Source organism: Thamnophis sirtalis, unplaced genomic scaffold, assembly GCF_051295495.1.
Source record: "Thamnophis sirtalis isolate CommonGarterSnake01/CBP01778 unplaced genomic scaffold, rThaSir2_p1.2 scaffold_2, whole genome shotgun sequence".
In the NCBI taxonomy this organism is placed as follows: Eukaryota; Metazoa; Chordata; class Lepidosauria; order Squamata; family Natricidae; genus Thamnophis; species Thamnophis sirtalis.
In genome coordinates this window covers 7,040,431-7,112,087 of record NW_028261382.1, presented here as the reverse complement: position 1 = coordinate 7,112,087, position 71,657 = coordinate 7,040,431, and the positions used below count along the sequence as shown (strand labels likewise).

Here is a 71,657-nt window from a genome sequence, read left to right as displayed (position 1 = left end):
ACCCCCTGCTTAGGCAGGAAACCATACACCACTTCAGACAAATGATTCTCCAATCTCTTCTTCAAAACTTCCAGTGTTGGAACATTCATAACTTCTGGAGACAAGCTGTTCCACTGATTAATTGTTCTAACTGACAGGAAATTTCTCATCAGTTCTAAGTTGCTTCTCTCCTTGATTAGTTGCCACCCATTGCTTCTTGTCCTGCCCTCAGGTGCTTTGGAGAATAGTTTGACTCCCTCTTCTTTGTGGCAACCCCTGAGATATTGGAACACTGCTATCATGTCTCCCCTGGTCCTTCTTTTCATTAAACTAGACATACCCAGTTCCTGCAACCGTTCATCATATGTTTTAGCTCTCTTCTGTAATATCATTGTCATTGAGGATCGTGTTTATCAGCCAACAGCAAGGCTGACTGGGGAATTCTGGGAGCTGAAGTCCGTCCATCTTGAAGTTGCCAAAGTTGGGGAAAAAAACACTGCTCTAAGGGGTGGGAACAGCTTAGCAACTCTTGGCCACTTCACATTGGAGCAAACAGCAACCAACCCCCAAATCTATTCCGTTTTGGGCAGTAGATGAGTTTGGTCTTTCTCATTTGGCTCTTCCATAGCACAATACTTCCTTTGCCCATCAGCGATTGGGCTGTTTGGAAGGTTGGGCTTGGCTCTCTTCTGCAATATCATTAATGTCACTGAGGATCGTGATTATCAGCTGACAGTCAGGCTTCCTTCAAACACAACATTGCAAAATATTTGCACAAGTTTTGAGAATTGGTTAAACCTGCTGGTCTGTGGTAAGCGTCCCCAAACTTGGCAACTTGAAGACTTGTGGACTGCAACACCCAGAATTCCTCTGTTGTGGCCCACCAGCAGCTGGCAGAGCAGATTCAGACAGCGAGGAGGTTGGGGAGGATCATGGGCCAGTATGGGGAAGGCTCTGGTGAGGGCTCTGTGTCGGAGGCAGAGAGGGGGTCAGGACCACCTGACAGTTATCAGCTGCCTTCAGAGTCAGACATCAGTGAGGCAGATGAACAGCTGGAGCCTGTTCCCAGTGTGCGCATGCGCAGAGTTGCCAGATGAAGGGAACAGCTAAAGAACAGGGAGCGACTTGGGAGTGAGGCCACAGGTGGATGATGAATGGCCCCTCCCAGAGGGAATAAAAGAGGAGCGAAAGGGGAGTGGAGTTTGCAGGAGACCATTAGTTCCCTTAATTGGTTCGTGACTCTCTGAGACTCTTTGCCAAGTTCTGCAGATCTCGGCCTGGCAGCTCTCCAAGCCAGATAAGGTCTGTGACTGTAAATCCTCCCTTGAAAGACTTTGCTGCATGAGAATGAGCAGAATTCACAGTCAATTAATAAAAGGGGTTTTTGTCGGGACAAGGAGTTGGCTTCATGTTGTCGGGAAGCCTCGGTCAGAACATTCTCAGCCAGCCATTCGTGCTGAGGAATTCTGGGAGTTGAAGTCCATGAGTCTTTGAGTTGCCAAGTTTTCAGAGTCCTGGTCCAATCCATTTGCCAAAACCGGTCTCCTCCTACACCCTGTTGCTTTATGGGCAACAATTAGTAGAGGCTTTCTTGCTTCGGATGTTTACTGTGATGGGAAGGAAACAAGGAATCAGCCAAACCACTTAAAAGTGTGCATAATTAGTCCTCAACATACGACAGTTTGTTTAGTGACCAAAGTTACCTCCGCATTGGGAAAAAGTGTCTTATGACTGCTTTTCACACTTACAACTGAGGCAGCATCCCCACGGTCATGTGATCAAATTCGGATGCTTGGCAACCGACTCACATTTATGACAGATACACTTTTGCGACCTTCTGACAAGCAAAATCAAGGGGGCAGCCAGGCTCCCTTAACAACGATGTTACTAACTTAACAACCGCAGTGATTCACTTCATAACTGTGGCAAGAAAAGTCGTAAAATGGGGAGGAACTCTATTAACGAATGTCCCACTTAGCGACAGAAATGTTGGGTTTGATTGTGGCCATAAATCGAGGACTCTCTGTATTCCTGCAAATAAGGACAGCCACTTTTGCAGGGATAATCTGAGATCAATCATTGTGATGGGAAAGGGCAGAATGGATGTTATCCTAGTAATATTTTCTGCTCATTCTCTAATTCAGTCACAAAAGTCCTTGGGATCGATAGAAATATAAAAATGGACGCTCTTGGATCCAGTTATGGAAACCAAAACACCTCCCCATCATCAGCTGGTTCCCTTCAGACTCTCTGGGGTAACAAACTCCAAAAACAAGCTTGTTGAATCTTATTGTTGGTGAAGCAGCATGGAGGAAGCAGAGTAGACAGTTGTTCAAACTGAAAATATCCCAAGAAATTTAGAGGAATTAAAATGTTGCTTGCGCTAGAGAAAAAGTGGAAACAGAAAGCAGAAGGAAGATGAGATGAGGAATACCAAAAAGAAGAACATTCATACATCATCAACTGACTAGCAATATACATCGCAGTGTGAAATTTTCTGCTTAGTATTCATTACATTTTCTTGGCTTGGCAGTATGTCACCAAAAAATGCCTCATTTTTATAATTGCACCATTCCATTTATTCATTCTCGAAGTTATTGTTAATCAGTCCACATGCCCACTACTCCAACATCCATCCATATCTCTCTCTCCCTCCCTCCCTCCCCTGCGCTCTCTCTCTCTCCCCCTCCCCCCTTGCTTCCCCTTAATCTTTCTGATGATTCTCCTTTTTCTCAAAATAAAATTGAAACCATAATTTCCAGCAGCCTTAGCCAACATAATCAATGGTCTTGACCCTTCCAACATTTTTGAAACTTCAGAAAATCTGAGAATCGCTGAATTGGGGGGGGGGGAGTCCTAGTTTGATCACCATACTACTTAAAAGATGTTGAGACTTTGGAAAAATGTTCAGAGACGAGCAAGTAAGATGATCAAAGGCCTGGAGAATAAACCCTATGAAGATCGGCTGCAGGTTTGGGATCTGGCTAGTCTAAAGAAAAGAAGTGTTAGGGGTGACATGATAGCAGCATTTCAATATTTGACAGGCTGCCACAAAGAAGAGGGGGTCAAATTATTCTCCAAAGGATCAGAGGGAAGGAGAAGAAACAATAGTTAGAAACTGATCAAAGAGAGAAGCAATCAGGACAATTAACTATGGAACTGCTTGCCTCCAGAATTTGTGTGTGCTCCATCACTGGAGGTTTTTAAGAAGAGAGAAGGCAGTCACTTCTCTGAATTTGTATAGGTTTTCCTGCTGGAGCAAGGGGTTGGACTAGAAGACTTCCAAGGTCTCTTCCAGCTCTATTCAACCATAAGATTTTTTGGAATATGATGCTCACCTACCTACTCAGTAAGGTAAAGGTTCCCCCGCACATGTGTTCTAGTTGTTCCTAATTCTAGGGGGCAGTGCTAGCAATAGCAGTTAGACTTATATACCGCTTCATAGGGCTTTCAGCCCTCTCTAAGCGGTTTACAGAGTCAGCATATCGCCCCCGCAGTCTGGGTCCTCATTTCACCCACCTCGGAAAGGATGGAAGGCTGAGTCAACCTTGAGCCGGTGAGATTTGAACCGCTGAACTGCAGATAACAGTCAGCTGAAGTGGCCTGCAGTAGTGCACCCTAACCACTGTGCCACCTCGGCTCAGAGTGCTCATCTCCGTTTCTAAACTGAGGAGCCAGCACTGTCTGAAGATGTCTCCATGGTCATGTGGCCAGCATGACTAAACACCAAAGGCACATGGAACGCTGTTCCCTTCCCACCAAAGGTGGTTCCTATTTTTCTACTTGCGTTTTTTACCTGCTTTCGAACTGCTAGGTTGGCAGAAGCTGGGACAAGTCACGGGAGCTCATTCCGTCACGCAGTGTTAGGGATTTGAACCGCTGAACTGCCAACCTTTCTGATTGACAAGCTCAGCGTCTTAGTCAATGAGACACCTTATGAGAGAAAGTTAACTTCTGGTTAACTTGGAAACAGGAGTTTCTGCTTTTATTTCAGTTATTCTCTATTTTTTTGGGGGGGGGGGGGGAAGGAAAAACCCAGCTAAGAAGAATCTTATGATTTTAGTGTCTGCCAGAACTCTGCAGCACATTTGACTAGGAGAATCTGTATTGCTCCATCTTGTTTCAGCAAGAGTAGCATTTAAGAAAGGAATTTTAAAAAGAAAAAGAAACTCGAAGCGCACGCAGCGAAAAATATCAATGCTAGCAAAGTCACGTCATGCATTTAGTCAGAGTCACAAGACCCTCAAATAAAAGTACACAGAGAAGGCAGTTGCCAAAAATTCCTTGAAGAGGAGGAATTTTGGCAGCACTTGCCCCTAATTCAGTCTGCTGAGAATGTTGTTTTCTTCGTCAAAAACCGCCCCCATCACGGCCTTCGCTTTCATAGATGAGGGTCCTGAGCAAGCCAACTCAAGAAGGACATTTTTCTGGGAGGGATAAAATTGTCGGTCAGTTTAAACAGATGAAGAAATCTTGGCTGATTGGGGGGAAAAAAATAAGTAAATCAGAAGTCTGCGTGAAGAGTATTTTTGAATGCAAGCTAAAAGCAACATGCAGGTATCAAGGAAGACGAATTAAAATGCTTGGTGAGATTTATTTATTTATTTATTATTTATTTGTCTTGTATGCTGCCCACTCCCGAAGGACTCCGGGTGGCTCACAAAAGACAAGGGAAAGAGGGGAACGAGACAAAGACAACATATTAAAAAACAAAACCAACATTCACAATTTCCGTGGAGGTAGATGCTTCTCAGCTCCCCCCAGCCTACTGGAACAGCCAGGACTTGGTGGCTTTGCGGAAGGCCGGGAGGGTAGTAAGGATCCGTATCTCAACAAGGAGCTCGTTCCAGAGGGCCGGAGCTGCAACAGAGAAGGCTCTCCCCCGGGGAGTCGCCAGCCGACATTGGCTGGCAGATGGAATCCGGAGGAGACCCAACCTGTGCGATCTAATTGGTCTGAGAGAGGTAATCGGCAGGAGGCGGTCTCTCAGGTACCCAGGTCCGATGCCATGTAGGGCTTTATAGGTAGCGACCAGCACCTTGAAGCGGATTCGGAGACTAATACACTTGGAGATACACTTGGAGCTCTATATTCTTCTGGAATGAGACAATATCAACCATGAAACTATTCAGAAGTTTGTTTCAGGAGATCCTTGGTAAAGGATCTGGAGTCCGTTTAAGCTCACGCTGACTGCTTCAGTGACTCCATCCAGCCACCTCGTTCTCCTTCGTCCCCTTCTTCTTTTGCCCTCCATCGTTCCCAGCATGAAGCTCTTCTCCAGAGAGTCCTTCCTTCTCATTAGGTGGCCAAAGGATTTGAGTTTCATCTTCAGGATCTGGCTTTCTTAGAGCAGTCAGGGTTGATCTCCTCTAGGACTGACCGGTTGGATGGCCTTGCAGTCCAAGGGACTCACAGGAGTCTTCTCCAGCACCAGAGTTCAAAGGCCTCCATTCTTTGGTGCTCAGCCTTCCTTATGATCCAACTTTCCCAGCCATACTTTGCAACTGGAAAAACCATAACCTTGACTATACGCACTTTTGTTGGTGGGGTGATGTCTCTGCTTTTTAGTATGATGTCGAGATTTGCCACAGCTTTAGATTCCACCTAGCATCCTGAGATTCCAATGCCTTAACGGACCGCCTGCTGCCAATTACCTCCACTAGACCGATTAGATCCCACAGATTAGGCCTCCGAATTCCATCCGCCGGCCAGTGTCGACTGGCGACTACCCGGAGGAGAGCCTTCTCTGTGGCTGCTTCGACCCTCTGGAACGAACTCCCCGTGGAGATTCGAACCCTCACCACCCTCCACGCAAAGCCCTTAAAACCTGGCTGTTCCGACAGGCCTGGGGCTAAAGAACTGTTGCCCCCGTCCCGAATTGGTATGACTGTTGTGTGTTTTTAATTACGCATTGTTTTGTGTTGTTTAAATTTTTTGTTTGTATCCCGCTTCCCTGGTTGAGTTGTGAGCCGCCCTGAGTCCCCTTCGGGGGAAAAGGGCAGCATATAAATAAAATCAACATTCAACATTCAACCCAATTGCAGAACCCATTTGTATTTTGAAGTCCATGGTGGAGATTCGCCACCATGGAGAACAGGAAAACAGGAGGAGATGCAAGCAATGTACTACATTTCATTTCTTGTGAAATGGGAGTAAGCGATATCTGCTTAGGGACACTCTTCAGGAAGTAAGGGAAGCCGTTACCGGGTGTAACTTTGGAGCAACAGGGAGCCAGGATGAAGCCACGTGTGTTCCATCAGAAGCCACTGTGGTCCAGGGAAAAATCTTGTTGCACTGTTTCAGAGGAACAAATATTATTAAAAGGCTTTAAATTTTATAAGAGGTGTTAGTCGGAATAGGTGCAACCTGACACTTTCCATGTTGTTTGCTATCATAAACTAACACAGTTCTCCTCCGAGAATGCCGATGTGGAGATCTTCTTCATCATAAAGATCTCCAGACTGAGACGAGACTAAGGCTTCTGTCCCCAATTACATCAACGTTTCCAAGTAGCAAAAGTTGCTGGAATTAAAAACAGCAACACAGTTTTGAGGCAGGAAATGTGAAAATAGCAAAGTAAGCCATAAAATTGGGCCTCGTGCATTTCAGAAGGCTCATACGAAGAAAACACTCTTTGCAGAATTTTAACAATGGGCGTGTATTGGGGGGATGTTTTCTTTTTTAAAAAAAACTAGAATTGAGAGGAAAAGGAACTTGGTGAGACATCCACGAGAAAATATCCAAATTTGGTTGCTGAAACGGTTTGATTTCATGTCTTTCTTTCTTTCCCATGAAACTGGAAGCCATGGTCCTTCCAGAGCAATGACTCAATTTACATTTATGTAAACAATTTACATTTATGATGTAAAGTCACCTGTATTTCAGGGTAGGATGTCCTCAACTGCCACCGCTCCTCCATAAATCACCACTACGATCTTTGTTATAAATCACCTAACTCGCTTGGCTGTGAAACCTGCCTGTTGGGTACATGAATCAAACTTTGCAACACAGAGGACAACAAGAGATGGGAAATGGAAACATCCCCTCTATTTAAACCGAACCAATTTCTATCAAGAGGAGTCAAAAAATCTTTTGCTTGAGGCTCCAAAAGTAGATAGGTAAGTAGGTAGATGGATAGATAAATAGATGGATTGATGGTTGGATGGATGGATGGATGGATGGATGAATGGATGGATGGATGGATGGATGGATGGATGGATGGATGGATGGATAGATAGATAGATAGATAGATAGATAGATAGATAGATAGATAGATAGATAGATAGTATAAATAGATATATAGATGGATGGATGGATGATAGATGGATGGATGGATGGATGGATGATAGATGGATGGATGGATGGATGGATGGATGGATGGATGGATGGATGGATGGATGGATAGTATAAATAGATATAAAGCTGGCTGGCTGGCTGGATGGATGGATGATGGATAGATAGATTGATAGATTGATAGATTGATAGATTGATAGATTGATAGATTGATAGATTGATAGTATAAATAGATATAAAGATGGATGGATGGATGGATGGATGATAATTGATTGATTGATTGATAGATAGATTGATAGTATAAATAGATATAAAGATGGATGGATGGATGGATGGATGATATAAATAGATATAAATAGATATAAATATAGATGAATGGATAGATGGATGGATGGATGGATAGTATAAATAGATATAAAGATGGATGGATGGATGGATAAATTGATTGATTGATTGATTGATTGATAGTATAAATAGATATAAAGATGGATGGATGGATGGATGATATAAATAGATATAAATATAGATGAATGGATAGATGGATGGATGGATGGCTGGATGGATGGCTGGATGGATGGATAAGCATAAGAGATTCATTCTTGCAAATGGCAGGTGTAAAGTAGGAGGAAGGAGGCTACAAATTTGTAGGAGCCCTTTGCTCAAGACTTGGTCAAAATGCAGGACCTCCTCTTGGCTTAAAGCCTAGAGAACAGAAGCTCAGCTTTTTGCCCCAATCACTATTTCATCCCATCCCTCTTCTCTTAACAAAAAGAATTATCCACGACCAAGGGGCATTTGGGTCTCATCCAAGGTTCAACCGTCAACTGCCAATCACCTTAGAACATTTGCCCAGCCAAGGAAGCAAGAACCAGCGATGCTTCCATGCTGAGTTTGAATGCAAGTCTTAGGGGTAAGGTACAAAATATTGGAAACTGTGATGAGAACCTCTGGTCATTCTATATTAGTACGTTCATTTAAGTGAAGTTCATCAAGGTACATTCTTCTTCAAAGTTGTGAATTTCTTATTCCCAGGTTTTCTACAAAGCCTCTAATAAGCTCTTCTCTTGGTTGATTGTTCCTATCTAAAGGTTCCAGGTCATCTGATCAACAAGCTCAGCGTCTTAGCCACTGAGCCACCACATCCCTTAGGACTCATAGCAGAGATAAAAAGAGGATACAGGACAGTGTTCAGATTGAGGCAGGGTAGATGAGTAATTCCATCATCGTATAATTAAACTGCCTCACCAGTACGCAGGGCTGCCTGATTTCCACAGAAATGACAATAATAAAAGCATGGGAAGCCTCTTGCGAGGGATACCCAGCTCGTTGTCGATTTGTCCTTGAGATAAAATTAGTCTGACTGATATTGATTTTGGAGTGCTGAAGGACCAGGCCAATTTGGTCATCCCATTTCTGAAAATCAATGCTTTTGTCCCAGGGAGGCTAAATGTCCCCCCCTCCAAAACTGGACTTCAATGACAATCCAATAAAACCTCTTTCAGCCAGAATTTCCAGTAGTCGTTAGCCCGTCTTTGTCTAAAGGAGCACACGGGCCTTCCGTTTCAAATCAGACAGAATTAAAAATCCCCATATATAACTTTCATGTTCTTTCTAAACAGCTACCTGGAGTTGTGGGTTTTTTTCTCCTCCCTCTCCTTGTTTCTGTTTTGTTTTCTCTTTGTGTGTGTGTGTGTGTGCAAAACATCTCTTTGGTCAGGTTTTTCCTCACATACACCCCCCCCCCCAAGAATAGAATAGAATAGAATAGAATAGAATAGAATGTAGGGTAGGGTAGGGTAGAATAGGGATAGGGATAGGGATAGGGATAGGGATAGGGATAGGGATAGGGATAGGGATAGGGATAGGGATAGGGATAGGGATAGGGATAGGGATAGGGATAGGGATAGGGATAGGGATAGGGATAGGGATGGGATGGGATGGAATGGAATAGAATAGAATATAGGGTAGAGTAGAGTAGAATAGGAATAGAAATAATAGGGATAGGGTTAGGGGTAGGGGTAGGGATGGAATGGAATGGAATGGAATAGAATAGAATAGAATAGAATAGAATAGAACAGAATAGAATAGAATATAGGGTAGAGTAGAGTAGAATAGGAATAGGAATAATAGGGATAGGGGTAGGGGTTAGGGGTTAGGGGTAGGGGTAGGGATGGAATGGAATGGAATGGAATAGAATAGAATATAGGGTAGAGTAGAGTAGAATAGGAATAGGAATAATAGGGATAGAGATAGGGGTTAGGGGTAGGGGTAGCGATGGAATAGAATAGAATAGAATAGAATAGAATAGAATAGAACAGAACAGAATAGAATATAGGGTAGAGTAGAGTAGAATAGGAATAGGAATAATAGGGATAGGGATAGGGGTAGGGGGTAGGGGTACGGATGGAATGGAATGGAATGGAATGGAATGGAATGGAATAGAATAGAATAGAATAGAACAGAACAGAATAGAATATAGGGTAGAGTAGAGTCGAATAGGAATAGGAATAATAGGGGTAGGGGTTAGGGGTAGGGGTAGGGGTAGGGGTAGGGATGGAATGGAATGGAATAGAATAGAATAGAATAGAATAGAATAGAATAGAATATAGGGTAGAGTAGAGTAGAATAGGAATCGGAATAGGAATAATAGGAGTAGGGATGGAATGGAATGGAATAGGATAAGATAGGATAGGATAGGATAGGATAGGATAGGATAGGATAGGATAGAATAGAATAGAATTCTTTATTGGCCAGTTGTGATTGGAGACACAAGGAATTTGTCTTTGGTGCATAGGCTCTCAGTGTACACAAAGAAAAATAAAATAGAATACATTCATCAAGAATCATAAGAGACAACCCTTAGTGATCGTCATAGGTTTTCTAACAAGCAATCAAATCATGCTAGGAAACAAAACAATATAAATTGTAAAGATAACAAGCAACATGGTTACAGTCATAAGTGGGAAGAGATAGGTACGAGGAAGGAAGAGAAGAATAATAGTGACACAGTCTTAGTAGGTAACATGACAGTGTGGTGGGAATTAGTTGTTAAGCAGAGTGATGGCATTCGGGGGGGAAAAACAGGGGTGAAATCCAGCAGGTTCTGACAGGTTCTGGAGAACCGGTAGCGGAAATTTTGAGTCGTTCGGAGAACTGGCAAATGCCATCTCTGGCTGGCCCCAGAATGGGGAGGGAATGGAGATTTCGCAGTATCCTTCCCCTGCCACGCCCACCAAGCCACGCCCACAGAACCGGTAGCAAAAAAATTTGAATTTCACCACTGAGAAAAACTGTCTGTCAGGCCTGCAATTATATTCCTTTTAAAATTTTGGCCTGTCACACTTTCTCTTATTTCATTATGCTGTTTCTTTAGTATAGTCGATGGGAGGGGGGAATGGACAGGAGTAGGATTGTGGAATGTATTATTGTCATTCTTTTCTAGAAGACCAAGGTCATCTTTTGTCTCCGCACTTTTACACTTGACCGGAAGCAGCTGGGTGGAGACGCCAGGGTGGAAGAAGAAGATTGGACCATGTGATGGATTGTGGGTGTGGGGACAAGATCATGAACTTTTAACTGGGTGGGATTCTGATGTCATTTCCAGAATTGGGATTAACACAGATGTGCTAAAATGTCTGCTTTATTAAATTGGAACTTTAAGGATCGTTTTGCCTTGGACTCTGATTTAATTCTACATGATACTTGGATTGCTGACACTGTCTTTGTGTCTAGTTGTTCCGGTGTGCAGTGCCTGTCAGATGCCAAAAACTTCACAATTCAAAACCATGAATTGGTTCTTTGAAGAAAGAACAGAGAAACAGGTTTGGGGAGAAATGTTTTAAATGCTTGAGTGCAGAAGATTTTTTTTTAAATTAAACAAGGTAGGTGTGTTGGCTTGGGCTGTGATGCCCACGCCACCAATTGTGTGTCTTTCCTATGAAATCACCCGGCTTGTTTCTTTTCCTTTCTATTATTCTTTGTATTATTTTAAGGCATGAACTGAGGTGAACCATCCCGCCATCCGGTTCTGGGGAAGACAGATGACTTGTCATAGATGAATACATTTAATTTATCCCATCGCCCTTTGGGTGATTGTTTTGTCCCACAGAACAACCCCCAGAGGGAACTTCAGCCGAGGTTTTTCCAATCTGCATCAAGAATTGCAAGACTATTTTGTGATAAAATGGAAAGAGAGCAGGAGTTTATCATTCTGGTTATATGTCTGTGTCCATCTGTCTCTCCGTCTATCTATAATTACATCACACGGGGGCAGGGAGTTTTATATGAAAACTAAATGAGGTTCTTTTCTTGAAGAAGAGAATAATGTTGAGTTATATTGTACTATTTCTTTTTTTCTTTTTTTTCTTTTTTGAAAAGTGAGTGGGGGATGTTCTGACCGAGAGCACGAAGCAGACTCCTGATCCTGACAAAAATCCCTTTTATTAATTTACTGTGAATTCTGCTCGTTCGTATCCAATAAAGTTTTTCAAGGGAGGATTTACAGTCACAGACCTTCTCTGGCTTGGAGAGCTGCCAGGACAATATCTGCAAAACTCAGCAAGGATTCTCGGAGAGTCCCGAACCAATTAAGCGAACTAATTGTCTCCTGCAAACTCCACTCCCCTTTTGCTCCTCTTTTATTTCCTCTGGGAGGGGCCATTCATCGTCCACCTGTGGCCTTCCTCCCAAGTCGACCCTTGTTCTTTAGCTGTTCCTTTCATCTGGCAACTCTGTGCATGCGCACACTGGGACCAGGCTCCAGCTGTTTGTCTGCCCCCCTGATGTCTGACTCTGAAGGCAGCTGATAACTGGCATACGATTCCCAGTGTGTGTATGAGCAGAGTTGCCAGTTGAAGGGAACAACTAAAGAACAGGGGTCCCACTTGGGAGTAAGGCCAGATGATGAATGGCCCCTCCCAGAGGAAATAAGAGGAGCGAAAGGGGAGTGGAGTTTGCAGGAGGCAATTAATTCGCTTAATTGGTTCATGATTCTCTGAGACACCTTGCCACTTCTGCAGATCTCAGCCTGGCAGCTCTCCAAGCCAGATAAGGTCTGTGACTGTAAATCCTCCCTTGAAAGTCTTTGCTGGATGGGAATGAGCAGAATCCACAGTCAATTAATAAAAAGGGGTTTTGTCGGGACCAGGAGTTTGCTTCATGCTCTTGGGAAGCCTCGGTCAGAACACCCACATAGCCTCAGACTGTAGCTCAAGACCCCTATTATTTTACCCAAAACACAAGATATTAGAGAAAGAGCCAGGGTGGCACAGTGGTGGGTTTCAAAAATTGTTTGAACCTACTGTGTGGGTGTGGCCTCCTTTGCGGGAGTGGCTTGCCGCCCATGTGACTGGATGGGAGTGGCTTTCCGCCCATGTGACGGGATATGAAGATGCCGACGACACTTGTCAGAACCACCTTAAATTACCTCACACACAGCACTGGCATGCATAAGAATAGGATGTAAACTTGTTTTTTAAAAGGCATCTTTGGTTTGCGTTAAAACAACTTCAACACACGCAATGTTCTGATTGCACCACAATCGCAGTAGTCATCCTTGCCTTTCACAGAGGCACTGAGTTTTATAAATAGGAGCATGATAGTGTAGAATAATCATATCCAAGGACCAGGGGTGGGTTTCAAAAACTTTTGGAACCTCTTCTGTAGGTGTGGCCTGCTTTCCGGGTCCACTGGTGGAACCTCTTCTAACCAGTTCGGTAGATTTGACGAACCGGTTCTACCGAATAGGTGCGAACTGGTAGGAACCCACCTCTGCACAGTGGTGAGAATATCGCATTGCAAGTGTGATTGCTAATGCTATTGCTGAATAGATGAAGCCCATCCTGCAGGTGTTTCTTGGCTGGCTGTGATTCTCCGCCCCATCTGCCTAGGTGGAAAAATAAATATTTTCCTGATTTTCAATAAAACAACATCCCTCACTTTATTGACCTTAGTATACTGTCATAGTCTCAGTGCCCAGAACGGTGCTTCGTCAAAACCTGGAGGATGTTTGTGAAGACTGATAATTATAGGGTGTGCTGTGTGGCATTTTCTTACTCATATCCTTCGCCTTAGTAAGAGCAAAACATTTATTTTAACCCCGCACTTGGTGGTTAATTCAGGCTGTAACCTGAATTGGTGGCGCTGGGCTCCAATTTATTTTTATTTCTTAATTACACACCTTTTATAGCACCTGACGGAGATGCCGGCTGAGGATCAAGTGGCCAGTCACACTGATGATAGCTTTCCAGTTTTACGCGTGGTTTATACGCATTCAAAACACACCCACACACCCCCCCCACGTGGGTTGGGAAAATGGACGTTCAGGTGGCTGCGTCCCCAGATCAATTCGATGTCAATCAAAGCCACTGGATTATTGTTTCCATCTCAACTGGTTTACACAAGGAAACTAGCCAGAAATTTGCCTCCTTGCCTTGAGTTCATACAAGGCATTTAACCAGAGTGAAAAGGTAACGGTTCCTCTCACACATATGTGCTAGTCGTTCCAGATTCTAGAGGCTGATGTTCATCTCTGTTTCAAGAGCCAGCACTGTCCGAAGATGTCTCGCTGGGCATGGGGCCACCAAACAGCCGACCTTTCTGACCGACAAGCTCAGTATCTTAGCCACTGAGCCGCTTCTTATTAACCAGGGTGCAGGAGGCCTAATTTTGCACATTTGCACAAGACGCTGAACTCACAAGTGTGAGAGAGCCCCCCTCCAAAAAAAAAAAGAATCAGATTCTTGCCCTCAACAATCTGGGTCCTCATTTTACCTACCTCGGAAGGATGGAAGGCCGAGTCAACCTTGAGCCGGTGAGATTTGAACTGCCGAACTGCAGCTAGCAGTCAGCTGAAGTAGCTTGCAGTACTACATGCTCACCACTGCGCCACCTGGGCTCAACAGTTCCCTTTAGAACTTGAAGACATTTTTATGAATGAGAGTTCTGGATTTTACGCAACTTCCAATGTTGCGATGTAGGTATTGGCCAAAACGTCAACAGAAAATGTGTATATCATATCTGGAAAGATCCAGAGATTTGGAAAACTTCCAGAAATACATACAAGCAGCCAATACAATCCCTGTGAGTTCTCGTGGATATCACACACAAAGCTCTCCACTTACGTACAACCACAAAATTTATGTTGCTAAGCAAGACAGTGGGTGGGTTTTGCCCCATGTCTGATCTTCCGTTGTTCAGTACATCACTGCAGCTGCTATTTTAATCATACCGTTGTTAAGTGAATCTCGCTTCCCCATTGATTTCGCTTGTCAGAAGGTCGCAAAAGCGGGTCGCGTGAGCCCGGGACACTACAAACCGTCATAACTATGAACCAGTTGCCAAGTGTCTGAATCTTGATCACGTGACCACGTGTCGTGGTCGTAAGGGTCGAAAAATGGTCAAAAGTCGCTTTTTTTCCCAGTTGACTTTAAACTGTTACTAAACAAATGTTGTAAGTTGAAAATTACATTTTATTTATTTATTTATTTATTTATTTATTTATTTATTTATTTATTTATTTATTTATTTATTTATTTATTTATTTATTTATTTATTTATTTATTTATTTATTTATTTATTTATTTATTTATTTATTAGACTACCGCTTCATAGGGCTTTCAGCCCTCTCTAAGCGGTTTACAGATTTTTAGCAAATTGAGTCAGCATATCGCCCCCACAGTCTGGGTCCTCATTTCACCCACCTCGGAAGGATGGAAGGCTGAGTCAACCTTGAGCCGGTGAGATTTGAACCGCTGAACTGCAGATAACAATCAGCTGAAGTGGCCTGCAGTACTGCACCCTAACCACTGCGCCACCCTCAGCTCCTTTTAAAGCCAAGTTTGTCAGGAAATTGAATAGAATGCCGTAAAAGCAGATGGAAAGCGTTTGTAGCCCCTTGCCCACCTGCAAGGAATATAGCAATAGCAGTAGACTTATATACCGCTTCATAGGGCTTTCAGCCCTCTCTAAGCGGTTTACAGAGAGTCAGCATATTGCCCCCAACAATCTGGGTCCTCATTTTACCCACCTCGGAAGGATGGAAGGCTGAGTCAACCCTGAGCCGGTGGGATTTGAACCGCTGAACTGCTGATCTAGCAGTAGCTTGCAGTGCTGCATTTAACCACTGCGCCACCTTGGCTCTAAGGATTGGGTCTTCTTCCCAAGGTTGTCAGCCCTGATTGAATATATATCCCTCGTGCATTAAAATCAAGGACAGGTGAAAATGACATCTATAGCCAGTGTCAAAATGTCCTAGTTCAACTCTTGTGATTTGCAACAAGGATATACAACTCTTTCCCAGGCGAAAGGCTTGAATCTGGCCAGGAAGGACAAGCCAGTCATTTGAAGGAGTCCGGGAGAAAAACAAAATGTAATTTCCATCGCTAATCATCACCTGCAATTTCTACTAAACGGTTTGGGGGATAATTCTCCCATAGCCCATTAAATATTACCCCTTGCGTTTAGCTTTTGGAGGTCTCTTGGGGCTGTTTCTGAGGATTGGGATTGGGTGCGGTCTGAATCTGACCTTGGGATGTCCAGTGATGTTCCTCGGATCTCAAGACAGCTAAACTTCAGTCTGTTTCTTCTCATCATATTGATACACCTAGGGAAAACTAGACTTGTGCAGGAGAAGGGTTCTTTCAAGAAAAGTGTTTCTAAGGGAGCTGCGGAGCCACTCTTTTCCATACCCCAAAAGTGGAATTTATCTGCGGGATAACGTAATAGAAAGAACTGCATGCAAAAAAACCCAATTTTTCGGCATCCTTTCTAACCATTGACTCCATGCACAGAAGATGATACCGGCATTGGGCACTTCATCACTACACCACGGTTATATTAGCACTTTAAGAGCCGCGGTGGCGCAGTGGTTAGAGTGCCGTACTGCAGGCTACTTCAGCTGACCGCTAGCTGCAGTTCGGCAATTCAAATCTCACCGGCTTAAGGTTGACTCGGCCTTCCATCCTTCCGGGGTGGATAAAACGAGGACCCAGATTGTTGGGAGCAAGAGGCCGACTCTGTAAACCGCTTAGAGAAGGCTGCAAAAGCACTGTAAAGCGGTATATAAGTACTTGCTATTGCAAGGAAGAAAGGGCCGTGGTGGCACAGTGGTTAGAATGCAGTATTGCAGGCTAACTCCGCCCACTGCCATGAGTTCGATCCTCACAGGCTCAAGGTTCACTCAGCCTTCCATCCTTCCGAGGTGGGTAAAACGACGACCCAGATTGTCGGGGGCAAGAGGCTGACTCTGTAAGCCGCTTAGAGAGGGCTGTAAAGCACCGTGAAGCGGTATATAAGTCTAGGGGCTATTGTTATTGCTATTAAGGCCCTAACTAGGTTTGTCTGCTGATGCATGTTGGGTTGCCATAGCTCTCCCCGTGCGAAGAAGGTAGGGAAGATTATTTTTAGAAGCACTGGTGTGAGACGCATGAAGCAACACCAGTGATGTCACCTCGCAAGATGTGGCACTTCGAAAGGGGTGTCACCTTCCTCTCACCATTTGTCACCGAGCCGTCTAAGATCAGAGACCAGTTGTTTCAGGGGGGGAAAAAATGAGAGAGAGAGAGAGAGGCTTAACCTGGTGTTAAGAAGCCAACCTTCCTGGCATTCCCTTCTCCCCATCTCCCCTGCCCACTGCAGGATAAGGGATTTTGTTCCGCAGCTGTTGGCACCTCTGAGCGAGGGAGGGATAGATTTCAGTCCGGGATGAACGCAGCCCCCAGGATATCTTCTCCATCCTTGCTGAGAGGTTGAGTTATTTTAGGGGTTCCGCTCCGGGAAATCCGGTGAAAGGATCCAAAGAAGTGGAGAGAGGAACTTGGTGGGTTCTTTCAGCCTTTCTAAAGAGGGTTTGACGGTTCCGTGTTGACGGAAAACAAAATTTTTTTTTAAAGTATTTAAGTTTATTTATATGCCGCCCTTTTCCCTGGGGGGGACTCAGGGCGGCTTACAACTTAAAAAGGGGGGGGGGAACAAACTTTTAACATATAGAACAATACATCATTAAAACGCAACATTCATACCATTCGGGCGGGTTGCAATCTTTAGCCCCAGGCCTGACGGGATAGCCAGTTTTTAAGGGCTGTGCGGAAGGTCTGGAGGGTGGTGAGGGTACGAATCTCCACGGGGAGATCGTTCCATAGGGTCGGAGCTGCCACCGAGAAGGCTCTCCTCCGCGTGGTTGCCAGTCGACATTGACCAGCGGATGGAACTCGGAGGAGGCCTAATCGGTGAGATCTAATTGGTCGAATGGAGGTGATTGGCAGTAGGCAGTCTCTCAATGGCTGCTGCCTGATCTCAAGTTTGTTTGTTCAACTTGGTATGTCCCTAAAAAGGTAACGGTTCCCCTTGCACATATGTGCTAGCCATTCCCTACTCTAGGGGGCGGTGCTCATCTCCATTTCAAAGCTGAAGAGCCAGCACTGTCCAAAGACGTCTCTGTGGTCATGTGACTAAATGCTGAAGAGGCACAGAATGCTGTTACCTTTCTGATCAAAAGCTCAGCGTCTTAGCCACTGAGCCACTGGCTTCTTACAATTCTAGGCGAACTACAACATGTAGAAAGACACTTTTTTCTTTTCTTTCTACGACCCTTGTTTCAGGGTGGAGTCAGAGCAACAGGGCGGAGCTGAGCATTTACTGGTCGGATTCCCTTCCTGACGCCAATGCAGAATTCACAGCAGATGTTTTCTCGTGGTGCCCTGATAGAGAAAGAGCTACTGTTGCCTAGAATCGAGAGTTCCTACCGGTTTGGACCAGTTCAGCTAACCCGGTAGTGGTTTGGTGGCCTGGGTCTCTGGAACCAGCAGCGAACCAGGCCTGCCACGCCCCCGAACAGGTCCTCTAGGCGGTGCCATAGGCGCCGCCATCTTGCTTTTTGCTTCTGCACTGTGCGCAGAAACATTTTTATTGCACTGAGCATGAGCGCACATCACAGCGCACCCACGAGCGAACCGGCAGTAGTGACTGACTGAACCCATCCCTGATTCCGATGATCATTTCACCTGCATGAGGAAATATTTTATTTCTTGTGAAATGGGGGTAAGGGATATCTGCTGAAGGACCCTCTTCAGGAAGTGAGGGGAGGCAGCTTGGTGGGCGTGGCTTGGTGGGTGTGGCAGAGGAAGGATACTGCAAAATCCCCATTTCCTCCTGATCAGCTGGGACTCGGGAGGCAGAGAATAGATGAGGGCGTGGCCAGCCAGAGGTGGCATTTACCACTTCTCCGAACTACTCAAAATTTCCGCTACCGGTTCTCCAGAACTGCTCAGAACCTGCTGAATAGCACCTCTGTCCCTACCCCTGCTTCCCAAGTCTGCCGTGTTACATTGAGTGCTTCCCCCACTGTTGTAATATAGCTCCTTGTGCAGGTGTGTGTCCTCCATGGCCTAGTTCATACTAGGGCCTGCAGAGTCACGCTGAATCACACAGGAGAAAACAAACTCCTAGAACGCCATAACATCCTGATAGTGAATAACATAACATTCTGAGATGTGCCCTACCATTGACGTCCAGGATTTAACCATATATAGACTGAGCAGTAGATTAGAAATTGTACTTTTACAGGCTGTTTTTACTCACATGCTATTGCTCCTCCTGCCTTTGTCCTATCTCAATAAAAGGGGCTCTCAGACCCCCAATCTGGGTCGCTCCATCTCGAGAAAGGTCGTCTCCTGTCTTTTCTCACCATTGGCCTCATGGGTGAACCACGGGAACTTCACACCCCACCCTCAGATCAATGAACCACAGGTCCCTCGCATGCCTCTAAGGCCTAGATTTGCAAACGTGTTTGTTTATCCTAGAAACGACGACCTGGAAGCTTCTGTAAAGCCCAGAAATGTGGCAGCCAAAACTCTGAGTCATCAGCTGCACCAGACAGGTTTTCACAAACAGCAGGCTCCCGTTGGCCGTAGACGTTCTGTGCCGTGACCCGTCAAAACCGCGGAGGACAAAATCGCGGTCGACGAAAGCGCGCATGTGACGTCATCACAGCGCGACGAAAAAAATTAAAAATTGAAATAAAATTAAAATTAAACCAAGTCGATTCACATAAAGGTAAGGGTTAGGTTTAGGGTTAGGGTTAGGGTTAGGTTAAGGGTTAGGGTTAGGTTTAGCTTTAGGTTAAGGGTTAGCGTTAGGTTTAGCGTTACGTTAACGGTTAGGTTTAGGGTTAGATTTAGGGTTAGGTTTAGGGTTAGGTTTGGGGGGGTTAGGGTAAGGTTTTAGCTTTATTTTTACATTTTTCGATCACAGCGCGATGTTTTCGTCGCGCTGTGATGACGTCAAATGCGCGCTTTCGTCGAGCGTGATTTTGTCCTCCGCGATTTTGTGGTGGAACCTTCCCGTGCGCACCACACACGAATGGCAAGCATGTAACTTGCAAGCAAAGACCCAACCTCTGGACAGCAGAGCCATTCGTTGATACAACCAATTTCGTTACATCTATTTTGTACAATGACAATAAAGGCTATACAATCATTCCACTTTTAATTCAGAATGCAGCACTTCTTATGCGGGGGTCAGCATCCTTTACAATGCAATACAATAGCAGAGTTGGAAGGGACCTTGGAGGTCTCGTAGACCAACCCCCTGCCTAGGCAGGAAACCCTATACCGTTTCAAACAAATGGCTATCCAACATCTTCTTAAGGACAACCTCTGGAGACAAGTTGTTCTACTGATTAATTGTTCTAACTGTCAGGGAATTTCTCCTTAGTTCTAGGTTGCTTCTCTCCTTGATTAGTTTCCACGCATTGCTTCATGTCCTGCCCTCAGGTGCTTTGGAGAATAGCATGGCTCCCTCTTCTTTGTAGCAACCCCTGAGATATTGGAACACTGCCATCATGTCTCCCCTAGTCCTTCTTTTCATTAACTAGTGGCCTCCAGTCCTCTCATCATCTTTGTTGCTCTTCTCTGCACTCTTTCTAGGGTCTCCACATCTTTTCTACATCATGGCAACCAAAACTGGATGCAGCATTCCAAGGGTGGCCTTACCAAAGCCTTATAAAGTGGTATTAACCCTTCACGTGATCTTGATTCTCTCCCTCTGTTTATGCAGCCTAGAACTGTGTTGGCTTTTTTGGCAGCTGCTGCCCACGGCTGGCTCCTATTTAAATGGTTGTCCACTAGGACTCCAAGATCCCTCTCACATTTACCACTATTGAGCGAGGTATCGTCTATACTGTACCTGTGCATTTCGTTTTTCTTGCCTAAATGTAGAACCTGACTCTTGGATACTGGATGTTTTCTTTCCCCTGTTTCACCACATTTGACAGCATATAAATCTAATAAGAAGTCTTAATAATTCAGCAACACCAAGTGATTGCTGTCCTTAAAACACTTGTTTCTACTAACAAAAACAAAAAGAAGCTAACATGGTAGCAGTCTTCTATATTCTATATAAGAAGAAGAAGGGGGTCAATATTATTCTCCAAAGGACCCGAAAGCAGAACAGGAAGCAATGGATGGAAACGGATCAAGGATGGAAGCACCCTAGAACTAAGGAGACATTTCCTGACTGTGGGAACCAGTGACCTGAACAGCCAAGTTGTCAAGCACACTAGACTCTACAATTGCAGGCCTGCTGAGACATTGACACGCGTGAAAAAAAACGACAGGACAAGAAATATGGAGGCAGAGAAGGTAGAAGAAACAGTGGCATGGAAGAATGATTGGATTAATTTACTCTTTCAGGGAGAGAAGAAAGGAGGGAAGGAAGAAGAGAAGGAGAGAAGAAAGGAGGGAAGGAAGGAGGGAATGTAGGAGAGAAGGAGGGGGAAGGAAGGAGGAAAGGAAGGGGGAAAGGAAGGAGAGAAGGAGAAAAGAAAGGAGGGAAGGAAGGAAGGAGGGAAGGAAGGAAGGAGGGAAGGAGAGAAGGAGGGAAGGGGAAGGAGGGAGGGAAGAAGAAGTAGGACCGTTGTAAGATAAGATGGATCTATGGGATGTTAAAAAAGCAATCTTCAAGTATATTGTTAACAGTAGGGAAAATTGTTATAAATACATATTATTAATAACAGTTATGAGATCATATAATTGTGAATGTATATATGAAATTGATAAAATAAAATAAAATTCTAAAAAATAATAATAATAATAATTTACTCTTTCACCAGCCATTCCTGACTCATCTAAACCATCTTGATAGAACCCAACAAGGTGTTTTCTGTGGTCTGACAACAAGGAAACAAAAGAGACTTATTTAAATACATTCAATTATTCCTTCGAAACCATGACTTTACGCAGGCTTTTGTAAAAGTAAGCCTTTTTTTACTCATCGTTGTGCATAATCAAGACATAGAAATGAGGAGTTAGACCTCACCACAATTCAATGGGATAATATATTAAGAGGCTAAAGAGGCTCTTGATGAAGGGGAAGGAGAGAGCAAAAGTTGGCTTGAAACTCAAGATTAAGAAAACTAAGATCATGGCATCCGGCCCTCTTCATTCCTGGCAAATAAACGGGGAAAGAAATGAAGGTAGCAATACATTTTATTTTCCTGAGCGCCAAGATCACCGCAGATGGGGAATGCAGCCAAGAAATTAAAAGACGCTTGCTCCTGGGGAGGAAAGCTATGGCAAATCTAGACAGCATCCTAAAAAGCAGAGACATCACCCTGCCAACAAAAGTGTGTCGAGTCAAGGCTATGGTATTCCCAGTTGCAATGGACGGCTGTGAAGGTTGAACCATAAGGAAGGCGGGGCGCCAAAGAATGGAGGCCTTTGAACTCTGGTGCTGGAGAAGATTCCTGCGAGTCTCTTGGACTGCAAGTTGATCCAACTGGTCAGTCCTAGAGGAGATCAACCCTGACTGCTCTTTAGAAGGCCAGATCCTGAAGAGGAAACTCAAAGACTTTGGCCCCCTAATGAGAAGGAAGAAGGACTCCCTGGAGGAGAGCCTCATGCTGGGAAAGATGGAGGGCAAAAGAAGAAGAAGGGGACGACAGAGAAGGAGGTGGCTGGATGGAGTCACTGAAGCAGTCGGCGTGAGCTTAAATGGACTCCATAAGATGGTAGAGGACAGGAAAGCCTGGAGGAACATTGTCCATGGGGTCGTGATGGCTCGGACATGACTTCGCAACTAACAACAACAATATATTAATCTTTCTGACAGTTAGTCACTGGTTGTTTAAAAAAGAGAGAAAGAAAGAAGGGTGGCATTTGTCAATCAAGAAGACACTGTTTTAGCGCTGTCTCCTTGGCCAATCGTAAAGCCACCCTTGTTTACACTGCCGGTAAAAGCTGTATTTTTCCAGGTGAATGTAAGAGAGGTATTTTTAGGCTGCTCCCTATTTCATAAAGCCACTTCTTTGTCCAAGGGGAACCACAACATTTTTTAGTTTCCTGCATTCTGCACCTTTCAGCCACTGTCTGTCCAGAGTCAGCTCACCCTTCATCTCCTCCTCCATTCTGAAGCTCCAAGGAACTTAAAGATTAATTATGCAGCCCATTCCCTTGCTCAAACAGCTCACAACTTCAATTTAACAAATTTAAGTAGGACTGGGGGGTAGGGAGGAAAGGTAGCCCTGTTCTCTTTGCTGCCTCAAAACCAATGGACTATATCTTGACCTTGTGGGATTTAATTTCGAACATTTCCCATGTTGAGGCCCTTCCAAGCAGTGGTGTCAGGGGTGAAATCCAGCAGGTTCTGACAGGTTCCGGAGAACCGGTAGCGGAAATGTTGAGTAGTTTGGAGAATTGGCAAATGCTACCTCTGGCTGTCCCCCAGAGTGGGGTGGGAAGGGAGATTTTGCAGTATCTTTCCCTTGCCACGCCCACCAAGCCATACCACGCCCACCAAGCATGCCCAGGGTTAGGGTTAGGGTTAGGGTTAGGGTTAGGGTTAGGGTTAGGGTTAGGGTTAGGGCTAGGGTTAAGGTTAGGGCTAGGGCTAGGGCTAGGGTTAGGGCTAGGGCTAGGGCTAGGGCTAAGGTTAGGGCTAGGGCTAGGGTTAGGGTTAGGGTTAGGGCTAGGGCTAGGGCTAGGGCTAGGGCTAGGGCTAGGGCTAGGGCTAGGGTTAGGGTTAGGGCTAGGGCTAGGGCTAGGGCTAGGGCTAGGGTTAGGGTTAGGGTTAGGGTTAGGGTTAGGGTTAGGGTTAGGGTTAGGGTTAGGGTTAGGGTTAGGGTTAGGGTTAGGGTTAGGGTAAGGGTTAGGGTACATGAAGAAAAATAAAATAGAATACATTCATCAAGAATCATAAGAGACAACCCTTAGTGATCGTCATAGGTGTTTTAACAAGCAATCAAATCATGCTAGGAAACAAAACAAAATAAATTGTAAAGATACAAGCAACATGGTTATAGTCATAAGTGGGAAGAGATAGGTACGAGGAAGGAAGAGAAGAATAATAGTGATACAGTTTTAGTAGATAATATGACAGTGTTGTGGGAATTAGTTGTTAAGCAGAGTGATGGCATTCGGGGAAAAAACAGGGGTGAAATCCAGCAGGTTCTGACAGGTTCTGGAGAACCAGTAGCAGAAATGTTGAGTCGTTCGGAGAATTGGCAAATGCTACCTCTGGCTGTCCCCAGAGTTGGGTGGGAAGGGAGATTTTGCAGTATCCTTCCCCTGCCACGCCCACCAAGCGACACCACGCCCACCAAGCCACGCCCACAGAACCGGTAGTAAAAAAAAATGAATTTCATCACTGAGTGGTAGGTTTCAACATTTTTCACTACTGGTTTGGTGGGCGTGGCTAGGTGAGTGGGGTGGGTGTCATGTGACCGAGTGGGCGTGGTCAACCTGACATCACTCACACCCATGCCCACTCAGTCACATGATCCCTCCACCACCAAGCTATGCCCACAGAAAAAGTTAGGAACTTTTAAAAAAAATTTCTACCTATCTACCTGCACGCTGCCCTCCCCTCCCTTTGCCAGTCACACCCGTTTCCCCGTTGTCCCTCCTTTCGTGGCCCCGTCCCTTGCCCCACTTCCTCCCCCCTCCCACCATGCTCCCTGTTTCTCTGCTTGCATTTTTACATGCTTTCGAACTGCTAGGTGGGCAGAAGCTGGGACAAGTCACGGGAGCTCACTCCGTTACGCGGCGCTAGGGACTCGAACCGCCAACCTTTCTGGTCGACAAGCTCAGCGTCTTAGCCACTGAGCCACAGCGTCCCTGGCAAGGGGGAAAAAAAACAAACAAGCAGAAACAAAACTTCTGTTTCGGTTGCAACCTTTGTTTCTCCAACGAAAATTTCCTCGGTGAAAGTATGTGCTCTCTATTGTGTCCATGACACAATCGTCCTGCATGCAACAGTGAGATCTTAATTGTCCCAGGAACCAAGTTCCTTTAACAATCGCCTCTTGATATTTTTAAAGCCCTCTTCACTTTTTCCACGCCGGCTTCAGGGTTGAATAGCGTTCCAGAAAGAAACACGGAGCCTCAACGCTCATTGTGTTGCGAAAGGTTAACGCGTTCAAAAATAAAAGTGAAATCCTAAACAGATTCCTGAGATTAAAATAGCTGACGTCTTTCTCTTTTTTTTTTTTGCAAAGGGGATACTAATCGGAAGGGGGGACAGGAAGTCTCCATTGCTCCACAATGGATTAGTCGCTAATGAACAAGTTCCATGGCATTTCAACTTGGCAGAGAGAGAGAAAAGATGAAAAAGCAAAGCCAAAAAAAACCTCCTAACTAGCTTATGTTTCTATATTTAGAGGGAGAAAAACGTGCTATGCAGGTAGTCCTCGACGTACGACCATAGCGGAACATTTCTGTTGCTAAGTGAAGCATTTGTTAAGGGTCCCCAAAGGTGCTTTTTCATTAGTTAAGGGAGTTTTGCCCCGTTTCGTGACCTTCCTCGCCACCGTTGTTAAGCGAATCACTGCAGCTGTTCGGTCAGTATGGCGGTTGTTAAGCGAATCCGACTTCCCCATTGACTTCGCTCGTCAGGAGGTCGCACAAAAGGAAATCACATGACTCCTGGACACTGCAACCGTCGTAAATACGAGTCAGTTACCAATGGTCTGGATTTGGATCGGGTGACTGCGGGGAAGCTCGTAGGCGTGAAAAACGGTCGTAAGCCGGTTTTTCCAGTGCCGTTGTAACTTTGAACTGTTGGAAATCAAGGATAACCTGTAATAGGTTTTGTTTTGAAGTTTCCAGAACTCTGCATCAGTTAATGGAAATGTTCTGTACAGCCAAAGATACGGGGTTATTCAAAGTTTTTATTTGTGGGTTAAATAGCAGTCTGGTGTGGACCAATGTGGAAGCAAGTATCATTAAATATAATGAGACTGATGTATAAGCATCTAGAGATTCTATCATTGACAGGTGTTGCTTCTGAATAGCCTCTAGGGGCCTTCAGACAATATGACTGAATGCTTGACTTTGAGCCAATGACCAGGGGACGGTGAGTTCTAGCCCTGCCTTAGGCATGAAAAGCAGCTGGGTGAGCCAATCACCAGGGGACAGTGAGTTCTAGTCCTGCCTTAGGCATGAAAGGCAGCTGGGTGAGCCAATCGCCAGGGGATGGTGAGTTCTAGTTCTTCCTTAGACGTGAAAGGCAGCTGGGTGACTTTGGGCCAATCATCAAAAGACGGTGAGTTCTAGTCCTGCCTTAGGCATGAAAGGCAGCTGGGTGAGCCAATCACCAGGGGACAGTGAGTTCTAGTCCTGCCTTAGGCATGAAAGGCAGCTGGGTGAGCCAATCACCAGGGGATGGTGAGTTCTAGTTCTTCCTTAGACGTGAAAGGCAGCTGGGTGACTTTGGGCCAATCATCAAAAGATGGTGAGTTCTAGTTCTGCCTTACGCATGAAAGGCAGCTGGGTGAGCCAATCACCAGGGGATGGTGAGTTCTAGTTCTTCCTTAGACATGAAAAGCAGCTGGGTGAGCCAATCATCAGGGGACAGTGAGTTCTAGTTCTTCCTTAGACGTGAAAGGCAACTGGGTGACTTTGGGCCAATCATCAGGAGACGGTGAGTTCTAGTTCTTCCTTAGGCATGAAAGGCCGCTGGGTGACGTTGAGCCAATCACCAGGATTCAGTGAGTTCTAGTCCTGCTTTAGGCATGAAAGCAGGCTGGGAACCGGCCCAATCTCCCCCCGTCCCTCTTTCTCAGCTCAATGCACCTCACAGAGTTGTTATTGTGGGGAGAATAGGAGGAGGAAGGAGGAAGGAGTGTGCTTACTGCCTTGAGTTATTTATAAAAATAATAAAGGCGGGATATAAACAAACAATGACATATGGAGTGAAACGAGAAGACCTCATCGAGCAATCTCCTACGCATTCCAACAAACATCTGCAGAGAGCAGAGAAAGTGGGGGGGGGAATCAGACGCATCTGCCTTTTTTTTTTTGCGTGCGTGATAGTAATTTGGGATATAATGCATTCGCTGCCATTTCTCCGAGACTTTTTTTAATAAAAGATCCTTCTTGGGCAAAGCAGACAGGAAGCCCTGATTTTAAAAAATAAGCTCAGCCACAATCATCCTTGCAAGAAAAGCCGTGCCAACTCCACAATAATGGAATGGAAAATGTTACGGCTACGCAACGCAAGAGGAAAAAATCAACTGCGGACACGGCTATCGGATGTGGTGCCAAGAAGAATGCATACCCCCCCACTCCCCGGGGTCACCCATTCCACGGCACGACAAAGGTATCAGATGCTCAGCTGTTCAGGTCTGGAGACCTGGAGTTGTGGGGTTGTTTTTCCAGGCTTAAAGATTGCAACCTTTTTTCCTGATCTAGATTAGCAGGAGAGGAAAAGGGGGAATTTGGAGCTACACTTCGATCACACTATACCTCCGATAAAGCAACATAGGATAGGATAGGATAGAATAGAATAGAATAGAATAGAATGTAGGGTAGGATAGGGTAGAATAGGAATAGGAATAGGAATAGGAATAGGAATAATAGGGATAGGGATAGGGATAGGGATAGGGATAGGGATAGGATAGGATAGGATAGGATAGGATAGGATAGAATGTAAGGTAGGGTAGAGTAGAATAGGGATAGGAGTAAGGATAGGGATGGGGATAGGGATAGGGATAGGATAGGATAGGATAGGATAGGATAGAATGTAGGATAAAGTAGAGTAGGATAGGGATAGGGATAGGGATAGGGATAGGGATAGGGATAGGGATAGGGATAGGGATAGGGATAGGGATAGGGATAGGGATAGGGATAGGGATAGGGATAGAATAGAATAGAATAGAATAGAATAGAATAGAATAGAATAGAATAGAATAGAATAGAATAGAATAGAATGTAGGGTAGGGTAGAGTAGAATAGAATAGGGATATGGATATGGATATGGATATGGATAGGGATAGGGATAGGGATAGGGATAGGGATAGGGATAGGGATAGGGATAGGGATAGGGATAGGGATAGGGATAGGGATAGGGATAGGGATGGGATGGGATGGGATGGGATGGGATGGAATAGAATAGAATAGAATAGAATTCTTTATTGGACAAGTGTGATTGGACACACAAGGAATTTGTCTTTGGTGCATAGGCTCTCATAAAAGAAAAGATACATTTATCATGAATCATAAGGTCCAACACTTAATGATAGTCGTAGGGTACAAATAAGCAATCAAATCACATTAGGAAACAATCAATATAAATCATAAGGATACAAGCAACAAAGTTACAGTCCTGCAGTCATAAGTGGGAGGAGACCGGTAACGGGACAATGAGAAGACTAATAGTAATAGTAATGCAGCCTCAGTGAATAGTTTGACAGTGATGAGGACTTCTGGTTAGGACCGGCACAAAGTTCCTAACCGGAAGGCCCCCATTCAATTCTGGAGCCAACCGGGGAAGTCCGGTTTCCCCCACCATAGAGTCTCCTCCTAGTCCGGCGTCCTTTTTCCTCTACCTGTCCTAACCGAAAGCCCTATCAATTGTGGAGCTGAGCAGAAAACCCACTCTTTGCCATAGAGTCTCCTCCTGGCGTGCTGTGCTTTCCCCCCTCCCAACCGGAAGCTTCTCTCAAAATTGTGGTTCCGAACGGCGACAGGGAGCCACAGCAGAGGGATGAAAGAGCCACATGTGGTTCCAGACCCCTGACCTGGGTGATTGAGAATCTCTATAGACGACTAGAACACATGTTCTCCCAGTTTCTCGCTTCATGCTTTAACCACTACCCCACAATGGCTCTCCTCTTTTGGTTAAACTATAATTCCTCAGGAAGCACAGTGATTAGTCAGAAATGCCAGGCCCTTGTCGTTCTGACGCATCAAAGAAGCCACCTGTTGCAGAGCCATGCTTGCCCTCGAACGTGGCGACATAGCTGCTCCCCTTCCATACTATGACTCTATCGTACATTCATTCATGTATTCACTCACTCACTTACTCATTCATATTTATATAGTCACCCATTCCACAAAATGCGACTCGGGACAATCTACAATTAAAACATTTAAAACAACAACTGAGCGGTCCTTGGCCCTCTCTGAGATTGCTTGTTTTCTTGCAGATGTTTCATGTTCTGACCGAGGCTTCCCAAGAGCATGCGGCAAACTCCTTGTCCCGACAAAAACCCCTTTTATTAATTGACTCTGAATTCTGCTCATTCCCATCCAGCAAAGTCATTCAAGGGAGGATTTACAGTCACAGACCTTATCTGGCTTGGAGAGCTGCCAGGACGATCTCTGCAGAACTTGGCAAGGAGTCTCGGAGAGTCACGAACCAATGAAGCGAAGTAATTGTCTCCTGCAAACTCCACTCCCCTTTTGCTCCTCTTTTATTTCTTCTGGGAGGGGCCATTCATCGTCCACCTGTGGCTTTACTCCCACGTCGACCCCTGTTCTTTAGCTGTTCTCTTCGTCTGGCAACTCTGCGCATGCGCACACTGGGAACAGGCTCCAGCTGTTCTTCTGCCTCACTGATGCCTGACTCTGAAGGCAGCTGATAACTGGCATACGTCTCTGGCCCCCTCTCTGCCTCCGACACAGAGCCCTCATCGGAGCCTTCCCCAGACTCCAGGACTGGCCCATCTTCCTCCCCAACCTCCTCACTGCCTGAATATGCTGTCAGCTCTGCTGGCCTCTGTCAGTGTCAGCACCTCTCCATTAGATAATTAGGAAAGAAAGACCACGAGTCTCCATGTGTGGAAATCAAGTGTACTTTTACTAATTATAAATGATTAAAGGCATAGCGAAGCGAAATCTGAATATTTAGGCGCGAAAGCGATTGATATATAGAATAGCCCATTCCCCTCCCCTTGGCATCACAGTTACAGTCCAATCATAATTCTCCCAAATGTCAGGTGCGAGATAACTTCAAAAGGCATCACGAAGATGGAATGTCGGTGCCGTTAGTCCTGGCGGGAAACTCCCACGCATGCGTAGTCCGATCTGCATTTGAACTCCAGAACCTTCCTCCAGCACAATGAGTGCTCTCCCAAAGACCATGCCCTCCCTCCCCGTTTCATGGCAGCCGAAGCAACAGCAAAGCAGAGGCTGACAGTCAGGCCACAACATTTCATTACCCAAACTAGGTAACAAATTAAACAACACCCCTGATGACGTTACCTAGTTTGGGTAATGAAACATCTGCAAGAAAACAACGAAGCTCAGAGAGCACCAAGGACACCACAGCTGTCCTCCTCCTCAGCCCCTATTCCCTTCTAACACTAATGATGTTACCTAGTTGGGTAATGAAACATCTGCAAGAAAACAACCAAGCTCAGACGATACCACGGAGCCTTCATTTCGACCCTGAGCTACAAATATTCTCCTTTATTGGTAGAACTCTCTAGCAGCCGGGACTCCCAATATACTTCTTCGGATGGGACAGGCAGATATAATGGGGAAGGGGAGGTCTTTCAAATAACTCGGCCCTGTGGCATGAAGGTCAAAATCAGCCCACTGAATCGGGCTTGGAAGCAACTTGACAATTTTGCCGTTGCTTCCACTGTTGTGGGGCGCAGCTTGAGTTTCCATGCTTCCTCAGCAGATGCCCTGGGAATGCGGCGCCAACAGCTACGGAAAGAAGTTAGGGTAGCTAGTTTGGAACTCAAGCGGCAAGATCTCTCTGTTGACAGCAGCCAGGTCTGGTGGCAAAAGTCTATTGTGCTTGCATTTCGTTGGCGGTAGCCAACAGATATTTCATAGCATTCAGGAAAGGCAGATGGGCACATGGCACATGGCCAAGGAACGCGGTGGGAGTCCACGTTGCAAAATAGCTTCTCATCACCCTGGAGTATTTAAATCAGCATATACATTCAGTGCTGAGGCCAGCTGAGGTTCAGGCATTCTGGGGCACCTTAGCAACAAATCAAATATATCCTATTCTCAAAGTGGTCATATCAAGGTGGGCCTCGGTGACATCCAGAACCCTGCTTGGCAGGGGAAAAAAAGAAGAGTTTGACTCAACCTACCTTCTAAAGTCATAGTCCTTACCACCTAAAAAGAAGATTCTTGGACGATGACCAGGTAAATCCTAGGTAGCTATGATTACGCAGGGAGTCACACAAATACACAGAGGAGTGCGTGGGGGGGAGGTGTCGTGCGAATGCATGGGGGTGGGGGAGCAGGGGAGGGTCACGTACGCAGGGGCAGGGCGCATTGCATTGTGGGGTGCCACTAGGTGTGCGCCAGTGGTAGGATTCAAATTATTTAACAACCAGTTCTCTGCCCTAATGATCAACTGAGTGGGCGTGGCTCGGTGGTCAAGTGACTGGGTGGGCGTGGCCAACTCAAGGTCACTCAGGTCAATGGGCACTTCACAGCTGTTACAATGTGACAAGGGTTAACCGGAGAGGCAGTTTCTGTAAGCAGGGCAATCAAGTTGAGGCTAGAAACAACACTAGAATGTTTCCTCCCTGCCTTCCTTACAGGATTAGCCCTGCAAAGTGGAAAAAAATAAAATGAGATTTCTTCCAACAATCGGTTCTCTGAACTGCTTAGAAAGTTACCAACCGGTTCTCCCCAAATAGGTGCGAACTGGCTGAATCCCACCACTGGTGTGCGCATGCTGTCACACACGCACAATTTCGGCACGCAAGTACAAAACGGTTAGACATCCCTGAAGTAGACCACGCCCCCTTGACATGGATTCAGTAGAAAACAAAGTTTTCCCTCAAAAGCAAATCAAAATAGTTATGAGGGAGGAAATTTGCACACACTACCCCCAACCTAACTCATTAGGAGCTGGGAAGATCTCCGTTCCTACCGCATCGTTATCATGGGACCTTCCTTAAGGGATATAAATAATCATCCATACATTAAGGCTCATGTCAGGAGAAGATGGGAAATTTTTATTTCCACACCAATTCAGACAAGCGCAAAGTTATCTGACCCCACTTACTAGCCGGGGATGAGAGGAAAGCTTCGTCACGATTAAGGAGACAGCCTCGTACCAAAGTTGTGGGAGCATGTTGACGTGCCTTCAAGTGAAAGAGCCAGATGTACAAAGAATAAGGGGGTCACACTACGTTTCGTGGGAAAGCACATGGTAACTGTCCTCCAAAGAGTGTTTATGGAGGTTCTCAATCATCCAGATCATGGTTGTCCCAAAGATGCTTTTCCAAAAAGCAACGGGAGTTTCTTGGATTTTTTTTCCTTGAGGAGGTTTTGCTCCTCATCCCAAGAAGCTTCTGAATCAGAACTGAAGATGCTTCTTGGATGAGAAGCGAAACCTCTTCAAGGGAAAACAAAGAAAGTCCAGTTGCCTTTTGAGAAACTCCATCTTGGAGTCATTGAAGGAGACTAAATTCAGAACTTCGCAAATTGTAGCATATACAAAGTGGTAACCTTATCTTCCGAATTCCAACCACTATCCTTGCGAATATGAAGGGTCTGATGACCTTGGTCATTTAATGCCACCCATCTTTTGCCTGGGACTAAAAGGGACACGGTGGCTCGGGGACTAAGACGCTGAGCTTGTCGATCAGAAAGGTCGACAGTTCAGCAGTTCGAATCCCTAGCGCCGTGTGAGCTCCCGTTCCTTGTCCCAGTTTCTGCCAACCTAGCAGTTTGAAAGCAGGTAAAAATGCAAGTAGAAAAATAGGCACCACCTTTGGTGGGAAAGGAAAAGTGTTCTGTGTGCCTTTGGTGTTGAGTCATGCCGGCCACAGGACCACGGAGACGTCTTCGGACAGCGCTGGCTCTTCGGCTTTGAAACGGAGGTGAGCATTCTATCCTATCCTAAAGTCAGGAACGACTAGCAGATATGAGCGAGATGAACCTTTACCTTGTTATCCTTATCCTGGGAAAACAAGCCCAGATTTGAAGGTGCAAATATGGGAAGAAATATCCTGGAAAATCCCCATGGAAAATACGACCTACCGCAGCCACCAAAGGCCTTATGAAAACGGGCATAAGGTTTCACCCCCAACCCGCTCATTGAGGAAACCTTCCGCCCTAGCAAAGTTTAGATTTCACTCGTGACCCAGCCGAGCAAATGTCTCCAGCTGCAAACAGCTGTGAAGTCTTCACTTAATTACATCCACAGGTTTTTTCATGGGGAGGAAAGCTGATTTAAGCTGCTGTGGGAGGCGGGTATATCATGTAAAGCAACGAAGCCAGGAAATTAAAAAGCTATCACTTTCGCCTGGGTTAAATGCTTTTCTCTCTCCCTCCCACCCTCCCTCTCTCTCTCTCTCCCTCCCTCCCTCCCTTGAAAGGATCTCACAGGGATGGCAAACTGTCCTGAATTTCCTGGGTTGGTCAAGATGGGGGGGTGTAGCCTTGAGAAAACAAGCTTTTTAATCTTGAGTGCTTTCTTTCCACCAAAAGTCAGTTTAAATCAAAAGGTTTGCATAATTATAAAACGGGCCTGCAAAGCTAAAATATGTTTTGCTTATTTCTGGCTATCTGAACTACCTGAATTCCGGGCAATTATGACACGCAAATGATGTTTAATCATGTAACATATAAATACAGCCAACTTGGGTTTATTTGCTAAACCACAGTTAAGCTAACTACAGCTTAGTGTCATGTGTGAAGCCCAATAGCTGTACTCCACTTTTAGGGGTATACAACGTGCCCTTCCGTGAGAAATCCTTCAGAGGGAATCAGATGAACAAGATCAGGGCTACCAGTTGTAGTTGCAAAGCCTCAGGCAACCACAAGATGGCAGCAGAAATCAGTATTTCCCCCACTTGCCTCTTTACTGACATCTAATGGCCATCTATATTTTCACAGCCCAGAAATATAATCTTAATCAAATGCAACTGCACATCGGCAACCATTTTCTGAAAGGTTGTTAAAGCTTTCAAAGGGGGGGAAATAAGTTCATTTCCAAGCCAGTCCTATTTTCCTATTTGTCCAGTTCGAGCTACCTTCTCCCTGGTCATTAATCAACTATAGATATGGCATATCGGTCATTAATCAAGTATACAAATAGCGTATTAAATGAAGCTACTGGGAATCCTGGGTGTTGAAGCCCATCACATCTGGAAAACACTCCCCTGTGGTTCCATTTCAGAGAAGAAATAGAAATGGAATAGAAATAGAAATAGCTTTGAAATAGAAATGGCAGTTTGGAATTAGTAATTCCTAGTTTGGAGATGTGATGTGACACCCAGAAAAATACACCATACTTCACGTAATCCTCCAGGAAAAGACTGAAAGCAGATGAGGTCCAGGCAGAAGAAGAACCTCGTGGCTTCAAAATCTAAGCGACTGGTTTGGACAAAATTCAGCAGCATTTTTTTTCGTGTGGCTGTTGATAAAAATAGGATCGCCAACATCCAATGACAGATATGGAAGGAGGAGGAAGAGGAGGAGGAGGAGGAAGAAGAAGAGGAGGAGGAAGAAGAGGAGGAAGAAGAGGAGGAGGAGGAGACTAAGAAGCAGAAGAAGCAGAAAAAGAGGAGGAGGAGGAAGAAGAGGAGGAAGAAGAGGAGAAGATGGAAGAAGAAGAAGGAGGAGGAGGAGGAGGAGGAGGAGGAAGAGGAGGAGGAGGAGGAGACTAAGAAGCAGAAGAAGCAGAAAAAGAGGAGGAGGAGGAAGAAGAGGAGGAGGAAGAAAAAGAGGAGAAGATGGAAGAAGAAGAAGAAGAAGAAGAAGAAGAAGAAGAAGGGATTCCTAGTCTTTCTACCTTAAAACGCAATATCTTTCCACGTTAATTGCATACTTAATTGTATTCTCAGAAGTGATTTCTCCACGAATGAACTCTTCTGTCCAACAGGAACATCTGTAGAATATTCTGCCTGAGAGAAGGTGTTAGAAGGTGTCAAACCTTCTGCACACAACTGTGGGGAGATGCCTCCGTACTTCTAACAATATTCCATTGTATGTGACCTACCTGAAAAGTTCAACAGCAGGGAAGGGTTTTAAAAGCCTCATTCAGGGAGGAGAGCCTGCCCCAGAAGAAGATGGAAAACAGTTGCTCAGCTCTGAAAGGTGAAAAAAATTGTTTTCCACATTATGTTTTTTTTTACAACCCCCACAATTCACTCCCGTGTCTGGACTGTCATCAGAGAGGGACGAGTGGACCTTGTTTCCAACTGGGCGAAAGAAAGATCCACGCATCGTTCAGGAGATCAGACTAGAAATCTGCAATTGGAGTATTTTAAAAGTTTCCAGAAATCGTGGGGATGGAGGGTGGGGGGGACAGTCGCTCCCCCTTCAAACATCCCAAACATTTGGAAACCTTTCATATTTTTATCTGATCAAATGTCTGGGGTTTGAGCCAAACCCTGCAGTACACATTCTGAGTCCCCATTCACAATAACTCTATTCAGTGGAGGTTAGAGGGGGGGAAATTAACTCTTTCAAATTCCCGGAATTACAACAGACTTTGCCAATTTAATGCCTCCCTGAATAAAAGAATTTTGTTTTGGAAGATGGACTTTGCACATTTTATAGCAATAGCAATAGCAATAGCAGTTAGACTTATATACCGCTTCATAGGGCTTTCAGCCCTCTCTAAGCGGTTTACAGAGTCAGCATATCGCCCCCACACTCTGGGTCCTCATTTCACCCACCTCGGAAAGATGGAAGGCTGAGTCAATCTTGAGCCGGTGAGATTTGAACCGCCGAACTGCAGATAGCAGTCAGCTGAAGTGGCCTGCAGTACTGCACCCTAACCACTGCACCACCTCGGCTCTCACTAGACATGCCCAGTTCCAGCAACCGTTCTTCATATGTTTTAGTCTCCGGTCCCCTAATCCTCTTTGTTGCTCTTCTCTGCACTCTTTCTAGAGTCTCCACATCTTTTCTACATTGTGGTGACCAAAACAGATAAATAAATGGGGACAGTAGGACAGGGACGGAATGCTGATGCGCTTATGCACGGACCTCATAGGAATGGGGTGAGGTCCATGTGTAGACAGTTGAAGGTTGAAGCTGTGTTTTGTTTTGTTTTTAAATATTTTGGTGTTTTGTATTTTAACCTTCCTTGAGTAAACTAAACAGCATTGCAATTACAAAAAAGGATTTCAATCTTTTAGGTGGCTTTGAGAGACTCGGGTTCCAATCTAACAGCGTTGGAGGGGGTTGGGAGGTTCGTTCAAGTCAGAAAACCGGGACCGACATGAAGCCAGTTCCTGAGCAGCCTCACAGCGGCTGGGAAAAAGGCTGCCCAGGCCCACCAGATTGGAATTTGCAACAGCGAGGAACGCAAGCATACTAATTCCCCGCTCAGTGGGAGAGCCACATAGATTGTGTTTATGTGTCAACAGTGAATTGGGTTGCTTTTAGTGGAAAATCATTTTATATTCTCACGCCTTTTTTTTTTATACAACAGGCAAACGGCCCTGTTTCAGAACCAACCTGGTTTGGAGGCTGTACGAAAAAGACCATAGACATCTCTTTCCCCCCCCCACCCCCCCAATCACCCATTCTTCTTTCAAGCAAAAATAAATAAATAAGCAAGGTGTCTTGTTTAGATAGAGGAAGATTAAATAAGATGGGCAGAAGCTGGTACAGATAATAGATAAGAAGAATATGCAGGCAAGAAGGATCCCATCTTGTCCCAGATCCACAGCTGGTATTCAGCAGGTTCTGACCAATTCTGGAGAAACGGTGGCGGAAATTTTGAGTAGTTCGGAGAAACGGTAAATGCTACTTCTGACTGGTCCCACCCGCATCTATTCTCTGTCTCCCGAGTCCCAGCTGATCGGGAAGAAATGGGGATTTTGCAGTATCCTTCCCCTGGAGTGGGGAGGAAATGGGGATTTTGCAGTATCCTTCCCCTGGAGTGGGGTAGGAATGGAGATTTTACAGTATCCTTCCCCTGGAGTGGGAAAGAAATGGGGATTTTGCAGTATCCTTCCCCTGAAGTGGGGAGGGAATGGGGATTTTACAGTATCCTTCCCCTGGAGTGGGGAGGAAATGGGGATTTTGCAGTATCCTTCCCCTGGAGTGGGAAGGAAATGGAAATTTTGCAGTATCCTTCCCCTGGAATGGGGTAGGAATGGAGATTTTACAGTATCCTTCCCCTGGAGTGGGGAGGAAATGGGGATTTTGCAGTATCCTTCCCCTGGAGTGGGGAGGAAATGGAAATTTTGCAGTATCCTTCCCCTGGAGTGGGGTAGGAATGGAGATTTTACAGTATCCTTCCCCTGGAGTGGGGAGGAAATGGGGATTTTTCAGTATCCTTCCCCTGGAGTGGGAAGGAAATGGAAATTTTGCAGTATCCTTCCCCTGGAATGGGGTAGGAATGGAGATTTTACAGTATCCTTCCCCTGGAGTGGGGAAGAAATGGGGATTTTGCAGTATCCTTCCCCTGGAGTGGGAAGGAAATGGAAATTTTGCAGTATCCTTCCCCTACCATGCCCACCAAGCCACGCCATGCCCACAGAACCGGTAGTAAAAAAAAATGAATCCCATCCTTGCCCAGATCCATAACATGCAGGCTACCAAAAAGATTGATTTTACACTTACAACATCATTACCAAAGGGAACGTGATGGCTCAGCGGTTAAAGATAGTGAGCTTGTCAGTTGGCAGCCCAGGTTCGACCCGGGTGACGTGCAATGTGTAAGCTCCTGTTCCTTGCTCCAGCTCATTCCTACCTAGCAGTTTGAAAGGATGCAAATGCGAGTAGGTAAAATAGATGCTTTCCTCCTTGAAAGACAAACCTGTCTGAAGCTAAAAAATTTTAAAAAATGAATTTTTGAACCGTTCGCTGTCTTGGGTTTGGCTTTTAGCATTGTCTACGATGCATAAAGAGAAAGCTAAAGTAAGACTGAAGAGTCGGTTTTGCTATTTAGAGGAATCGGGTGGAGAGAAACTGTTTGTTGATCAAGCCAAACAGGTAAGGACATGTTGGAGCGCATTCTTTCTCTTAACCTGCTCCCTCGCTCCCTCCTTTATAAGACACCTGTTATTATTCACAGCCACTTTGGATTTTGGCCTGGTTCACCCGGTGCATTTCCAAGCAGCTATGGAATGTTAAGATTGTGGCCTAGCCTATTATTTCGGTTAAAAGCAAAAACAAAAATTTTAAAGGCCTCTTGTATCCTATCAATTTCTTGGGTCATCAGACAGCAGAAATAAATATATGAGCGAATCCTGAAGTTTTATTCAGTTACAATTTGTGCGTTGCTTCTAAGATTTTTCCCCCTCCAGGTCATGCCACTACATTAGAAGCATCATATTATAGCAACAGCAGTTAGACTTATATACCGCTTCATAGGGCTTTCAAGCCCTCTCTAAGCGGTTTACAGAGTCAGCATATCGGCCCCCACAGTCTGGGTCCTCATTTCACCCACCTCGGAAGGATGGAAGGCTGAGTCAACCTTTGAGCCGGTGAGATTTGAACCGCCGAACCGCAGTTAGCAGTCAGCTGAAGTGGCCTGCAGTACTGCACTCTAACCACTGCGCCACCTCGGCTCTTTATTATCTTCTATATTAAAAGATGCATCTTCTTTAATAAAGGTGAGATGAATAGAATGCTTCTTCTTGAGCATTTTTGGCACTAATGCTACCATAACGCTACTATAATTCGTTGAGGTTTTATCTCTCATTTTCTTTCCTTGGTTACGACTTATGGCCTTTCATGTCTCCACTTCTTGTCTCCGTTTCTGCTCTGCAAACCAAACATTGTCCCTCTTGCTTTGAAATGTGGAAAAACGGATCCATCCACTTTGATCTTGTCCACGTGGTTGACATAACTCAACCTGTTTCAATTTCAATCTAGGAAAAGCTTCCTTAGGTTGATAGAGGGTTTTGAAGAATTTGAAAGCAGAGTAGATCTATGGAAAGCTATAAATAAGATAGAACCAACGAAGGCGGTGGAACCGGAAAACTGGGAAGTATGGAAATAATTGAAGAGACTTCACACGGGTACAAGATCCAGAGCAGGGGTGGGTTCCTGCCAGTTCTAACTTCTTCTATAGAAGAGGTTCCACAAATCTACAGTGCTGTTTAGAACCGGTTCCAGCTCCCTCCCCCCACCCGTCCGCACATCATCAAGATGAAGAGCGAGAGGAGGAATTCTGGGAGTTGAAGTCCACAAGTCTTAAAGCTGTCAAGTTTGAACACCCCTGGGGTTTTTTCTAAAGGGTTAGGGGTGCAAGGGTCTTGTAACTTGACAGCTTTAAGACTTGCAGGCTTCAATGCCAGAGTTCCTGAGCCAACATAACTGGAGGAGGAATTCTGGGAGTTGAAGTCTGCAAGTCTTAAAGCTATCAAGTTTGAACACCCCTGGGTTGTTTTTTTCCTAAAGGGTTAGGAGTGCAAGGGTCTTGTAACTTGACAGCTTTAAGACTTGCGTGCTTCAAATGCCAGAGTTTCTGAGCCAACATTTTGGTTGCTAAGCAAGAGCGTTGATAAGTGAGTTTCATCACATTTTACAAGTTGGCCATGGCCATCCAGTCACATGTCCGGCAAGCCACTCCCACCCGGTCACATGTCCGGCAAGCCAATCCCACAAAGCAGGCCACACCTACAGAAGAGGTTCTAAAATTTTTTGAAATCCACCACTGATCCAGAGACACTCTGAAGAAGTGAGACTATCCAATTCCTTCTGCTCTTTGTGATTGTGGTGACACACAGACAACAATACAGATGTGTATCTGCCCTTTGTGCCCTGATCAGTATACATTCCAGGACCTCGTGGCAGTGTGATGAAACATAATTTATGCTGCCATTGTCTGGGCAAAATCTGTTTAATTTGTGCATATTTTAATCTTGTCGTTTGTATTTTAAACTTTATGCCATAGAGTCACCCTTATGATAATTGTGATGCTTCTGACACGAATAAACAAACAAATCAAAAGAGAAGGACCGGAGTAAACATTTTCCAAAGGGATAGAAAAACGAAAATAATTATCGCAATCTGGACCCACAACAAGGTTGCTCACAGTGAATTTGGAAGTCTGTGAAGCATTTTCTGGTATCTTGATGGGGGTTAGTATTTTGTTCCTAGCCACTTTCTGTCTTCCCAGTACTGATGGTGCACATCTTTCTGAATTTTTTGAAGTACTCTTCATTCCTAACCTGTAATTACTCTATCAGTCATTTCCTCCCGGCTTTGTTAAGGGCACACAGTGCCAATCTAAAGAAAATTAATGAAAGACCCAGAATTTCCTTCGCGTACTTCGAAAGGCAGCCTTTTATTCGCTTAAGATGGTGCCAGTTTTCCCGAAATGTAAATAAGGTTAATGGGATTACACGGAGGATCTAGAAGAATGTAGAATTCCTTTTTTTTTTCCCCTCTCCCTTTTTCTTGTGTGTGTAAGAAAATCCCGTGGCTTTTGGCTTTTCAGAAAATGCATTCCGTTGCTAAACTGATTTCCAGCCTCGGTAAAGAGAAACAGACATGTAAAATTGGCAGGCGTTTATTTCGTTTCTAAGATTTGAACCCAGTCTTTTCTTTATGGAGGCATCTGTGGTTTTTTCCTTTCTTGCAAGCATCCTTTTGATCAACCTTACCCTGCGCTCCAGGTTGAGAAACCAAGCTTTGCCGTTTGACGAATGTACGTGTCCCCGGATAATATTGCAGGGTATTATATGGGTGGGTCACCAGAAAGAGAGTTTTTGTCTTCTGAGCTTTTGGACTCGTGCTGGAGCCCATCCATGCTCAGGGAACTTCAATGGCCCTCAACCGTTTGGCATACCAGGGACTAGTTCCTTGGAAAAAGGTTTTTCTTTTTTTCCCCCCAATCAAACTTTTATTTTTTATATTCTTCAGACATATCAATGTGTGAATGGTGGTAACTGGATAACATACATTTCAGTACACATAAACATAGTCTTATTATTCCTAAATATTACATTTCATTTCCATTGTTTCATATTATTTATACAAGTCTTTTATTATCACCCCTCCTTTCTGAACCATCTTTCTGTCCCTTTGTATAGCTTAACATATTAATATATAATTATTATTCCCCCCCACTATTTTCTATCCCTATTTTAACTTTTCCCCCCTTTCATATCGCTATAATATTCAAAGACCTATTTTGTTGTTCATATTTCCATAGTGAAATCAAAGTTTCATCCTTCATTCTTCCATTTTTCAATATCTCCTTATATAGTTTTTGTATCAATCACGATCATTTATACATTTAGTGTATTTCTATTTATGTTCTTTCCAGTTCTTCAATCTATATAATTCTATTATTAATACATATGTTTAGATTACTATATGTATTTATATATTTCCATAATTGCCCATTAAGTTCTAATCTTTCACCGTTATTCATATTTTTATACATATTTAATAGTACATTCAAAGTCTATTTTTCCTATACTTTATATCCATTTATATTACAATATTATCCAGATATCTATCACACTGATAAAATAATAATCCAACCTGTATCATTCTGGTATTAATACACATTATTGAAATATATTCATAAAAAATATTCTTTTATTAAGGAGCCGAGGTGGCGCAGTGGTTAGGGTGCAGTACTGCAGGCCACTTCAGCTGACTGTTATCTGCAGTTCAGTGGTTCAAATCTCACCGGCTCAAGGTTGACTCAGCCTTCCATCCTTCCGAGGTGGGTGAAATGAGGACCCAGACTGTGGGGGCAATAGGCTGACTCTGTAAACCGCTTAGAGAGGGCTGAAAGCCTATGAAGCGGTATATAAGTCTAACTGCTATTGCTATTGCTATTATTCTATTTTCCCTTATCCTTCATCTCTTACCCACTTCCGAACCTTTAATCTTATTTTCTTTTTAGTTTTCCTCCCATATTTGTCCCTTTGGGTACCAGGGACAAGTTCCATGGAGAAAGGTTTTTACCGTGGACAGAAGGCGGCGTGGTTTTGGGTATTGCCTGCATCCTCTGGATGGTGTTGTGGCCACGTCGGAAGAGCCAAGGTGGCGCAGTGGTTAGAGTGCAGTACTGCAGGCCACTTCAGCTGACTTCTATCTGCAGTTCGGCGGTTCAAATCTCACCGGCTCAAGGTATATAAGTCTAACTGCTATTGCTATTGCTATATGTGGAGAACGCCAGCCCCCCAAATCACCAAGTGCGACCATCACCATGGATCAGGCAAGGGTTTTCTATTGTTCTAGATCTGTGGGACGAGGGGGGATTATGTTATAGCAATAGCAGTTAGACTTATATACCGCTTCATAGGGCTTTCAGCCCTCTCTAAGCGGCTCACAGAGCCAGCATATCGCCCCCACAGTCTGGGTCCTCATTTCACCCACCTCGGAAGGATGGAAGGCTGAGTCAACCTTGAGCCGGTGAGATTTGAACCGCCGAACTGCAGATAGCAGTCAGCTGAAGTGGCCTGCAGTGCTGCACCCTAACCACTGCACCACCTCGGCTCATGTCTCTTTAAGGGATTACGCTCACATTCCTGGATGGTTTCTCGTCTCAAATCGGGAGGAAATCACTACCAATTTTGGCCATTGTGGTCGGAGGTGGAGGGAATTCTGGAGCCATTGCCTAAGTTAGCTTCCAGCCTTCCTCCTGATTTTCTTTTTTATTATTATTTCTCCAAGATGACGGATTGGGCTTCAGTTTCTCCACTGAGAAGGTCTTCCAAAAAAAAAAAGGCCTCCAGGCTCACGAAATGTAGGTCCTGCGATTATCCACCTCGTCTAAAAAAAAAACACAAAAAAACCCCCCCAGGCTGGTAGCGAGCAATGTTTTGTCTGTGCACATTCCCCAAAGCGAGGGCACATTCCATAGCAGAACTGAAACTCGGAGCTGGTGGTAGAGAGACAACCGATGTGGAGAAGATAATTGAAGGCAGAAAGCAAATGTGGGTAAACCTCGTGGGTTATGGGGTGGGGTGGGGACAAGGAGAGAGAAGCATATCTATTGGTGCTCCAGCAAAGAATTCACCACTGGAATGTACAGTATGTAGCGGTTTTTGATTAACTTCCATCCTGACCAGCAAAGGGTAAGCTTACCATTACGGTACTAGGAGATGGGCGAACTTGCAGGCTGAACGAAGAGCTGCTAAACTTTTCGAGCTGCTGTGAAATAATCGAGCAGTCCCATCAGTTTATTAGTCTCAGACCAGAGACGAGGACAAATAAAAATGCTCAGTAAATATAGGTTTAAAAATGCTAGGATGAAATAATAAATAACAACCAGAATCTAAAGCAAAACCCAGTCTGTCAATTATACATGGTTTAACTCAGGGGTAGTCAACCTTTTCATACCTACCGCCCACTTTTGTATCTCTGTTAGTAGTAAAATTTTCTAACCGCCCACCGGTTCCACAGTAATGGTGATTTATAAAGTAGGGAAGTCAAATTAAATTAAAAAAAGGAAAATGCTTCAGTATCGGACAAAACCCCTACCGCCCACCATGAAAGCTGGAATGCCCACAAGTGGGCGGTAGGGACCAGGTTGACTACCACTGGTTTAACTATACATACATACCAGAGGTGGGTTCCTACCAGTTCGCACCAGTTCGGTAGAACCGGTTCGTCAAATCTACCGAACCGGTTAGAAGAGGTTCCACCAGAAAGCAGGCCACACAGAAGAGGTTCCAAAATTTTTTGAAACCCACCACTGACACACACACACACACACAGAGAGAGAAAGAGAGAGAAAGAGAAAGAAAGGAAGAAAGAAATAAAGAAAAAGAAAGAAAAAGTGAGAGAGATGAAAGAAAAAAAGGAAAAAGGGAGAGAGAGACAAAAGGAAGGAAAGAGAGAGGGAGGGAGAGAGAGAGAGAAAACACATGGCCGGTAAGCCACTCCCACCAGGTCACATGGCCGACAAGCCACTCCCACAAAGGAGGCCACACCCACAGAGTAGGTTCGAAAATTTTTTGAAACCCACCACTGATACATACATACATACATACATACATACATACATACATACATACCTACCTACCTACCTACCTACATACATACATACATACATACATACACACACTATTATGTATACTAAGATCCTGAGCTTGTTGATTGAAAGTTTGGCAGTTCTGTGTTTGAATCCCTAGCACCGCGTAATGGAGTGAGCTCCCGTTACTGGTCCCAGCTTCTGCCAAACTAAAATGCAAGTAAAAAAAATAGGAACCACCTTTGGTGGGAAGGTAACAGCGTTCTGCGCACCTTCGGCGTTGAGTCATGCTGGCTACAGGACCACAGAAATGTCTTCGGACAGCGCTGGCTCTTTGGCTTTGAAACGGAGATGAGCACCGCCCCCTAGAGTCGGGAACGACTAGGACACGTGTGCAGGGGAACATTTCCCTTTAGCTTTAAGGAGCATGGGACCCACAGTCTACACTTCCCCTGAGACGCAGGAGCGGAGCCTCTCCGTTAATGCAGTGACGTCCAGCCTTTCGACCTCCGCGGCTCTCGCTCCAGCCTTGTCCGGGCTCCTCCTCAGCAGACCTGCCGGAGCTCTGGAAGAAAGTGGTGGGAGCCGAGGCTGGCCACTTGGGGCTTGGAAGGGGGAGCGGAATGCGGGTCCTCCGCTGCCAGAAAGTCCGGGGAGGGAAGCGGGGTGGCCCGTTTCCTCCTGGGGCTGCTTGGAGAGGGAATGTCTGAAATAGTACAGGGTCTTCTGCTTGAGTAGGGGGTTGGACTAGAAGACCTCCAAGATCCCTTCCCACTCTTATTACTCTACATTGGGGGTTCATCCCAATGGTCATCTTGCATCCCATAATCACCCAGCAGCTGCCTCTGGGAATCTCTCAAGGTGGAGACCAAAGCAGGAGCTACTGCCCACTCTATGTCTCTTTCCATTAGGAAGGAGAGAGTGACCAATATGAGCCGCGGTGGCGCAGTGGTTAAAGTACAGTACTGCAGGCTACTTCTGCTGGTCGCCGGCTGCCAGCAGTTTGGCAGATCGAATCTCACCAGGCTCAAGGTTGACTCAGCCTCCCATCCTTCCGAGGTGAGTCAAATGAGGAGTCAGATTGTTGGGGGCAGGAGGCTGACTCTGTAACCCGCTTAGAGGGGGCTGTAAAAGCACTATGAAGTGGTGTATAAGTCTTAAGTGCTGGAAGGAAGGAAGGAAGGAAGGAAGGAAGGAAGGAAGGAAGGAAGGAAGGAAGGAAGGAAGGAAGGAAGGAAGGAAGGAAGGAAGGACGGACCATGGTGACGCAGTGATTAGAATGCAGTCTTGTAGGCTAATTCTGCCAACTGCCAACAGTTTGATTCCAGCAAGCTCAAGATTGACTCAGCCTTCCATCCTTCTGAGGTGGGTAAAATGAGGACCCTGATTGTTGGGGGCAGGAGGCTGACTCTGTAAACCGCTTAGAGAGGGCTGTAAAGCACTGTGAAGCAGTATATAAGTCTAAGTGCTATTGCTATTCCTTCCTTCCTTTCCTCCCTCCTTCCCTCCCTCCCTCCTTTCCTCTCTAATTCCTTCTCATTCTCTTTCTTGGTGGCACAGTGCTTACAACATCGCATTGCAGGCTAACCCTGCCCACTGTCAGGAGTTCGATCCTGACCGGCTCAAAGTTAATTCATCCTTCCAAGGTTGGGGAAAATGAGGACCCACTGTCAGGAGTTTGATCCTGTCTGGCTCAAGGTTGTGCTATTGCTATTGCTAAAAGCTCTCAGGCACACCTTAAACCTAAAGTAGGCATTCTCTCAAATTTATTGCAATTCGTGGATGGTGTTCGCTAGATACGGCCTGAACCAACTGAGTGTCACATTGAACAGCATTTCATGTATGGTTAAGCGTAGCACGCAACCTTCATTGGCCTTCGACCACAGCGGATAAACTCAACTCTGGGAGTTGGAAAGACTTCCCTTGCCTGAATAATAAAATAAACTATCTCTGTTGCATGGATGCTGCAGAAGGAACAGACGGTGAGAGGTACTGTTGCAGGCAGGCCCAGCCCTCCCCTCACCCCCCACCGCCCAGCCCTCAAGTGTGCCCAAAATATAATTAGGAACCCCTCCTGAGTAAATATGGCTTGACCTCCAAATGAGCATTAAGCAACTGGGAACTTTCCATATGCAACGCGCCAGATGGTTCAAAGCAAGCTTTGCTAGTTGGACTAAGCCCGGCTGTCAGAAAGTAGCTTGTGTGTGTGTTGGATTAAAGTTCCCTAGCGATGCAATTTTTATGACAGTCGGCTCTGAAGTGAGCCCTCCTGAATTCAATGGGTCTGTTTTGGATGTGAATGGGTTTGGAATGGCAACCTTGGGTGCTTGTGTAACCTAACATTTCCCCCCAACTCCTCCGGCTTCTGTTGCTGGCAGAACCAAACCAAACACCATTGTGCAGACTAGCGCAGTGGTTCTCAAACTTGGCAACTTTAAGAACTTGTGGACTTCAATTCTGGGAGTTGAAGTCCACAAGTCTTAAAGTTGCCAAGTTTGGGAACCACTGGACTAGAGCATTAAAGGTAAAAGGGTTAATCTTCTCTAGGACTCAGTGGTGAGTTTCAAAAATTTTTAGAACCTCTTCTGTAGGTGTGGCCTGCTTTGTGGGAGTGGCTTGCTGGCCATGTGACCGGGTGGGAGTGCCTTGCCAACCATGTGACTGGATGGGCGCGGCCAACTTGTAAAAAATGTGGTGAAACTTACTTAACAACGCTCTTGCTTAGCAACCAAAATGTTGGCTCAGAAACTCTGGCATTTGAAGCCCGCAAGTCAAGTTACAAGACCCTTGCACCCCTAACGCTTTAGAAAAAAAACCCCAGGGGTGTTCAAACTTGACAGCTTTAAGACTTGTGGACTTCAGCTCCCAGAATTCCTCCTCCAGTCATGCTGGCTCAGGAACTCTGGCATTTGAAGCACACAAGTCTTAAAGCTGTCAAGTTACAAGACCCTTGCACTCCCAACCCTTTAGAAAAAAAAAACCCAGGGGTGTTCAAACTTGACAGCTTTAAGACTTGTGGACTTCAACTCCCAGAATTCCTCCTCCAGTCATGCTGGCTCAGGAACTCTGGCATTTGAAGCACGCAAGTCTTAAAGCTGTCAAGTTACAAGACCCTTGCACCCCTAACCCTTTAGAAAAAAAAACCCAGGGGTGTTCAAACTTGACAGCTTTAAGACTTGTGGACTTCAACTCCCAGAATTCCTCCTCCAGTCATGCTGGCTCAGGAACTCTGGCATTTGAAGCACGCAAGTCTTAAAGCTGTCAAGTTACAAGACCCTTGCACCCCTAACCCTTTAGAAAAAAACCCCAGGGGTGTTCAAACTTGACAGCTTTAAGACTTGTGGACTTCAACTCCCAGAATTCCTCCTCTCGCTCTTCATCTTGATGATGTGCGGATGGGCGGAGGGGAGGGAGCTGGAACCGGTTCTAAACAGCACTGTAGATTTGTGGAACCTCTTCTATAGAAGAGGTGAGAACCGGCAGGAACTCATCCCTGCTAGGACCAACCAGTTGGATCTGGCATTGGCTTAAAATGTTGCATGAACCCAACCACCATGATTTGGAAAGCCAAAGTTCGTGACTTCGCAGTCACACCAAATTTGGGGTGTTAATTTTTTTTTAAACCCCAATAAGTAGGAAAGCTAGAACTCCAGTTGTTGTGTTGAAGAGATGCTGGCACGGGTCCTTCTTCGCTGAAGATTTGAGGAGATCAATCGAAGCACCGGGATGAATCAAGCCACCAAGCCTCAGGGAGCCCCAAGGTCAGTCCCCAACAATTCAAAGAGATCTCCTACAAACAGAGGTTCCCTAAGTCACATCAGAGGCCTGGCTCGGCAGAATGAAGCCTTGTCCTAGACGCCAGCTGGAATCCTTCGGGACAGCCCTTGGCAGCTGCCGTATTCATTAGGAAAACCAAAATAATGATCAAGTCTCTCTACCTTTTTCTGAAGCTCAGATGGATTTTCAACCATGATTACATTTCACTAACTGACAGCTGAGAAACAGAAGGACCGAGAGAGACACCCTCTCAGCTGCTCTCTTCGGAGATGGGGGGAGAGGATGTTAAGAGCTCCTTGGCTTCCCAAATGTGAATGAAAAACCTAGCAAGTCAATACAGTGGCTGGGTGAGTTCAAAGGGTCTCCACGCAACAAAGCAACAATGGAGCACTGGTGATTATTATGGGATGCAACCCAGGACAGGGCAGATCAAATGCTCGGCAGATGGCGGAGGGCTCTTGCCGAGTTTCTTGTTTCTCGTTGCCTTTTTGACCTACCCAAACCACACCGTTTAACCAATTCCTTCCACAAAAATGCACTGGCAATCAACCGTCCTCTGGATGCTTCAAGGAAGTGGAGGGTTGACAAGGCAGCAGTCTGGAGTTGCTAAAAAGCAACATTTTTTTAAAGTCTCCTCTTAATCGTCTGGAAGGCTCTCACGTTGGACGTTGGCTCCTGTCTAGCTGAGAAACTGATGGGGATGGTGGCTTGTAAACCATGGTTTAGGCCAGGGGTAGTCAACCTTTTTATACCTACCGCCCACTTTTGTATCTCTGTTAGTAGTAAAGTTTGCTAACCGCCCACCGGTTCCACATTAATGGCGATTTATAAAGTAGGGAAGTAACTTTATAAAATTTATAAAGCAAGAGTTACAGCAAAGCCCTACCGCCACCATGAAAGCTGGAACGCCCACTCGTGGACGGTAGGGACCAGGTTGACTACCACTGGTTGGAACCCACCACTGACTAGGGGAGACATGATGGAAGTCTTCCAATATCTAAGGGGTTGCCACAAAGAAGAGGGAGTCAAGCTATTCTCCAAAGCACCTGAGGGCAGGACAAGAAGCAATGAGTGGAAACTAATCAAGGAGAGAAGCAACTTAGAACTAAGGAGGAATTTCCTGACAGTGAGGACAATTAATCAGTGGAACAACTTGCCTCCAGAAGTTGTGAATGCTCCAACACTGGAAGTCTTTAAGAGGATGTTGGATAGCCATTTGTCTGAAGTGGTGTAGGGTTTCCTGGCTAAGCAGGGCATTGGACTAGAAGACCTCCCAAGTCCCTTCCAACTCTGTTATCCCGTTAATCCATTACTTTGCATTTTTTTTAAGTCCTTGCTTTCTCTGTCACCTCTCTGTTGGATGACCAACTCCCTGCTCTTCCCCTCATCTCGAGAATGAAAATTGAGCAAAAAAGACTCTCAATGTGGAGCTCCAGAGGGCATCTTATCGCGGGTCTCCTCCTGCGTAGTCCTCCTGGATAAAGACCAGGGTGATGAGAAATGGCTCCATTTCTCGAGCCCTATAGGATGCTCTCCAACTATTTGATCCTTGACCTGACCCAAAGTTCATTTCCAGATTTCTTTTTCAAGGATGTTTTCTAACTTTAAAAAATAATCAATCCAACGAGAAACTGAGTTCCTGCCAAGGAATGTGTTTAACCTCCAGCCTGATCTTTTATTTCCAAGAAACGGTCTCAGGCTCCTCCTTGTATCCCTTCAGGCCTTTTTAGGAAATAAAAAGAAAATAAAATATCTGTAATGGAGGGCTCTATTTGAAAGCACTCCCCCTCCCCTCGGCTTGTCAAGAAAACCAAACAATTTGGAATTTTCTGGGGGAAATTTGGAATTTTCTGGGGGAAATTTGGAATTTTCTGGGGAAAATTGGGAATTTTCTGGGGAAAATTGGGAATTTTCTGGGGAAAAAGGATGGTAAAGGATTCAACGCCTATGGATTGTCTCGTTGTTCCAGCTCACTGTTTTCCCAAATGTGTTTCCCCCCCCCCCAAAGGAAGCCGGACTCTTGTTTTTCCTTCTCATTCAAGAAGCTTCTTCAGTCCTTCAGTTCAGGATTCAACATTCTACTTGGCTTTCTGCTCCACGAAGCTGGACCGGCCAGGCCCACCGTGAAACCACAAAATGGCCCATGGTGGCGCAGTGGTTAGAGTGCGGTATTGCAGGCTACTTCTGCTGCCTGCCGTCTGCCTGCCATTTGGCAGTTCGACTCTCACCAAGCTCAAGGTTGACTCAGCCTTCCGTCCTTCCAAGGTGGGTAAAATGAGGAGCCGGATGGTTGGGGGCAATAAGCTGACTTTCTAAACCGCTTAGAGAGGGCTGTAAAGCACTGTGAAGCGGTATAGCAATAGCAATAGCAGTTAGACTTATATACCGCTTCATAGGGCTTTCAGCCCTCTCTAAGCGGTTTACAGAGTCAGCATATTGCCCCCACAATCTGGTTTCCTCATTTTACCCACCTCGGAAGGATGGAAGACTGAGTCAACCTTGAGCCCGTAAGATTTGAACTGCCGAACTGCAGCTTAGCAGTCAGCTGAAGCGGCTGCAGTACTGCACTCTAACCACTGCGCCACCTCGGTATATAAGTCTAAGTGCTATTGCCACTCCTTCCTTTCCTCCCTCCTTCCCTCCTTTCGTCTCTTATTCCCTTTCTCATTTTCCTTCTTGGTGGCACAGTGCTTATAATGTCGTATTGCAGGCTAACCCTGCCCACTGTCAGGAGTTCGATCTTGACCGGCTCAAAGTTAATTCATCCTTCCAAGGTTGGGGAAAATGAGGACCCAGATTGTTGGGAACAATAGGCTGACTCTGTAAACCACTTAAGAGAGGGGCTGTATAGCATTGAAAAGCAGTATGTGTCTGTGCTCTTGTTATGAAAGCCATATTGTGAGTGTGCTCACAACTGGCTTCCAAACACCCCCCCCTCTCCCATTGGAGACCTCTACTGCAAAAGCTGCCCCATGTGTCCTACCCTTGAATCTACTGCCCATCCCAACATAATGCTATCATTCTAACACAACAGAAATTATGCCGGAAGGGAAGGGTGTGGAGTTCCTTATTCCTGTTCTATCTAGGTTTACAATGGGAGTTGGCTGTTCAGAAATAATCACAAGGTCATGCTAGATTAAACACAGGAACTCTTTAAAGTGGGTGTTGATATATAATCCTGAAAGATGGGGCCCAAAGCAGAAGACTTTCTCTGAACCTGGGGGGGCTTCCACCTTTAAGAGAGAACTTCTCGCATCCCATCTACACACAGCTGATTCTAGATATACTATCAGAGATTCCCTGTGAACGCCATTCATCTTAAGGGTTATTTGTGTGCTTAGATAGATGATGATGAGTGTGTGTGTGTGAGAGAGAGAGAGGGAGGGAGGGGATAGATAGATAATGATAGATATAAAAGATACCAAAGATTAGGTATAGATATATGATAGATAAGAAAGAAAGAAAGAAAGAAAGAAAGAAAGAAAGAAAGAAAGAAAGAAAAAGAAAGAAAGATAAATGATAGATATAAAAGATACCAAAGATTAGGTATAGATATGATAGATAAGAAAGAAAAAAAGAAAGAAAGAAAAAAGAAAGAAAGAAAGATAAATAATAGATATAAAAGACACCAAAGATTGGGTATAGATATATGATAGATAAGAAAGAAAGTAAGAAAGTAAGTAAGTAAGAAAGAAAGAAAGAAAGAGAGAGAGAGAGAGAGAGAGAGAGAGAGAGAGAGAGAGATGATAGATATAGAAGATACCGTAGATTAGGTATAGACAGAGGGTAGATTAGATAGAAAGATAGAAAAATAGAGATAGATATTCACCAACCAGCTGCTTCAGGTTGCCAAATAACATTCAATTTGCATTTCTTTTCACTATAAACAGTAAAAAACTCAACCAACCTGGGACTTTACAGAGGGATAAAAATAGAAAGCGAAAGTGTTCAAAGATTCTTGGCTCCTTAATTGCTTTCTTATTCACTTTTGACTGTACTCTCTGTAGACAGTGAAAGTCAATACTAAAAGAGAGAAAATGAGAAAGTGAGAGAAAATGAGAGAAAGAGAATGAGAAAGTGAGAGAGAAAATGAGAAAGAGAAAATGAGAGAATGGGAAAGTGGGAAATGAGAGACACAGAGAGAGAGAGAGACAGAGAGAGAGACAGAGACAAAGAGAGAGAAAGAGAGATATTCCACATAAAGGCTCCTGATGAACTTGCTTAAAATAAAAATATTCAGTTGTTTATTCACATATTAAAACTGTACAAGCTAAAGGAAAGGACACAGAACACTCCTCAAGACTATTTTGTACAATACACAGTATATCAATTACCAAAACTAGAACTGTTAAACAAGTTATAAGACAAGATACAGCAAAGAAAGCAACTGGAGAGCTTTTCTTTTCTTAAAAAAATGGAATTTAACAAAAATAGATGTTAACCAGCTACCAGTATTATACAATGATAAATACTTCAAAAATATATTAAGTTATATGGAGTTTCTGGATTTGACAGGAAATCCACAGAAATCCCAGCCTTCAATGGACTCCCAAATATACCAATTTTAAAAAGGTTCTTCTTTTTTCTTTTAATAGTTAAACAACTTCAGTTAAGAACTGGTTCTGCAGCTTCGACTGTTTTGGTATCAACATTCTTGACATATTACTTGTAGTGTAACTTAAGAGTTATGTCATTATAACAAAAACACGTAAGCTATAATGCTCTGTGCAACATGGACCTTGCAAGTTTTATGTTATTGAGTGGCCTTGGTATGGTTTTGCATTGCACCCCAAGAAGAATAAGCTCTTCATTCTTATTAATACTGGCTCACATTTCACAAGGCAACAATCCCCTCCTGCCCTCCCCGCCCCGCCCCGCCCCGCGCCCCTCCCCTCCCCACCGCACCATACACACGCACACAAAGAAGAAAGGCAAACACATCATCCACTGGGATCCATCACATGAACAAGTAGCAATAACACCCAGCACTCCACTCCCACGGATTCCGGAGCAACTGGTCACGAGGTGTCAGCCTCAACGCTAAGATCCACAAGGTGCCCAGTTCTTAGGATGAGCGCAAAGAGGCGTTCACATTGGTCGTGCCGGGGGGGGGGGGGGAGGCGGGGCAAGGGGAGGGGGAGGTGATGTGCTCAACTAATCTTTGCCCCAACTCTACTTAAAAATATATATTTATATATATAGGCTTCTATCTTCGACCGTCGTAGAAATATAGAATGGACGTTTCGCTGGGACGTTAGCGGTTGTAAGAAAGGAGCGTGCCCACCCATCCCATCTCCCTGCAGTCTAAGTCCGCGGATACGTGTGTGTGTGTGTGTGTGAGTGAGTGTGTTTGTGTGTTCTTATCGCACCACCAGGAGGAAAGCCAATCCTGCTAGGCCAAATCCGGCTGCCGCCATAATTGCGTTGCTGATGGTACTGTTCTGGTCAGCTGCATCCGAGCCGTGCTTGTTGAAGAAGTGGTAGAAGCCATCCTAGAAGAGAAGAGACAGCAAAGAAATTCATGAGCCAGGTTCATATGATGTTCTACCATCATCAGCTTCAACAGCATCTGGGCAAGACAGATAAATACCACCATTGGCAACCATTCAACTGTTCTGGACTTCAGTGCCCAGAATTCCATCTCACCAGGACAGCTAAGTATGGCAAGAGTTCAGTCCAGTGGTGGGATTCAAATAATTTACCAACCAGTTCTCTGCCCTAATGACCAGCTGGGTAGGCGGGGCTCGGTGGTCATGTGATCCTGTGGGCGTGGCCAAGTCAATGTCACTCAGGTCGATGGGCACTTCGCCTTAGTTGTTACAATGGTAATAAGGGTTAACTGGAGAGGCAGTTTCTGTAAGCAGGGCAATAAAGATGAGGCTAGAAACAACACCAGAATGTTTCCATCCTGCCTTCCTTACAGGATTAGCCCTTTAAAGTGGGGGAAAAAAACAAAAGATTTCTTCCAACTATCGGTTCTCTGAATTGCTTAGAAAGTTACCAACCGGTTCTCCCGAATAGGTGTGAATTGGCTGAATCCCACCACTTGGTTTGGTCCAATGGACATGGAAGACACCAGGTGGGAGAAAACGTGGGCTGGCCTTCCAATTGGTGCAAAGGAGACTTCCAGTGGGAAAAGACATAATACAATGAGATATGCCAGTCTTAAATTAGAAAGGAAATGAAGAGGCCCCAAATGTGTCCCAAAAGTGAGCTGGCAAATAAAAGATTTGGGTTCACCGACAAATGGACGCTCAACTCAACAAAAGCGCGCCGACGAAACCGCGGTGAGAAAACCGCAAGTTCTAAAACACGCCGACAAATGAGCGCAGAAGCGTGCCGACAACAGCATGCCGACAAAAGCGCGCCTTCAACAAACAAGTAATAACCGCGAGTTCTAAACCTAACCCTAAACCTAACCCTAAACCTAACCTTGAACCTAACCCTTACCTTAACTGAAATCGCGCTTTTGTGGGCGTGTTGTTGTGGGCGCGTTTATGACGTTGCGGTTTTCTCGCCGCGCTTTTGTCGAGCGCGCATTTGTCGGGTCACGAAAGATCTGGAGATCTGGAACCAACACGGCTGATGGTATTAGAGATGCTTCCAACGTCAGCTCTTTGCTACCTCAAGATATTTCCAAAATAAGTGTAAGAAAGAGATCAGGAACACCCATTAAAGTACCGCGTTTCCCCGAAAATAAGACAGGATCTTATTTTCTTTTGACAACCCCCCCCCCAAATAAGCGCTTGGCCTTATTTTTGGGGAGGTCTTTCTTCTTATTTTTTTAAAAAACAATTTGTATTTATTTTTGAACAAAGACAAACAAACATAAAAATAAAATTAAAAAACCCATCTTCCATTACAAATTGTGTAGAAAAGCGTGCCAGTTGGTTACGGTATTTCCATGCATCTCTTCCATAGTCACCACCTGCTTTTCATATCAAATCGCATGTTTTAAATTCACCTATATCCATGTATATCACGACTATTATATCTCAACCTTAATTTAACTATAATTGTTTCTACATCCTCTTATAATGAAGAGCCAAGGTGGCGCAGTGGTTAAATGCAGCACTGCAGGCTACTGCTAGATCAGCAGGTCAGCGGTTCAAATCTCACCGGCTCAGGGTTGACTCAGCCTTCCATCCTTCCGAGGTGGGTAAAATGAGGACCCGGATTGTTGGGGGCAATATGCTGACTCTCTGTAAACCGCTTAGAGAGGGCTGAAAGGCCTATGAAGCGGTATATAAGTCTACTGCTATTGCTATTGCTATTATAGATAATATTCAAAATCTAGAAGAGGATTATACGATCGCGTTCTATTACGTCATCCTAAAATCATCCAATCGCAATACATCTCTAGGTCTTCCTTATTTTTGAGGTGCAGGAGGCGCGTTGCAATATTTTTTAGGGGGGGGACTTATTTTAGCGCATGCACTCAAAAGCCCGATCGGGCTTATTATCCGGGGAGGGCTTATTTTGGGGGAAACAGGGCAGCTGAATATGAAGAAGTATTTTTTTTTAATTTAAAAAAAAAATTTGACCAAGAAAACAGGGACAGACCTTGCCAACAAGGATTGATGGCTGTACCATCAGCTACAGGAAACACACACACACACAAGGATTGTGCTCTTGTGCTCGCATTAAGAATTGCGGCTGGCCAAACCTCACTCAGGAAGACGGCATCCCATTCGCACAAAACCGAGTGTCATTGGTGTGTGTGTGTGTGTGTGTGTGTGTGTGTGTGTGTGTGTGTGTGTGTGTGTTTGCGCCGTTCCTAGCTTCTTGGGTGCCAGAAACAAACCAGCAGCTGCGGGGGCCCGCCTCTTTTATTCAGAATAATCAAGAATGACAAGGGATATGACTCCAGATGGCCAGGTTTGAACTCCTATCTGACAGATGTCTATGCAAATCGGGCCTGCCCTTCATTTCTTTCGGAGCCTTGTTCTCTTACCACTTTAATTTGGGCAAACAGGGGCAGAGAACGGGAGGGAGGGAAGGAGGGAGGTCAGCTGATGCATTTTGCCAAGCAGTGGCACCGCCTGGATCATTAGCATTCAGGTGGGCAGCTTCTAGACGTTGCCAACTTGCCCTCTTTTTAAGCCGGAGAGCCAAAAATGTCCACTTTGCCTATTCAGAACCACTGGGACAAAAGTGCCCCGAGGAATTCCGGAAGCAAAATAATAATAATAATAACAGTAATTGCAAATTGAAGTTGAGCGACTGTGGAAAAAAGAAATCGTGTGTTGTCCCGATTGTAATTGGAGCCCTTGGAGCAATACCTAAAGGGCTACCTCGCCATTTGGAAATTTTAAATTTATCAGACTTGAACATTCTGATTCTACAAAAAAGCCACCCTACTTGGAACAGCTTATATCCTCCGACGTTACCTTAACAGTTCCTAGGTCCTTGGTTAGGACTCGAGCTGTTGAGCTACCAACCAGCTCCAAAGGCTGTGAATCTCACCAAAGATTAACCAGTAATAATAATAATAATTACCAGTTGCTAGGTCCTTGGTTAGGACTCGAGCTTTTGAGCTACCAACCAGCCCCAAAGGCTGTGAATCTCACCAAAGATTAACCAGTAATAATAATAATAATTAACAGTTCCTAGGTCCTTGGCTAGGACTCGAGCTGTTGAGTTACCAACCAGCCCCAAAGGCTGTGAATCTCACCAAAGATTAACCAGTAATAATAATAATAATTACCAATTCCTAGGTCCTTGGTTAGGACTCGAGCTGTTGAGTTACCAACCAGCCCCAAAGGCTGTGAATCTCACCAAAGATTAACCGGTAATAATAATAATAATTACCAGTTGCTAGGTCCTTGGTTAGGACTCGAGCTGTTGAGTTACCAACCAGCCCCAAAGGCTGTGAATCTCACCAAAGATTAACCGGTAATAATAATAATAATTACCAGTTGCTAGGTCCTTGGTTAGGACTCGAGCTGTTGAGTTACCAACCAGCCCCAAAGGCTGTGAATCTCACCAAAGTTTAACCAGTAATAATAATAATAATAATTAACAGTTCCTAGGTCCTTGGTTAGGACTCGAGCTGTTGAGTTACCAACCAGCCCCAAAGGCTGTGAATCTCACCAAAGATGAACCACATCATAATATTTTGCAATGCCCCAAATCAAGAAGACGGAGAATGGAGTAGCTATTCTTTCCGTCTTCTCTTAATAAAAAAAAGAGGGGGAGGGCATCCCAAACCCCCATCTTGCTATTTACATTGCTGTCACTTGGGTTTCTGCTAAGATGGCAGCGTTAATGGAAGAGCCGTTAAAACGGTAGAGAGGGTTAGAGCGGAGAAGGGAAATGGAAGCCCTGAAAGAAATTAAGCGAGACGGAACGTCTATTTCCATCAGTTTCGCTCAATGATTGTCTTCGCAGTGATTCATTAAGGCCAGAAGCCTTGCAGAGTTTTGCAAAGAAAGAGTTTCGGGGGGGAAAAAAGCAAATAGACACAAACACACTCACTCACCTACGTGTGTGTTTATGTGTATACCAGAGGTGGGTTCCTACCAGTTCGGTAGAACCGGTTTCTCAAATCTACCGAACCGGTTAGAAGAGGTTCCACCAGAAAGCAGGCCATACCTACAGAAGAGGTTCCAAAAATTTTTGAAACCCACCACTCACACACACACACACACACACACACACACACACACCACACACACACACGCAGGCAGACAGACAGACTCACACAGAGAGAGAAAGAGAAAGGAAGAAAGAAAGAAAGAAATTATTGTTATGTGTTCGTTATGTGTCTTTCTCTCTCTCTCTCTCTCTCTCTCTCTCTCTTTTTTGTAAGCCGCCCTGAGTCCTTCGGGATTGGGCGGCATATAAATTTTATAAAGAAAGAAAGAAAGAAAGAAAGAAAGAAAGAAAGAAAAAGTGAGAGAGAGATGAAAGAAAAAAAGGAAAAAGGGACAGAGACAAAAGGAAAGAGAGAGAGAGAGAGAGAGAGAGAGAGAGAGAAAGAAAGAAAGAAAGAAAGAAAGAAAGAAAGAAAGAAAGAAAGAAAGAAAGAAAGAAAACACATGGCCGGCAAGCCACTCCCACCAGGTCACATGGCCGGCAAGCCACTCCCACAAAGGGGGCCACACCCACAGAGTAGGTTCGAAAAATTTTTGAAACCCACCACTGGTGTATACTAAGCAGTCTTCAACTTACGACAATTGAGCCCGACATTCCTGTTGCTAAGGGAGATGCTGTTATATGGGGTTTTGCCCTATTTGCCTATAATGCCTTTCTTGCCGCAGCTGTTAAGTGAATTGCTATAGTTATTAAGTTAATCACCCAATGGTTAAGTGAATCCAAAGGCAACTGGACTTTATGGTTCTTTCTTTCTTTGAAGATGTTTTGCTTCTCAACCAAGAAGCTTCTTCCGTTCTGATTCAACAAATTCTCCACTATTCAGCCAGAGCTAATGAAGCTTCTTGGATGAGAAGCAAGATGTCTTCAAAGGAAAAAATAAAACAGAAAGCCCAGTTGCCTCTTGGGAAAAAAAGCATCTTTGGATGATTGAGAATCTCCATAGTTGAGTGAAACTGGTTACCCCGATAGAAATTTGCTTGTCAGAAGGTCTCAAAAGGGGAATCACACCATCCTAAGACTTTGCAACCGTCATTAAGTATGAATCAGTTGCCAAGGGTCCAAATTCTGATCACGTGACTATGGGGATGCTGGAACAATGGTGTGAAAAATGGTCATACGTCTTTTTCTTTAGTGCTGTTGTAACTTTGAATTGTCACTATTCAAAGTTACAAGAGTCACTGCTGTAAAATAAAGGATTATTGTGTAGCTGGACTTCTACTACCATCTCCTTCTGGACCCCAACACCAATGAGACCACTACTTATTTGAAGAAGCTTTCTTCAAACTGGCACTGTTCAAAGCCGCCAGAGCACTACAATTCCCAGAATTCCTAATCTCAGCATCTACACCAGTGCTTCTCAACCTTGGCCCACCTGAAGATGAGTGGGCTTCAACTCCCAGAAATTCCCCAGCCAGGGATTCTGGGAGTTGAAGTCCATACATCTTCAAGTGACCAAGGTTGAGAAGCTTTGATCTACACCTTCTGGCGGGCCCTAAGATGAAGAAGGAGGGCTCTAAGACAAAGATGTCCAATTTGAAGCCCAGGAATGCTAGGTGACCTCCAAAGACCTGCCAAACTTATCACCAAATAAGTTATTTTCCATGTTGCAGTAGATGAGAAGTTACATGACTGGTAATCATATTCCATACAATGGTTGATTTAATCGGTAGCCCACACATTCTTGGGAAGATTAGAATAGAACAAAGAGAAAGATTCCTGGAAATCATCTTAACTCCAGTGCAATCTCGGCAGATAAAGTCATCCATTTGCTCTTCAACCTTCAGCAGCAAAGGAGATTCACCATTTCCAAGATAGTCTGGTTCATTCATGAACTTTCCCCCTATTATGATGTTCTCCTACATCCCATCAAAACTTCCTGGTGATTTAAATTCCTTCTTCCCCACCTGCCTTCTGGAATTGTTTGGCTCATCTTCTAGGTCAAAGCAGATCCATCACCTCCCAAGATAGACTTGGTCTGGGGTTGGCAACCTTAAACAAAGAGCCATTTGGATCCGTTTTCCACAGAAAAGGGAACATCGGGAGCCACAAAACCTACCGGGGATTGAAAAGCTCAATAAATTGTGTGCCAGTGGGTGTCGCGCATTGGCAATTGTGACACATATTTTGAGCGACAGGGAGCCGCAGCAGGGGGATGAAAGAGCCACATGCAGCTCCAGCGCTGTGGATTGCCGATTCCTTCTCTTGGTCATTCATGAACCTTTTTCTCTATTGGGATGTTCTCCAAAATTTACTTCCTTGTAATTTAAGCTCCTTGCTTTCTACCTGTCTTCTGGAACATCTTCTAAATTGGGTTGACCAACCTTGACAACTTTAAGACATGTGGACCAACTCCCGGAATTCCGCAGCCAGCATTGGGAGTTGAAGTCTACAAGTATTCTACACCGCAATCCTTCTCTTTGAAACTAGCTTTTGTGTCTCCTGGCAAAGCTTTTTCTTCACCAAGCTAAACATCTCCCACACCTTCAACCATCAGATTGTTCTCTTCCAAACTCCTGTGTGTTACTTTCCTCTCTCAACCTGGATAAAGATGTCCACCTTCACGTAAGGCACAAAACAGGAAACCCCCACAATCTTCCCTAGAAGCCAGTGTCACAAATCGTTTTTTCTTCTCCTGCCCCCCAAATGTTTCCCTTTTATTTGGAATGGAGACACCAGAGTCCTATCAACTCCTGGGAAAAGCAGCCCCTTAAATGTGGTTGGCAGAATTCAAACAGAACAGAATAGAAATAGAGCTAGCTAGCTAGCCACACACACACACACACAAATATATAGAGAGAGGGGTGGGAGGGAAGGGAGAGGGCGAGAGAGAGAGAGAGTGAGGAATAGGGAATAGAATAGAAGTTGGAAGGGACCTTGGAGGTCTTCTAGTCCAACCCCCTACACCACTTCAGACAAATGGTTATCCAACATCTTCTTAAAAACTTCCAGTGTTGGAGCATTCACAACTTCTGGAGGCAAGCTCTTCCACTGATTAATCGCTCTAACTATCAGGAAATTAACCCTTGGAGAAGTTAAATCTCTGAAAATAATTTATTACGGATTTCCTTGCAGTAAAGCTCTTAACGACACCACATGCCCACATCTCATGCAGAAGTCACACAAGGCAAATGTCCCAGCCTGGGGCGGGGGGACGAAACGCTGGGCTTCCAGACATCCGCAACCAGACATGTGATTCACACTCAAGTTCACACACATGTTCTCATCCTCAAGTTATGTAGGTGGGTGGATGGGGAGGAAAATCTTACAGCCGGCAGCCTCACAAGACGATCACTTGGGCCTACCTGGAGAACAGCTTCTGATTTCACCTTTCATGGGCTAGAAAAATGCACTTTTGTCCAGTCTAAACCTTTGATGCAGCCCATGGGCACCGCTTAAATGCAGAATATGATCGCCGAGGTCGGGGAAAGGGAGCGAGGGAGGGAGAAGATAGAAGAGAAGAAGAGGTGGCTTTGAATAGACTTAACTTTCTCTCCCCTGCCCTGTTTGAAAACCGAGAATTGAATGAAGGTTTCTATGTATTCTTTCCCCGTAGTACTGTGTGAGAAATAGTTGCTTTGAAGTTGATTATTCACATTCCTGGCAAAGGTTCGCACCCGCACCCACTCAACAATAGCTGGGGTTGGATTTTGCAGAGCTACAAGAAATCCTACACTAGGGAGTAGCGGGGAACAGAACGAGCTGGTAATATACACAGAGGGAAGTTTCTATAACCTTCAGCTGGGCCAGATGCAAAGAGGGGGGGGGGGAAAGGAGTTATTCCTTTTGTTGATGCTGAGCTAAAAGATTAGCCAAGGACAAGGGTTTTTTCCCCCTTTCTTTCTGTTATTAGCAATAACTTTCCCATCTTGAGACTTGACCTGCAGGGGAGTTGTGGACTTACAACTTGCAACTTCCCTAGCCAGCCCGGCCAACAGGTCGGGGTGGGCTGATCCACACATTCGATGAAAATAATAATATTTTTTTTAAAAAAAAATGCAAGAGCTATTTTGCTGGCAGCTATCCAGCAACCGGAGTTACCAAGTATCCCGGAAGGGTTCCTAGCTACACGGCCACAATCTTCTTATCAAAAAAAAAAAAAAAAAAAAGGATATAGAAATGGGCTAGACTTCACAAGCTATCTGGCAAGGGCTGGAAAGGTGCCAAGCACTTAAGAATGCAAAAAATCCCTCTCTCTCTCTCGTTCTGATTATATCAGAGACGAAACAAAAGCTTTCGTTGGCGGTAGTCTTATTTCGAGTAGGTGGATGGGAAAGTCCAATTCGAGTTTGCAAGAACCAGCAGGTTCCTGGAAATGCCTTTGAGTCCCTAAGAGGCTTTCTCGAATCAGCCGTGCCAGAATATCTGGGTTCTAAGCCTGCCATCTGAAGGTTGGCTTGTTTTTGGTGGTCCCTGTGAATTGAGCCACTTCTGTAGCTTTGCTCAGGCTGAACCGTGGCTTAGTCAATAAGACCATGGCTTGGTGTGCAAAGCTAACCTGATGCAAAGGACATTATTATTAGGCAGGGCGAACTCAAGTTCAGAAGAGTTTTTTGTAGTCCTTGGATCTGTTTTGATTGGGAGATTTGGCAACCCAACCCAACCCAATCTTTGCCACCCATAATTTCACCAGGTGAACCATGAATAAACCTACCAGAACAGCCTGCTCTTCCCTCGATTTTGCCTCAGTTTACTATGAATAATGGATTCTAAACCTTACCGATGACATGAAGGCACCTCCTTGGTTGAGGCTCGGCAAGGTTCATGGGAAGTTCATGAGAACATTTCTGGCCACCAGAAACTCAAGTCAAACTCTGCTGGGTTAGATTGAAGGAACGGGACTCCCCTGTTGGCCAGTCACGATCTTCAGGGAGCCCAGAAGCAGAACTGGTATGAAACTCCAGCCTCCTGTTCCTCATTAGCTGGGAACTCATATATTCTCTCCTCTCAGCCTGGGCTCGTGTATAGCTGCAACCGGTAGCCATAGACAAGTCTTCTCCATGCCCTTGACCAACCCTTTTCCAAACCATCTAAGTTCATGGCCGCTGCACCACTGCCCCATATCTGAAATGGAGAGCCCACCACTCTCCAGAGGTTGAATGGATTTCCACCACCTGAAAGCAGCAGCCAAGTAGACGTTAGTTAATGGGAGGTGGAGTTCAATGATGCCACATGTTGACATGGAAGTACCCCACTTCTTCTTTCATCTCCAAGGCGTGCACCATCATGTGTTTATCTTGGGAACAATCTCAACCAGCCTACTAGTCTATTTCAGAGAATTGTTTCATAATAAATCAGAAGATCTTGATGTCTCCCTCTTGGAGGAAAAAGTAGACTGAATATAAAGGAGAATATTTGTAGGATGGAAATTATTGCAGTTGTATATCCAATATAGTCTATTTTTTTTAAGGGGTCCTTGGTGCTCTCTGAGCTTGGTGGTTTTCTTGCAGATGTTTGATGACACATTAGGCAACAGCATCAGTGCTAGAAGGGTTAGCCAAGGTGGCGCAGTGGTTAAATGCAGCACTGCAGGCTACTGCTAGATCAGCAGTTCAGCGGTTCAAATCTCACCGGCTCAGGGTTGACTCAGCCTTCCATCCTTCCGAGGTGGGTAAAATGAGGACCCAGATTGTTGGGGGCAATATGCTGACTCTCTGTAAACCGCTTAGAGAGGGCTGAAAGCCCTATGAAGCGGTATATAAGTCTACTGCTATTATTATTAGCACAAATTAACCCCTCCCTCCTAGCACTGATGATGTTACTTAATTGAGTAATGAAACGTTTTCAACCCCCCCAAAAAACAACAACGAAGCTCAGAGACCACCAAGGACCCCTCCAAAAATACACTATGTTGGAAACACAACTGCAATCCTAAGGCTTTGGAGGTACCCCTTCTTTACTCAAGAAGTAAAGATAAATCTTTTATCTTAAGAAGATGCAAACGCAACCATCCTTTTGATCCAGCCACATTTTTCTAAGTAGCATCATTTCTACTACTGTGTTTCCCTGAAAATAAGACAGGGTTTTATGTTCTTTCAACCCCCAAAATAAGCTCTTGGCCTTATTTTCAGGGAGGTCTTATTATTTTTTGAGGTGCAGGAGAAGGTGAGTGTGGGTCACCTCACGGCTGCTGCTGTGTTGCAATATTTTCAGGGAGGGCTTATTTTTAGCGCATGCGCTCAAAAGCCCAATTGGGCTTATTATCCGGGGAGGTCTTATTTTCAGGGAAACAGGGTGCTCCCTTCTTGCTCTCCATTTTCATAATCTCTTGAAACTCAAGATGATCGAAAAGATGGACCAGGCCATCACAGAAGGCTGGAAGCAAGACTTGTCACCCACGCGGAAGGCCTTCGTTAATGTTTTCCCGCTTCCCAAAATTTTGGCTGAGAAATTCTCCGCAAGTCTTAGGGAACACTTGCATAAACACAAAAAGAACAACTGCGCTTTCATTCCTGCAATTATATTAAAAACAACAACAACAACAACTAATATTTCTATCAGTACCATCAGAGAACGAATCCAACTGCTAGAATTTGAGGCTCCCAGATGCCATCTAGGTTAGGTTAAAAAAGAAAAGCCAATTAAACAAAGACCCACAAATTCTACACAAAGGATCTAAGCTGCCTTTCCTGTCTCCAGGTGCAAGGGGAATTCGTTCCAACGGTGTCGGTTATATATGAGCCTGTCTATTGAGCAAAGGAAAATGCTCTTGGGTTCAGTGGTCAGGTCTAGGACAGTTACAATCATCTGATGCAGAAATGCACGCACACCCAATGTTGCCATGGTACGTGCTACCAAACTCTGGGATTATACCCACCTTCATTCTATTTAACTATACACTGGCTCCAATTCACGCACTGTGCTAGTGCCATTCAAATGACTTGTGCCGTTTGGCCATAATACACATGCCTATCCAGCCAGGGGCACGGCAAACCATGGTTTCGCAGCTTTAAACGTCTTACACAAACACAACCAGGCTTTCCCCTTTCCCGATTTTTGCAAACCACGGTTAAATCGCGACAGGCAGTCCTCAACGGAGCCCGCAATGTAAGTTGCTGAGTGAGCTTTGCCCCCCATCGGACGGCTTCCCTTGCCACGCTCGTTAAAAAAGAATCGCAGCCATGGTTAAATTAGCTAACAGGTTTCCCAATTGAATCTGGTGTCCTCATCAATTTTGCGCATCAGAAGGTCCTCCAAAGGGGGATTCTGGGACACTGCAGCGGTCGTAAAAGTGAGACGGTTTGTCAAGGCATCTAAATGTAAAGGACACGGCCACAGGGAGACTCACAAAGGGCCATGAAGTGTGAAAAACGGTTGTAACTTGTTTAGTGGCTGTTAAATCCAGGATTGCCTGTATTTGGTTCATAAGGCATAGGAGTCTAACCTCAAGGTTCCTAGTGTGAAGAAGACCATCTGTTTCCCACCTCTACCTCATCCCCCGGTCAGATTGGACTAGCGTAAAACTAAACAGATGTCTTATTACCTGGCTGTGAACTAAAATTCCCAGGAAGCCTTACCTATGCCTCTTGCTAAGTAAATATTTTGAAATGCTGGACAAAGTGTAATTCTGTTGGCAAGCAATCTGGACTTGCAAGAATCTGTCCAGGTGTAGCCTCTACCTGGACAGACCTAAGAAGCGTCCTGCCTTCCAATTTGGCAGTTAGAAGAGTTGGAAGGGACCTTTGGAGGTCATCTAGCCCAACCCGCCCCCAATCCCTATACTAGGGGATTCGAACCGCCGAACGGCCAAGCTTTCTGATCGACAAGCTCAGCGTCTCAGCCAGTTCACAAGCCCCCGCGCCCCGCCCCCGTCCTTCCCGGAAAAAGCCACAAGAGGCGAGGTTCACTCGTGGCCATTAAGCCAGGTTTCTTTAACTCTGATCTAACCAGGTCTCGGATCTAACCAGGCACATCAGACCAAGAGCAGCAACAGGGAAAGATCCACAATAGTTGGAATCCACCCGAACGCCAGCAAAGAGATCACATGACTTACACAATGGGGGGGGGGGAAGAAGCCACACCAGAGAGTAGCGCAAAAATTGTGGAGGGAAGCTCAGGGGGTGTGCGGTAAGGGGGTGGGCAGGGGGTTTCCTTAACAGGAAGGGAAACCCCCTCCCCCTCAAGAGAAGGGGAACAGAAACCTTAACCTAGGTGGGCTTTTGAGGAATGATTTTATAAACTGGTTAAGGGTGGGTGGGTGCAACCCTGAGCAAAAGGGAGGGTGGGCAACTCTGCCAAGGGGCTTTTCGGGGGGGGGAGGCTTCCTTACAAGCCCCTTCCCCACCCACCCCACTTTGCAGGCTTCCTTGGCGCAGGCTGTTCCAAGGGCAGGAGAAGGGGGTCTCAAAGCTCCATCAGCTGCCAGCCTGCAGGGCATGGCTGGTCCCAGAAAGCAGCCCAAACCACACACCCACACCTCCTGCCCCCCCCAGCCCAGTCTCCCCCCAGCCCAGAAGGCAAAAAGCTCACTTTTGCAGCCTTATGTGAGCCGCATAAATAATGCGGCTCAAAGCGGCATGATTAGGGGGAGAGGGGAGAAACGGGGGGGGGGGGACGCAAGCAGGGAGGAAAAAGAGAGAGGGAGAGAGAGCTCAAGTGGAGGGGAGGGAGGGAAAGAAGAAGGAAGGAGGGAGGGAAGGAAGGAAGGCGAGGGACGGAGGAGGGGAGGCCGATCCCAGATTCCAAGAAAAAAGCGCTTTCCAAGGCAACTTCTCACGGTTGGGTCCGCCGTTTGCTTCCCTTATATGGGAAAGAAAAAAAGATCTTTTTTTTTCTCTCTCCAGCCGGGGCCTCTGCGCTGCAGCCAGCCGTCAGTCAACCCTCCCCTTCCTCGCCCTCCCCGCTGCCTTTTTCCTCTGCAATTCTTCCCCCTTCGGGCTCCGCATCGGGGCTGGGGAGGGGAGGGGGGGAGAAAGGAAAAGAGGGGGGGGTGTCTGGCGAGAAAGGGGGTGTGGGGGCTCCGCCAGCTCAGCAAAGAGCCGGGGAATTGGGGGTGGGGGGGCTGCAGGAGGAGCCCAAGCGCCCGAGCGCGCATCTTAAAGCAGCCGGCGGAGAGTCTCTGCGCCAAGGTCAACCCTGCGCCGCAGCCAGACTCGGGGAGGGGGGAGGCGGGTGCAGGAGGAGGAAGGGGCGGCAGGGGACTCCCAACACCCACCCCCAAAAGAGGCATCGGGGGCCCGGACAGAGGATCCCGGGGCTCCCCACCGCCCGCGCAGGCAATAAAAGCCGGGAAGCGGGGCTGCAGGAAGACCAACCAAAGAGGAGGGGGCTTTGCAAGGCGTCTAGGGGTTGCAGCCAGACTCGGGGAGGGGGAGGCGGGTGTAGGAGGAGGAAGGGGCGGCAGGAGACTCCCCCCCCCAAAAAAAGAGGCATCGGGGTCCGGACAGAGGATCCCGGGGGTCTCCAAGGTCCGCGCAGGCAATAAAAGAGGAGGTTGTGGCTTTGCAAGGGGGGCTCGGGGGCTGCAGCCAGACTCGGGGAGGAGGAGGCGGGGAGGGGGTGCAGGAGGAGGAAAGGGCGGCGGGATACCCCCCCCCTTAAAAAAAGAGGCATCGGGGCCCGGATAGAGGATCCCACTGGTTCCCCCCCCCTCCCGCGCAGGCAATAAAAGAAAGCCGGATTGCGGGAAGCCAAGGAAAGGGGGCTGCAAAAGCGGGCAGAGCTCCGGAGCCGCAGCCGGGCGGAGAGAGAGTGGAGAGGAGAAGAGACAGGGCCGGGGAGGGCGACGGGGGGACGGGCGCTTACCCAGCCGCCGTGCGCCTCCAGCCAGTCCCGCCGTTCCTCGGCCAGGTAGGCGGCCAGCGCCTCGACCAGCGCGCCGCTGTGATCCCGGGCTCCCCGCTCGGCCAGCGCCGCCGCCAGGTTGCCGGCGAACACGACCAGCGCCACCACCCGGCCCCAGTTCAGGCCGCCTTCGGCTTCCATCTGCGTGGCCACCCGGCCCAGCCAAGCCGCCGCCTCGCCGGGCTCGGGCAAAGCGGCGGCGCTGCAGGCGTCTCGGAAGAAGAGGCGCTCGCGGCTCTCCAGCTCGTCGGCTACCCGGCGCAGCGTCTCGGCCGTGCGGCTCGGGGCCGGTACAGCCGCCGCCCCCAGCCGGTGCTGCAAGTAGTCGCCCAGCAGCTGCGCCGTCTCTTCCCGCAGCGCGCCCGGCATGCTTGGCCTCTTCCCTGGCCGGACTGGCCGGACTCCGGGCGGGCGGCGCAGCGCAGCGCTTGGGCGGAGGAAGAGGCGGCGGCGGCGGCGACCAACAAGGCCCAGTACCGGCGCCCGCCGCTGCCTAAGAAGCCGCCTCCGCCCCCCGATTGCCCACGTGTCGGGCCGGCTTCTGCGGCTCCGCCTCCCTAGCTCCGGAGCTGCGGTGCGTCGCCGCCTCTCGCCGGAGGAGGGGGGAACTGCAGCGGGAGGGAGGGGGGTAAAGGGGGGGGGGGACGCGGCTGTTGGAAGGGCCGCCCCGGAAAACTGGGGGGGGGCGGGGAGAAGGGGGGGGAAGCAAGCAACCCACGCGCTTGTCTGCGTTCTCACGCGCGCTCTGCAGCCGGGTTGCGCTGCGGGTTTTATTTTATTTTATTTGCAAGCCATATATGTTTTTTTGGGGGGGGGGGTGGAGTTTATTTGCAAGCCAGATCTTTTTTGGGGGGGAGTTTATCTTATTTTATTTGCAAACCAGATCTTTTTTGTGGGGGGTTATTTTATTTTATTTTATTTGCAAGCCAGATCTTTTTTTGGGGAGGGGGAGTTTATTTTATTTGCAAGCCAGATCTTTTTTTGGGGGGGGGGAGTTTATTTCATTTTATTTTATTTGCAAGCCAGATCTTTTTTTGGGAGGGGGAGTTTATTTTATTTTATTTGCAAGCCAGATCTTTTTTTTGGGGGGGGGAGTTTATTTCATTTTATTTTATTTGCAAGCCAGATCTTTTTTTGGGGGGGGGGATTTTATTTTATTTGCAAGCCAGATCTTTTTTTGGGGGGGGGAGTTTATTGTATTTTATTTTATTTGCAAGCCAGATATTTTTTCCCCCTGGTTTTATTTTATTTGCAAGCCAGATCATTTGGGGGCAGGCGGGGGGGGGGGGGAATTCCTGTCTGAGTTTCTTGGGGAGAGGGTTTAGTTTAAAATCCAATGTGATCTAAGTTTCCCCCCCCCCCTAAAAGGTTGCATCCATGCAGGATAACGTTGTGCGTTTGAATGGGTAGAGGGGGTTTGGTTTCAAATTGGAGGTAGGTTTTATTGATTGATTCATTTATTTTGGGACTGGGTTTATTTGAGCAGATCATGGGGTGAAATGTGTCTTTTTTTTCTTTTGCTTTTTCTCCCCACCCACCCCCCTTTGGAAACCCTGCATCAGTTGCGGCATTTGGGCTGGGTGGAAGGAGGGGGTTGCAGCCTACAAAGAGAGGGGGGGGGAAGCCTGGATTGGGAGTTGAAGGAAAACACGAGCTGCAGTCTGCATTTGGGGGGGGGTGTCTTTTGGTGCAGTGAGAAGTCGGGGGATTGAGAAACCCTGGCATGGTTAAAGCCCGGTTCCTGAACCACCCGGACACAACCTTGCTAAATTTGCTTGAATGGAGTGCTGGAGGATGGTTTTTTGAATAAGGAGGATCCTGTAAGGCAAGGTTAGCAACCTGCAGCTCCGGAGCTGCATGTGGCTCTTTCATCCCTCTTCTGCAGCTCCCTGTCATCAGTCGGCTTCACAGTTGATGGGGGTTTCGGTTAGGACAGGTAGAGGAAAAAGGATGCCGCGCTAGGAGGAGACTCTATGATGGGGGAACTAGACTTCAGATCAGTTCCACAACTGAACGTGTGTGTGTGTGTGTGTGTGTGTGTTAGGACCTTTGTGGCTTTTGAATGTTTAAGGTTGCCGACCCCTGCTGTAAGGGGTGAGTTTGATCACAAAAGCCCGTTGAGGTTTCTTATTTAGTCCAACCTTCTACTCAAGAGATCATTATCCACCCAAGATAAGTTCATGTAGCAAGCTGTTCCACTGGCCGTTAGCTGGGATCATCAGAAATGTCTTCTCGAGTCCATAGTAAACTTCATTGATCAAGAAGAGTCCATCTAAGTCTACTTCTTGGGTTTTATCCATTGGTTCTGCTCCCCCCCCCTGTGGGCCAACTGAGACGGTCAACTTGTGGGTGACCACCTGCGAGATCTAAAGGCTACCATAATTGCTGTCCTTGCTCTTCTCATTGGCATAATAAACATCCTAAGTAATCCTTTTAGCCATTCCAGTTTGGTTTCTAAGTCCTTCAGATATTCCTTGATCTCCTGAACTTGCTGGAATATCTGATCTGTAAACTGATTTTTGCATAAGCCAGTTGACAGCATTCATGCTTGTTAAACTACAATGACTGAATTCACACAACAGAATTGGCTCAAGCCAAACAAGCTGTATCTCTGCAGGCGTTCAAGCTGGAGTTTTTCTCATCTTCTTGGAGATGAGTCCACATTTGAGGTCTTCCTTATTCAATTTAAGGGACGTGTCGGCTCAGTGTCTAAGACGCTGAGCTTGTCGATCGGAAAGGTTGGCAGTTTGGCGGTTCGAATCCCCAGCGCCACGTGAACAGAGTGAGCTCCCGTGACTTGTCCCAGCTTCTGCCAACCTAGCAGTTCGAAAGCACGTAAAAAATGCAAGTGATAAAATAGGAACCACCTTTGGTTGGGAAGGTAACAGCGTTCCATGTGTTGAGTCATGCCGGCCACATGACCACAGAGACGTCTTCGGACAGTGCTGGCTCTTCTGCTTTGAAACAGAGATGACCACTGCCCCCTAGAGTCAGGAACAACTAGCACATATGTGCCAGGGGAACCTTTACCTTATTCAATTTAGGTTTTATTGTGTGTGTGTGTGTGTTTTTGTGTTATTTTTTTATTTTGCTTTATTCGTATCCATGGAGTGGGGGGGGTTTCCTAAATTAAAAAAAAAAAAATCTGTCTGTTGAACAAGGATTATGAAAAACTAACCAATAAATCAATGCAGGTAGTTTTCCTTCTAGGGAAATGCCAGCCAGAAAAAGGGGAAACTCGGTTTCTTTGTTGGTTGTTGCTAAAACACACTGTTGTCAGTTCAATTGCCCCCCTCAGCTGCAGAGGATGACAGGAAATAAGAAATAGCAGTGTCAATATCCCATTACTATAAACCTTATCTGGAAAAACCCTAAAACTTTTTAGATTTATAATTTTTGAACCACAGTCTGCCACCACCAATTGTTCCACTTTCGTGAATATGGCCTAGGACTGCAATGAAGTAAACTAAACCAAAGATAGTTGGTTTGTTCTACACAAACACACCACACCAAAACAATCCTAATTTGTCGTCCAGAGTTTAGTAAACCCAGTTAGTAAGCCCAGACTTGTAACATACTACATTAGGTTAATTTTAACCATAAAGGAGAATATTTGTAGCTTAGAGATGAAATGAAGGTGCTCTCTGTTATTGAAGGTTTAAGTGTGCTGATTGTTTTGTCACTCAAGCAATTGCATTGATACTGAAACTATATGCATCGCATTTCCAAGATTGTTTTCCCTTTTTAAAAAAAAAAGAATTCCTAATTTTCATTCTACATCAAGTCATCTATTTGGAAATGAAAATACGGACTTGCCATTTGGTACGATCTTCCGGTTTATGATATTTGAACTGCTTTCTTTCTTTTTTTTCATGCAACAATTTCGCTGTCTGCTTTTTTTCTAATTTTAAAAAAATATATTACCATATTTGTACAATGTTTTGGAAGGTTTTAGATTTCAAGGGACGGTTTGGAAGCCTTTGAAAGAAGTGAAAAAGATTTGGAAAGCTAACCGATTCTCTCTTTCTTCTCTTTTTTTAACCCTCTTCTAGTATCTTTCTTCAAAGTCAGCGTTTTCAGGACAGCTTCTGATTTTTTATTTCTTTCTTCGATCGTAGCTCTCCGTAGATGGATCCTCACCCACCCACCCCCAAGCCTCCCACCCACCCTGCAAGTTTCCATCAGCAATGTCAACATCTTTAATAAAAGCCGAAGCTATTCCTTGCATTTCAGTATTGAAATAAATTACTGGGTTGGAGAAAAGGGACGGGCGAGGGGAGACAATTTGAAAAGCTGGTTTCAAACGCCCATTTATAATTTACAATAAATGATGATTTATAATAAAACGGCTTAACTTTCATCTCGCTTGAAGGGCGCCAGATGCTGGGATGCAAAGATGTGAAAAAAATTTTCTGGGTTCTCTCCTTTGTTTTTCAGTTATTCATACCCTTGGAAAGGGTGTGTTTTTTTTTTAAAAAAAAATATTTTTGCATCCAATCTTCCGTCCTGGGATTTGGGGCTGGAGCGATGAAAATTTGGACTCAGCCGGTCCGTAACCTGGCTGCGATTCCTCCTTAAATTCGCATTTCAGTTGTACAAGGGACAAGATGTAATCAAAGGTGCAAAAAGTAAGCTATTGAAGAGATCTGTTTTGCACAGGAGCAGCCCCAGACTTCCAAAACCAAGATATATTTTTTTAAACTCCTGACATTTCCTACCTTCATCATCTAATGTTTATTCCAAATAGCCTTTGTCAAGCTGGTTATGCCCTAGGAAGATACCCCATTGGGCAGAGTGTATTTCCTCCTTAAGCCCAGAGAAAAATTTTCTGCTGAGAGACCATCTGGTCCTATATAGATCCTCCAGTATTTCTAGGTCTGAAGAAGGCCAGTACTCTACAGGTGATTTATAGCACCTTCCTAGCACCTCCCAGCCATTGCTGGGGTGATAAAACCTCTCCTTGTTACAGTTAAACTGGCATAGCGATGCTTGGGTGGAGCTCAAAGATGCTAGGTTTGTCTAGGTTTATTGGATTTATATGCCGCTCTTCTCCCAAGGACTCAGGGCAGCGTACAACATAAAAGAAAACACATATTACAAAAATTAATTCTACTCTAGTCTATTAATTC

General features: G+C 45.5%; 2 protein-coding genes across 2 annotated transcripts in view; both read right to left on the bottom strand.

The window, feature by feature from the left end:
• Window positions 1–51,372: 51,372 nt before the first annotated feature.
• BCL2L10 (BCL2 like 10) lies at window positions 51,373–67,027 on the bottom strand. The gene is made up of 2 exons (XM_087704177.1): window positions 66,490–67,027; window positions 51,373–52,643 (listed from the first exon to the last, which is right to left on the bottom strand). Exons 1-2 carry the CDS (start codon window positions 66,895–66,897, stop codon window positions 52,512–52,514), a joined length of 540 nt encoding a protein of 179 aa, XP_087560303.1. The 5' UTR covers window positions 66,898–67,027; the 3' UTR covers window positions 51,373–52,511.
• A 2,639-nt stretch (window positions 67,028–69,666) lies between these two features.
• GNB5 (G protein subunit beta 5) overlaps window positions 69,667–71,657 on the bottom strand; it is a 31,556-nt gene continuing 29,565 nt past the window's right edge. Inside the window, exon 12 of the mRNA XM_087704175.1 lies at window positions 69,667–69,826. Within this exon, the coding sequence (XP_087560301.1) occupies window positions 69,692–69,826 (135 nt within the window). The 3' untranslated portion in view covers window positions 69,667–69,691. The remainder of the gene's footprint in view (window positions 69,827–71,657) is intronic.

Coding starts and splice junctions, on each gene's coding strand:
- BCL2L10 (XM_087704177.1), bottom strand. CDS start 66,897: ATGCCGGGCGCGCTGCGGGAAGAGACGGCGCAGCTGCTGGGCGACTAC. Junction 52,644..66,489: donor TGGAGGCGCACGGCGGCTGG/GTAAGCGCCCGT, acceptor CTTCTCTTCTAG/GATGGCTTCTACCACTTCTT.